Consider the following 72,089-nt stretch of genomic DNA (forward strand, 5'->3'; position numbering starts at 1 on the left):
GTATGTGTCTGAGGCAGGACAAGAACCCAGGCCCATGGCCTGGATCCAAGGCTCTTTGCATTGGGTAACAATGCCTGTTTCTACAGTGCTCTGGTTGCTGAACCCTTTTCCCCTCATCATCATGTTCAGTGCCCTGTGCTAACAAAGAACCCTTCTCTCATCTCCTGTTTCTACATAAAAGCCTGACAGATTCCGGAGAGAACTTAAAGAATGGGGTTCATTGGGCCAGTGTCTAAAATCCCTTTAACTTCCTCTCTACTCTGAAGAGCCTCTCTGGAAGATGCCAAGACCCCAAACAAGAGCAGCATATATGGGAAGCTGAATGAAGCCAGTCCCCAAGGACCAGTAGGCAGGACTGAAAAGCAGAACAGAAAAAATGCCTGCTCGTTTCCAAGAAGTATTTCTGAGATGGATAGTAGGAGTATTTATGCCTCTGGCCCTGGGGTGGATAGGACTCAGGGAACAGGGTGATATTGGACTCACCAGGAGACCAGCAGAGATGGAGGAAAGCTTGTGGGAGCAGCCTGCAAACTGAGAGGCTTTCTTGAGCTCAGCCATGTGAGGGCAAGGGCTGCTGCTTCAATAGCTCAGCCTCCATATATTTACCTTCTTATCTGCCATATTAGCTATAAGCCCCCAGAAGAACAACTCAGATAAGGGAAGGAAAGAGAGAAAAGTACATTTAAAAACAATAGTGATTTTTGTTCCTACCAATGAAAAAGGGCTTGGGAAGCTCCAGGTCCTTTGATCAGTTCATTTCAGTCCCCATCAGTTAAGTTGACTGGGCTTATTGCTCTATTGTCAGAATAATGAGCTATATTGAAATCTGTCCTCAAGTCACCCATCCTCTTATGAGCTCCAGACTGGTTTTTTATCATTTTAGTGTTACATCACCAGTGTGTTTATGTGAAACTGGCATTCCATGTTTTGTGGATATTTTAATGTTAGCAATATTTCTTCATGATTTAATTAATGCAAGGATGATTAATGTAGATCTATAGCCCTCCACATCTTAGTAGATTGTCTTCTTCATGAATTGTTTGGAGAAATATTGGGTGCTCAAATTTATGATACCGAGAAGCCTCTCTGTACTTAGCAAGTTTGGTCCTTAGATTATAAATTAAGTTTAACCCTGGGGTCTATACTTGAAATCTTTCTTGAAAGACCAATCCAGTAGTGTTCTAGAGCCAGGTCCTACTGACCGGAGAAAGCCATGGCTTAAATTTTCAGTGTGAGCACTTATATGTTGGAATCACTGCAGATCAAGGCTTGATTTAATGCTCTGTTGATTGTACAGACCTAAAAATAATGTAGAAAATACCAATAATGTAGATTAAATTTAAAAGTATATAGTCAGGACATTTTTTCCTCAGAGAAAAAATGTGATACAGCTGTTATACATTTACCAGTCTACCACTGGATCTATCAAATCTTAGGCTCTGCTTGTTATAGTCCTTGATTATCCCTAGTTACTTCCACACCTTGAAGCCAGAACAGAAGAGGTCTCTGTTGGAGAAATAAAATAGTCATATATATATATGTATATATCAATGTGTATATATTTTGTGTGTGAATATATGCACATATGTACATATATACCACATATAATATGTAACAATATTACATGTGATATAGATTATATATAATTATTATGTAGGGCAATATTTTGGTATGAAAATTACTTTAATTTTCTCTATTTTGCTCCAAAATTTACCTGACTGACTCCTCTCTTTGTCCTAGTATTAGATATGCCAAGAACTTCCTGACCAGAATTTGTGGGGTTCATTGATGGACTTTAAGGCTAAAAGTTTCCTATTTGGTGGGCAGCCCATGTTCTAGCTAAATCCATTTTATGAAAATTAGCCTAGATCCTCATTTTAAAAAAATCTCTAAGATAATATATATATGCAACTACCAGAAATATATAAATAACAAAAGCTGTTTTCCAAGAGATTATTGGTCAATGGACATGGAAAAAAGCAAATAATTCTTAAAAGAAAAATTTCAAACTATTCATAACCATATGAAAAAAATGTTCCATATCACTAATAATACAAGAAATGCCCATTAAAAAAAAAACCTTAAAATTCAATTCACACCCTGCAAATTGGCAAAGCTGACCAAAAATGGGAATAATAAATGTTCAAATGATTATGGAAAGAGGGTCATACCAATGCACTGTTGGTAGAGATATGAATTAGTCAAGGCAATCTGGAAAGCAATTGGGAATTATTCAGAGAAAGGGATTAGATTGTCTATACCTTTTGACTCAGATTCCACTGCCAGGTATTTGCCCCATGGCAATCAATGATAAAAAGAAAAGTGCAATATACATAAAACATTTGCAGCAGCAATTTTTGTCATAGCAAAGAATTAGAAACAAAGTAGATATCCATCAACTGGATAATGATTAAATAAATTGTGATATAGGAATATAATAGGATATCACTGTGCTCTAGGAAATGGAGGATATAGACAACTATAAGAAAACATATGAAATAAGACAAAATTAAATAAGTAAAAAATGAGTAAAATAGAAATGGAAATAATAACACAAAAATCTCAATTCAAATAGAATGTGTAAAATTAATAGTTCCCAAGCCCAGGAAAAGAAATATTAGAAGATACTCCTCTCTCTCTCTCTCTCTCTCTCTCTCTCTCTCTCTCTCTCTCTCTCTCTCTCTCTCTCTCTCTCTCTCTTTTTGCTAAGGTAAGAGGATTATGGTTGTGGAATACCATAGATATCAGATTTTCTTAAGGATTAGTTAGTTTTGCCAGACTATTTTTCCTCCTTTTTTTATTCTTTGTTAAAGACATTATTTTCTCAGAGAGGAGGAATAAAATCTGGGAAAGATGCACCAAAAAAAAATGGGTGATATTAAAATAAAAGTTATCTATTTTAAAAATATATTTTTTAAACAACCAAAAAACAATTCTCTGTATTCTCCATGAGAAAGGACAAGAGTTTGGGAGTGGGGACATAGTAGGGTTAAAATATAATAGGGCAGCTAGGTGGCTCAGTGGATTAAGAGTCAGGCCTACACATGGGAGTTCCTGGGTTCAAATCTGTCCTCAGACATGTGACCCCTGGGAAAATCACTGAACCACAATTGCCTCGCCCTTACCACTTTTCTGAATCGGAACTTATACTTAGTATCAATTTCAAGATGGAAGATAAGAATTTCAATAATATATAAATTACTGAAACCATTTTAAATTCTCATAACAAACCAACGAAGTAGGCCAGTTGGCCTCAGTTTTCTCATCTATAGAATGAGCTGGAAAAGGACATGGGAAAGCATTTTAGTATCTCCTGAGAAAACCCAATATGGGGTCATGAAGAGTCAGATGCTACTGAAAAACAACCGAACAGCAATGACAAGCAATGGAACTAGGATTTAAATTGACATGTTCTAGTTCTCCATTTTTTTTTCAAAAAAATTTCTCCAACATTAACAAAATGTAAACAGACCCTGGTAGGCCTTCATCATTTCCCATAGAACTCTCTTGAATTGTGCCTAGAGGTAAGAACCTAAATAGGTTCTTTTTTTAACCCTTACCTTATATCTTAGAATCAATACTGTGTATTGGTTCTAAGGCAGAAGAATGGTAAGGACTAGGCAATGGAGGTTAAGTGACTTGCCCAGGGTCACACATCTAAGAAGTATCTGAGGCTAAATTTGAACCCAGCCTCCCCATTCATCTCAAGGCCACTAGGCTACCACTGTGAGTACATTCTTGATAGGAAATTGTCGCCATATTTCAGACTTATTCCATTGCCCAAATGTACGCTCCAAACATCTAAATATTGAAAGAGAAATCCAGGTTAGCCAGAAGAATGGAGTGTTTGTGTTTTGTTTTGTTTTGTTTTACCACTTCACTCCCATCCTTAACCTCTGGCTGTGAGCCCATAAAAATAGAATCCAAGGAACTAGGCACCCAGGGCATCTGAAGCCATAGAAAGGGCGCTGACACAACTTCATAGCCACAAGTCAAGGACAGGTCTTTCTTGGTACTGTAGAGCAAAGGTGAAGAGAAAAGCATATACCACAAGGCATGGAATTAGGAGAGTGGATAGAGGTCAGATTTGAACGTTCTTTTTAAATGAAAATATTCAACAATTTCCCCCTATTTCCATGTAAAAACAATATCTAACATTTGTTTTCTTAAAGATTTTGAAGTTCTAGCAGATTTATGGAGATGCAGAGGGAAACCCTTTCTCTAGCAGCAGGAAAAACATACATTCTTTCCATTCAGAGAAGAATTTGTGCCACGTATGAGTAAACCATTTGGCTTCCAATCACATCCCAGTCCTCCAGAATGCTATGCAGGAAATTAGCCAGTGTTCCTGGTATTGAAAACAGAGGCCCAGATGTAAAATATATTTCTGAGACAATAGTGTCGAAGATGGGGTTTGGGTGGGGAAGGGGATGAAGGGTGGGGGGGAAATGGATCATTATATGATGGATCAAATTATACTTCCCTATTATGTAAAAGTTAGAAAATGTTAAGAGTGGGAGGAGAGGAGGGAAGAGAAAAGAAGAATTTCAGACCCTTTTCCTCTAGATATGGATATTTTTCTCCATTCAAGAACATTTTACCAGGTGATTTCCCAGAAAGAACATTATGGCAGGAAATATAATGGGATTCTGGCTCCTTCTGTCATCAGCTATGACTAACTGATTGTAGCCAGGTTTCAAAGTCTTTAATCCTTGAGTGTTAATTTAGTGCTTCTTTTGGACTAAGTCTGAAACATGGCACCAATTTCCTATCAAGAGTGTATTCATGGGGGCAGCTGGGTAGCTCAGTGGATAGAGAGCCAGGCCTAGAGACGGGAGGTCCTAGGTTCAAATCTGGCTTCAGACACTTTCCAGCTGTGTGACCCTGGGCAAGTCACTTGGCCCATATTGCCCAGCCTTTACCACTCTTCTGCCTTGGAACCAATACACAGTATTGATTCCAAGATGAAAGGAAAGGGTTAAAAAAAAAAGTGTATTCACAGGGGCAGCTCAGTGGATAGAGAGCCAGGTGGAGAGATGGAAGGTATCAACCCTTTTATTTCTTCTGCCCAGCATGTGACCCAGGAAGGGGGCACAATATTGTAGAAGTATGCCAACTTGGAGACAGCCCCAGCTCTGACATACTACCTGGATAACCAATCTGGGTCTCAGTTTCCTCATCTGTATGTAGCATAGGTTCAGTCGCCATATGCAAAGGCAGCTTAGCAGATGCTGCCAAATACAGAAAGTTTATCCCTGGAATTTCTGTAAACTCTGCTGTGGCCAAAATTCCTCTCAGCTCGGTCTAGGGTTTAAGAGTCAAAATGTTGCCCAATTCTATCACAGATTCAGCTTGTTATTACCCACCTACCCCCCCCCACACACACACACACTTGAAAATATATTCAAGGAAAGTTTCCAAAGAAAAGTCATTTCTCATTAGGATTCTTATCTCTATCCCAGCATGGCACGGTCCAAAAAGAAAATACTTTCATAGTTTAGCTGCATTCATTGTAAGAAATAGAAAGATGCTAAAACATGGCATAGATTCCCCAAATGGCTGCTCAGTAATTGGGTAAATATTGGCCACGTCCTCTACAGTTCTTATAGTGCTGGCCCTGTAAATGGCTGGACTTCACATTTATTCTTCCCAAGGAAACCATTGTTTGGGCTCCTCTAATCCCTGCTCCCAAGAAATCAGGTGAGCCCCCACACTCTCTGTGCCAACTTCAAAATCACAGGAAGAGGAGGAAAAATTGTCCCATTCACATCTGTCTCATTCCCATACCCAACATCCCTTACACACTCCATATTCCCACGCCAGCATCCTCTCTTTCTCCTGTGGCTGTTCTCAAGCAGATCTCTCTCCTCTACCCAGAGCAGCAAGGACCATTTCTTTGCCTGAAGGATGGATAGTGAATCCACCACTATTCAAAATAACTCTTTCTCCCATGAAGCAATCAACTCTAGAAGTCTTAGCTGTCTTTCAGTGTTCCCTCTTGACTCTTAGTGGCCCCTAGAAAGCAAATTAGTCTGATTTTTTTTAAAGCATTGCACTCAACACACACTTTATGTGTAATGCCTCATCAGTTCTGAGTTCCAGGTACCTATCAACTCTCTGATTCTACTCTCAGAATCCACAATTCTGGGTGGAGACCAGAAAAATGTGGAAGAAGGGTCTATTTGAGGGGCAGCTAGGTAGCTCAGTAGAAAGAGAGCCAGGCCCAGAGGCAGGAGGTCTTAGGTTCAGATTTGACCCCAGATACTTACTAGCTCTGTGACCTTGGGCAAGTCACTTAACTCCAAGAGCCTTAGTGTTGATTCTAAGATAGAAAGTAAGAGTTTTAATATTTTTTAATTAAAAAATAGTTCTATTTAAATGAAGTGAAAAATGAAATTGAATGAAAGCATTGATTTTGTGTTTATGTGACAAACTGGGCTAAGGACTGGAGATACAAATAGAAAAAGGAAGGTGGTTCCTGCCTTCAATGAGCTTCCTCTCTAATAGAGGAAATGATTGATACAGGAGGGGTCTAGCTGCAGGCCAGATAGCAATTCCCAGAGGTCCAGTTGAAGCAGAGGCATATCCTAAGACTTAAAACTGTTTCCAGAGTAAATTCTAGTGTCAAGAAACACTCCTCTGGGACTACTGAAGAGATGACAGCTAATACTAACTCATGAGACCCAGGAACGAGGAGAAACTTTCTTCTTACCAGTTCCTCTCAATCAGCTCCTAGTGCTTACCTAGAAGGATGTTCATATAAAAAAGAAGCTTGAACTAAATGGTCTATAAATTCTCTCCCAGCTCAAAGTCTATGATCCTGTGATCTTCTAATTCAATTTTTAAAACATGCATTAAATGCCTACAGTCCACAAAACACTGTTCTAGGTGGGATACAAAGCCTAATACCTATTGCCATTTGTTATTTAGAAGAAATAAAGTATATGGTATATTTCATTTTGCATTTGGACTCCATTTGTTCCCATTTGTTATTGAGTCATTTCCATTGTGTTCAGTTCTTTGTGACTCCATTTGTGTTTTCTTGGAAAAAAGATTGAACTGGTTGCTATTTCCTTTTTATTTTACAAATGAGGAATTGAGGGAAACATGGTTAAGTCACTTGCCCAGGATCACATAGCTAATATGTGCCTGAGGCTGGATTTGAACTCATGAAGATGAGTCTTCCCGATTCTAAGCCCAGTGCTCTATCCACTGGGCCACCTTTACTGCCCTCTCTATTCCCATAGACCTTGCTAATTACCACAAAATAAATATAGCACTCACTTCACACATGTGTATATGTGCTCACACACACACATACTGAACACAACCAAACAAGAAAAACAACCTTTTACTCAATATTAACTGGCAGAGGTAGCCTTCTGTTGGGGTACACTACAGTGAAGAAGGTGATCCTAGCTTTGGAGTATCCTGGGTGAGTTATGAAGAATCTTCAGACTTTGGGGATGGGGGACAACGGTGTGTTCAGAAGGGCAGAGGAAACTTTCCTGGGAAAGAGTGAAGAATTTTTGGAGCTAGAGGAAAGATTTTAGAAGGAAAGGACTGAGAAAGGCTGAAAATTAGGGGATTTTGTTTGTTCTTTGTTTTTCAGCAGGTGACAGCTCAGGGGGACTGACCAGAGCATTCTGTGCTAGGAAGGAGATCCTAAATTCAGGAAAATTTGGAGAACAAAATCCAAAGAGGATAGTTCAAGTGGCTTCAAGAAGAGCAAATTTGCCTAGCATGGGACAGTTGACTGGAAGCCCAGAATATGAGTTTGTTCAAGTATCATCATAGGATCATAGCTCAAAAGTTGGAAAAGGTCTTTGAGGTCATCTAGTTCTATTCCTCCATTTTATAAATGAGGAATCTGAGACCAACACAGATGAACTGTCCAAACACACAGTTAGAAAGTGACAGCTGGGATAGGAATCCAGTTCTTTTAAACTCCAAATTCAGGCTTCAGCCCTCTGCACCATGTTTGAGGCAAGAAGGTAGGAAAGGGAAGTGTGACCATCCAAGGTCAGACAATGAATCCAGTGTGGGGGTGAGAACAGAATGCCAGCTGTCTTCCTCTTGGAGGCACCGATGCTTTAAAGCCCCTGAGCTGACTCCCAGAGCAAGGGTTCACTTCTTCCCCTCCACAGGCCCCTTGGCTCCAGAAGCTCCCAGCTCTTGGGCAGCAGGACCTAGGAGCTCTGATTGGAGAGCCCGCCTGTGGCTTTTCAATCCCTTGGCTTCGTTGGCTCTTGACAGGCTGACTGCTGGGAAGGTGGGTCTGTCAGCAAACAGGCCTGAGTCAGAGTTTATTCAGGTACTTTCAGGACCACAGGGCCATTTTTAGAACCCCTTCTTTGACCATACTCTCCAGTAACCTTTAAAACCTTACAGGTCCTTCTTTGTGCAGCAGGGCTTTTTATCTCCCCCTTCTCCTCATCCCATTTTAAGTGACAGTAGATGATTGTCCCTAACTGACACCAGTCACACGTTCATTTGTGTGTTCTTTTCTGTTCTCTCAAATTAGCTTTTCTGGAAAGGGGGCTCCTCTCTTCCTTTCCAATCTAATGGAGTAGCTTCTACTAGTCTAGAAAGATCATATCAAAGTTCTAAGCAGTTGTTTAAAACTCTTTTAGGGCAGGACCTGGCAATTAATAGGTGGCTAACAAATGCTCCTTGATTTGAATTGAATAAGATCAATAAATGCCAAAAATGATTTCAAGCAGTGTTGGGGCACAACTGGACCAGGGACATATATAGCAAGTTCGTTTTAATATCTGAACCAGTAGAAGCAGCTGATTGTTTATCGTGTTACCTAAGACGTTGATAAGGGGAAGAGCAATGTGATACGGTGGAAAGGCACTAGCGTGGAATCAGAGGACCAGGACTTTCTTCTCAGCTCTACGTATCTTGGGACAATCACTTAACCACTCTGGGCCAAAGTTTCTTTACCTGTATAAGGTTGGACTAAGTGATCCTTAAGCTCCCTTCTAGTCAGAAATCTAGGATCTTGTAAACTTCACTGAGAAACCTAACTATGCTGGTGACCTGCTGCAAAAGCAGACTGATGAGCTGACTGTTATGGGAAGGCTGAAGACCCAGATTAGAAATGTTCCTCCTAAATCCCAAGGAAAATTAGAACTCAGTGGTATTGGGGGCTGCTGGGTGGCTCGGTGCATTGAGAGATGGGAGGCTCAAATCTGACTTCAGACACTTCCTAGCTGTGTGACCCTGGTTAAGTCACTTAAACTCCATTGTCCAGCCCTTCCCACTCTTCTGCCTTGGAACCAATATATAGTATTGATTCTAAGATGGAAGGTAAGGGTTTTTTTTTTTAAACAAACAAAGCAACTCAGTGGAACTGAGAACAAAGAGATGTTTGCAGAGCTTTGAGCACCCTTGATAGGTAGCACCATGCATCCCAGTACTTAGACCCAAGCTCATCCTTCTCAACTTCCTTTCATTCCTCTCCTAGTTGGCCAAGTCTATTAGCTGGTACCCAATACAAGACCACTAACCCTAAGATGAACTTTTCCATTTTCCAACCTGGGCAGTGATATTTACATAGAGTGAAGTCATGATGAAAAATTCCTTTTTAGAACTTTTTAGATAGCCCGATCCATGGCTATCTGTCTTTTCCAGGAAGTGTGGTTGGGTTGGTTATAAAAGATTGGTTCTAAAGAGTCCTGGGTCCTAAAGTAATAAAAGTCATAGAACTCAAGCTGGAAGGGACCGAAGGAGTCATCTAGTCAAATTCCCTCATTTTATACACAAGGAAACTAGAGTCTAGAGATGTTAAGTGACTTGTCTTACCCAGGTCACACAGGTTTTAAGAAGCAGGGCTGAAATTTGAATTCAAAGAACTTGAGATTGTGCAGGTGGAAAATTTGCCACACCTGAGCTACATCCCAGCATCCTTTTAAGTTACATCCTCATTTTATGTACGGAGACTTTGGAGATCAATTTGGCTGAGACTCACGCTGTGGTTCTTTTGGAGCTTGAGTTTTTTTGGTAAAGTGTGGCAGGTGTGGGTCTCTCTGACTCTGTGCTCTGCTCACTTGGCTGAATTAACCCCTTTCTTACTTGCTTTATTATTATTATTAAATTCTATATAATAAATACTTTGAGTATTTATTCATTTTTAATCTCACAGAGAGTTTAATGTTCTTCCTACAAACCACAGTGCCTCCCTATTCCAGGATATGGCACTAACCTTGAGGTTACTAGGTGGCACAGCTGATAGAACCCTGGACCTACACTCAAGAAAACTTGAATGCAAATCATACCTCAGAAACTCATTAGCTGTTTGACCTTAGGAAAGTCATATGATCTCTTTCTCAGTTTCTTCATCTGTAAAATAGGGATAATGATAGGAAATCTACCTCACAGAGTTATTGGTAGAATAAAATGAGATAATACCTGTAAAGTGCTTTGCCAATCTTAAAGTGCTATGTAAATGTTAATTAGTATTATTATTATTATGCAAGTCACTCACCTCTCTAGGTCTTACCTCTAAAATAGACTATGTGAAATAAATAAATAAATAAACCAATTAATTAAAATAAAATGGACTATGCGATCTCCAAGTCTCCTTTCAGCTCTAACATTTTAAGTATCCTAGGGTGAAGCCAGTTTCTACTCCATCTCAATCGATTCTCTCGTAGATGACCAGGTCCTACCTATGCCTAATAATCTTGTTATGTGAACAGACAGCCCAAGAGCACCACCTAATGTTCAGCCAAAAAAGACATACACACACACACACACACACACACACACACACATCCACATCCAAGACACACTTAAAAGCTTTCAATAGACACAGAACAGGAAGAGATGGCCATTGGTCACAGTCCAAAGGTTCTCTCGTCCCTAGCTGCACTGGAGATGGCAGGAAGCAATTAAGAAATCTCTCTTGACTCCTTCCTGTTCCTCTCCTCTCCTCTCCTTGCCCTGCCTCTACAACAAGTCCAAGGAAGGTTTCTAGCCAAGGTCCTGGCAAGATAGAGGTCTAATAAAGTCAGAGAAATAGGGCTTCTTAATGAACCCTCCCTCTTATGGACAGCTTGTTGACTTTTTGACTTTCTGTAATTTTAGATTAGCAATAAAAAATATTAACTTTAAGGTTTATGAGGGTGCCATTCCCCCCTGCTAAGTAATATATTTTATAATCTCATTTTATAGACTAGGTAATAGGCAAGTAGGGTAGCTGGGTGGCTCAGTGGATAGTGTTGGGCTAGAGTCAAGAAGACCTGAGTTCAGATCGGACCTCAGACACTTAATAGCTGTATGAACCTAATTTTGTATCCCAATTGTATTTCTTCCTATTTGGTTGTTTATGCATAAAAATCTGTTTCACTCTGTATTCAAAGTCTTTGGATGCACTGGGGAGTCCACTCACCCATCTATTATGACCACCTAGCTAATAAGTTACTTTTGCTTGGATTCTTTCCTCAATTATTATTAATGAACCACCACAGTTTTTGGCAAAATCAATTAAATGGGGACTGGACTTTGCTCTCTGGGATGGCTTTTCATGGGAGATGCCCAGGAGGGCTCCATTGATTTTACCATGGGACTTCTTCATGGTAGATTGATAGATTTGGAACCTAAAGGCTTCCACTCTCCAATCAGAGCAAGTCCTGACTTCATTATACGTGGGTCATAAGGCTGAGTTTAAATGGATCTTAAAGATCACCTAGTTCAATCTCTTCATTTTACAAATAAAGAAACTGAGGTCCTAAGAAATTATCTACCAAAAATGAGAAAGGTAGTAAGATCCTAGGATTTTAATTTAGGTCTTCAGATTAAGATAAGGTGAAGATTTAGTCAACACCAGCTAGGGGGGACCAGTTGACTTAATGATTGAAGTACTGGCTGGTATTGGTTTCATGCTTGCATCTGGTGCCAAATTCCTTCACCTGAATTCTCATCATTTGTTAATTACTAAATCAGAAAAAAACCCCACCACATATTTATAAATATTTCCTTAGTGCCCACCTTCCCAAAAAGAACATAAAAATAACTTTAGTGGGCTGGGCCCATGGACTACTTGAAATATATCTATCATATATACAGGAAGCCTGGATCAGAATTAATAACTTTCCAAAGGGACTAAAAGGAGGGAAAATCAAAATTAGCAAAAAGTAACATAAAATTATAGGGGGCAGCTGGGTGGCTCAGTGGATTGAGAGCCATGCCTAGAGATGGGAGGTCCTAGGTTCAAATCTGGCCTCAGACACTTCCCAGCTGTGTGACCCTGGGCAAGTCACTTAACCCCCATTGCCTAGCCCTTACCACTCTTCTGCCTTGGAGCCAATACACAGTATTGATTCCAAGATGGAAGATAAGGGTAATATAAATTTATAAAAAAGTAATATAGAATTATAATAAACAAAGCTAAAAGAAGAAGTCCTCAGAACTCCATTTCCCTTCATTCTCATTCATTGGGGGGATTCTTAATATTCTGCATCATATCTCTTGAGACTGTGACTGGGCACAAGGTAATTATGTCACAATGAGAGAACTCTAAAAAGTACAAGTCTTCGTAGATTCTAACATTTACAAAGCAACAGAGCAGTGTGTGGAGATTCGGCATGATAAAGGGGGTGAGCTGAGGCTCTAATGTTAATCCCCAAAGCAGGAGTCTTGGTGGAATACTGATGACCCATGGAGCATGTCAAGACAAAAATTTACAAAGTACATGCATAGAAGACCTCGTGTCATCTGCCAAGAAAGAGAAGGAAGGAATCATAGGGAGGAATTAAAGTGGATAAGGGAGGAAGATGGAAAGAAAAGACCATGGAGAATAGAAGGGAGAGATATTGAGAGAGGTGTACAAGGGGAGGGAGGAAAGAGTTGAGTGTGAGACAGACAGACAGACAGGCAGAGAGACAGAGACAGAGAGGGACAGATAGAGACAGAGAGAAGACAAAGACAGACGAGAGAGAGAGAGAGAGAGAGAGAGAGAGAGAGAGAGAGAGAGAGAGAGAGAGAGAGAGAGAGAGAGAGACAGAGAGAGAGACAGAGAGAGAGAGATGGAGGTAAGGGGTAAGGAAGGAGGGAGACAGAGACAGAGACAGAGACAAGAGACCCAGAGAAAGAGGTAGACACAGAGACAGAGAGGGAGAGAGAGAGACAGAGAGGTTTTCAAATTGTGAAACAAGGTGTTCATTAAAGTGTAAAACCTCATCCACCAATATGTGAGACTGTAGTACAATAATATCATTTGGGGAATGGGTGCTGAAAATGTTTCTAACATCTTATGCTTGCCTTTCTATTCCAATTAAATGTCTTTTATTGATTCAGCACTATTGAATCCTTGGGTTTCTGTTAGCACAGCATTAACTGATTATCTTGATTTCCCGTTGACTTGTGAGCTCAGCACATTGTGCTGGGGATGAGGACTTGGTCACTGAGGTGCACTTTCCAGAAGAGAGCCCTTATAAATGTGAACCCAAGTTCAGGAGAGGCTAGTATTGGCTTGCACAGGCAAGAGAACCCAAACTTTTTTCTTTGCATTGTTTATAGATACATATCACACCCTTCTCTGGAAGGCAGGAAGCAGAAATGATGGTCAGGAAGTAAGCAAGTTGTCAACTTCCTTCATTGGTATTTTTACACAAGACAAATTCAATGTGAAAAAAAGATAAAGAAAGAAGAAATAAGTAATTAGGGCCTATGCCGTAGCTCCCAAGATATTGGGAAAACCTCTTCCTACTGTCACACCAGCACACTGTCCCCAACATAACCTGGGTTCTTTGTTACTGTAATAACAAATACTTTGCACAATTAAATGTCCTCTGTCCTGGGGCTCATAAAAATATGATGATGATGATGATGATGACAGCAGCTAACATTTAAAAAGTGTTTTGGGATTTGCAAAGCATTTTATAAATATTCTCACAATCACCCCCAAACTGCTCAGGGTTCAAATGTGTAGCTTTACAATTGACATGACACTAATAGAATGCTTCATCATCAATGGGGCAAGGCAGGGGGATTTCTAAAATAAAGGTATTTTCTAAGTTGCATAAGAAGTAGGAATGATGGGCAGGGACAGAGGGGACTTTAACTCCAATTATGTCACAACCAGCAAGAGGCTGGGGATGGGGAGTCAAGGGTGTGGGGGAGAATACCTGGTTTCTATGGTCAAGCCTTACTCTATATGCATTTTGTGGGTTGGGGGTCATGGTAGGCACCATGATTATCCCAGTTTTACAAATGAGAAAACCAAAGCAGGCAGAATTTGAGACTTGCTCAAGGTCACACAGCTAGTATCTGAGGATGGATTCAAACCCGTCTTCCTGTCTGCAGGACCAGCGCTCTATCCACTGTACCACATAATTATTGAAAATTCATATTTTTGCCAAATGTAATATGCTAGATCTAATATTTAGAAATTGGTTTGGAAATGTTAGTTTAAAAAAGTTTGTTGTGGTTGCCGTTTATAAAATAATTAACCCTTAAAGTCAAGCTTTTAACAATTTAATTTTAATATAAATAGTCTAAGAAATAAGGAGGAAAGGAAATAATTTTTTTTCCTAGCCTACCACCCTAATCTTACCAGCCCACAATGTCTTCCACCTGAGCCACCAATGCCTAATCACAGAAAGACCCCCAGCCAAAGACCTCCAGAGAAGAACCCCATCTCCTCATTTTTTTAATTTTTATTTTATAAGTCCTCTTTCTTCATGTCACTTCCTTTCCCTGTGCGCTGGTCTATCACATCTCAGGAACCAATCAAAGTCTCTCTGACTCAGACCCATAACCCTTAGTTCTGGGTCATGTTCAATGGGCTCTTAACCTGCGATCTCTGGAGCGTTCCAGCCACGCTTGGATGAGCAGAAAGTTCACAATCCTGGAAGGAAGGGGTTCCCTTTACACATAATAAACATATGTTTTTCAAACATCCTCTACCCCAGCTCATAGGAATTAGAAAAATGAAACCTGAATACAGAAAATAGATTCATTTTATTATCATAAAAGCAAGAAAGTGGACATTTGGGGGAAATTCTTCTGAAGGGGGAAAAATATATTCCTGGAGGCTTGTGGCTTTCATTCCTCCTAGTCAAGGGCCAATCTTGCTTGCATTACCTCCTTTCATTGTCCCGTAGAAGTCTGGATCTCTTATAGAGTTCCATAGTAGCTCTGGCATCTTCCACGGAGGAGTGTCCAAATTTGCTATTCTGTAAAGACAGAGAGAAAATCCTAGAATGAAGAGGTTAAACTAAAAATATTTGGGAAAAGTCCACTACAACTGGGGTCCGAGCTCAGGCTGGTGCTGTTTTCATCCCTTTCTCCAGCACTAAAGGCTCTGCATGCTTAACCCTCATCTTTATTCTCTGGAGCCAAGACTCACGAGTTATAGAAACCACCAAGATTTGATATGCAGAATGCTATTGTGAAAAGAAACTTGGATTTGGAAACTGAATGAATTGGGATTGCAAGAAATTAAGTGACATTCAGATTGTTTACACATCTGTTTAGGTTAGCTGGTGACACTGAATAGTGTTGAGCTTGGAGTCAGGAAGACTCCAGTTCAAGTCTGACTTCAGACACTGGCTGTGTGACCTTGGGCACATCATTTAACCTGTCTGCCTCAGTTTCCTCAACTGTCAAGTGGGAATAAAAACAGCACCTGCCTCACAGGTTATTGTGAGGATCAAATGAGTGATTTGTAAAAGCAAAGAAAGAAGGAAAAAGCAGTTAGGTCACATGCCATAGCTCCCCGAGAAATTGGGGGAAAACTTCTTTCTACTAAATCACAACAACACACTGTTCACAACACAAGCTAGGCACTTTGTTACTATGGTGTCATATACTTTGTATAATTAATTGGAGACCCTAAAAATATCAATGATGGTGATTAATAGAACACAATGCTTGGTATATAATAAGTGTTCTCTACAGGCTTATTCCCTTCTAATTTGCCCATCTGAAAAATGGAACAATAATTCTTTCATTACAAATTTCATTAGACTATTAAGAGGAGAAAGATTGATAAATTGTAAAGTGACCTATAAATGTGAATTTTTACAATTAGTGCTACTTCTTAAGACTGAAACCACAGACTTACTTTATCCTGGCTCCCATTTGAGGACCAGTCTTGAAAGACCCCAGAAGAAGAGCAGGGGCTCTGCTTAAGGAAAGGTCTAGGCTGTTTGATCTAGACCTGGGAGACTTCTCCTCTGGATCAAGCAGTATTCATGTTGTTACTGTTGAGTTGTTTCAGTCATGTCTGAATCTTTGTGAACCCATTTGGCTTTTTTTTTTGGCAAGGATATTGGAGTGGTTTGCCATTTCCTTCTCTGGCTCATTTTGAAGATGAAGAAACCAAGGCAAACAGGACTAAGTGACTTGCCCAGGATCACACAGCTAGTGACTGTCTGAGTATTGCTCCCGATTATATCCTTCCTCAGTCTTTTCTTCTAGGAAGCTCCTTACGTCTGCACTGTTCTCTTATTGCTACTAAAATGCCTCTATCTGCTTTGAAATGCTAATTCTTCCAAAAATTCATTCTTGGTGAATAAAAGGAATAGGACAAGGAAAGTTGTGTTTTTACCAAACCTAGAGCACTTTGGATGCTCAACACCTTGTTGGTGGTATGATCAAATTTATATGGTGCTTTAAGGTTCGCAAAGCATTTTGCATATGTTTCTGTCATAGCAATACTTCAACATCATCCCCATATTTCATCTTTGGAAGCTGAAACTGAAAGACAGTAAGTGACTTGTCCTGTGTCACATGGCTAGTAAGTATCTAAATCAGGATTTAAATTGGTCTTCCCAATTTTAATTCCAGCACTCTATCTACTGTATCACCTACCAAGCTTCGGCTAACGTTTGCCAAACAGCTAAGGAATCCCCAAGACATTTAGATGAGACCCTTTAGCATCATGGGAGGTGGAAAACAATGAGAGAACTGAGACTGAGCTTCAGCTTCCTGTGCTGCAGCAGGTGCAGTTGATGAGCTCTACCCAGGCAAAAATGGCAACCGTATCTTAGAGGGAAAGCCAAGGACTATGGGAAATGGTGATGAACCTGAAATCCACCACTGCCATCATCGTGGCCATTGGCAGAACCCACATATCATGTCTGGGGATGTGAAATGTCCACGGTCTTCTTTGTTCATGGAAAAAAATGCTCCCATAAAACTCATCATTATAATACATTGTTACAATAATGCAGAAGTCTTTTTCCTCTCCCATAAGAAGACTCTTGGAAAGAACCCCAGTGACAATGTAGCCAGGAGTACACTTCAACACGATTGTGCTGGCTGATCAAAACTGCTTGGCAGCTCTTTTGTTAATTAAGGAGCCCCAGACTGGGAAGGAATAGTTCTGGCTGAAAAGAGCCCAATGAAATGTTTTATTGATCTGGCTTCCCTCACAGTGTGTCTGGAAAACAAAGAGCCAATAGCATCATAAGGTCTACACTGGCAAAGATGATAGGGCCAAAAAGAGATGCAAGCCAGAATGTGATTGTCTAACCACCTAATCATCACTGCACATACTACAGGGAGCTTCCAGAAAGGTTTTCAGCAAGTTTTGCTACAAGAGATGGGGACATTTCTGTTGTTTAGAATTATAGAATAATGCCAAGGCTCAGAAAGTCTTTGTTCTTACTTAATAAGTAGCTCTTGAATTGGAAATATATTCCTAAATTCATACAAAAGTAATTTAAGAGTCAAGAAATCATTCATGGCTATGAAATAACAAATAATAATAGGAATAATAATGATGATGATGATAGTGTTGATAGAGTGCCTACTATGTGCCAGGTACTGTGTTAAGCACTTTACAAATATTACTCCATTTGATCCTTACAACAAACCTGGGAGGCAGCTGATGTTATGATTGCCATTTTACTGTGGAGAAAACTGAGGCAAATGAAGGTTAAGTGACTTGCCTACAATCACATATCTAGTAAGTATCTGAGGTCAAAGTTGAACTTATGTCTTCCTGAAGGACTAGCTGGGCTTCCCCAAAGGCAGAAGTGCTATAGTAAGAAATGAAAGGAAAATTGTTCTATTGCCTTTATATTAGGAACAGTGATCACATATAATCCCTTAGATAAGTAATCGTAATTATAAATTTTAGAGTTAGATCCAATTAATAAACTGCATACAAGATATCAATTATAATAATAGAATATTAACCACAATATTAGAAAGGATATAGTTTGGTATATCCAAATATTATGGCAACAAAATATATGAAGATATATTAATGTTATGTAAATATCATATATAAGATATATTACTATATTAAGAGCTTCTGGAGGAATAAAACTTTAGGTCTATATAGTTATCTAGGAAAGCTGGAACCCATGCAGAAGGAGCTGGGTTCATTGTGAGTGGACAGTGGACAGTGGCCTGATAAAACAGTATGATAATTACCTTGTTTTCTTCAGATTTATGCCTTTAAAGATTTATGCCACAATAAGTTCCCAGAGTAAGTGTCCAAGAAAGGTTATTCTGACCTGAGTAATATGGTGGTTAACCTTGTACCAAACTTTTTGAGCAAATCAAACCCTTATCAGCACCATTGAATTTTCTTAACATCCTCCTTCTGCTGTTACTGACTTCTGCTAATTAGCTATCAAACCCCCATAAAATGTACTGTTGAATATGAGGTCTTATCATAATGGGGTATGGTAAGATGTCCAGCTTTAATTTTCCATGATTAAAGTTTAGATCTTCAGCTCAGAATTATAGCCCAGAGATTTCTCTACTTCTAACAGAAGAGCATTGAATTTGGAGTCTAAGGACCTGGATCTGAACACCAATTCTGCTTGAATAAATCACATAATCTCTCTGGATCTATGAATTGAGAGGCCTGGACTTGATGAATTAAAAGTCCCTTCTAGCCTTCAAATTCTATGATCTCAAGTTGTTTAGCAACTGGGTTTCTACGGTTACTATTTTAAAACCTTCCAAGATCAATTGTCCATCTCATTCCTAAAGGCCCTCAAAGAAGATATTCCCTTAAACTCTCTCAGGAACTCCCAGGGTTCAATAGAGCTTCAAATAATAATAATGTTTTTTTTAAATGTCTTCTTAGTTCTCATCATGATCCCTTTTCCATCAGCCCTAATCAGCTTATCTCCACCACGCCAATCTCAAATTGTGTCCTGAGATGTGCAACATGAATCAGTCCTTGGCTGGTGATTTCTTGGGCTCCTGTAACTGTTATTTTCCAAAAAAGGCATCTCATTGCCTGGGGGTCCTCATGCACTCAGCAGTCTTGGTGAAGATGGTCTGATTCACACCATCCCCAAAGACTAGATTTCTGAAGAGGAGGATCTGCAACACTATATAGAAAATGTACACTTGATAATGTGACTGCTTATAAGCAACTCTGGAAGTCAAGTTTCTTTGGGCTCCTCATGGTATAGAGCACAGTCCCATGTACTGAAGTCAGAGGACTGGGGCTCAAATCCTAGCCGCCACTTATTACTCATGTGGGCAAGTCTTGGGTAAGTCACTTCATTTCCTGGTCCTCCGTTTTCTCTTTTCTAAAATGGACCTCTACGATCCCTTCCAGTTCTAAATCTATGAGGTAAAGGGTCGATGAATTCTATGCTGATTAAAGAAATAACTTAAAACAAATAGCCACAAAAATAGCATTGGACTTCCTTTTTTTTGAGTCAGATGCACCAACACTTTTTATATCACAATACCTATGTTTATCACAGGAAACTAAAGCCATTTACTTCTTTCAGAGGCCATCTGGTGAAACAACAAGGAAGAACTTGAGAATTTCAAAGTGGGAAAGGATCTCAGTGGCCATCTGGTCCAAACCATGATCCCTAGATCCTGTGATGTTATGACTAGAATGACTCCATCTTCTAGTTCCATTTCTAGTAATCTTCTCACTTTACTGTAAGTGGGTTGATTCTTTAACATTGACGAGCAATCAACCTGTCTCTGAATAATTTGCACTTGCACCAGTAGCAGCATGGAAGCCAAGAGACTCCCCAAGGGCGCAGAGTTTGCTTGGGATGAACATCCTAATTGCCTTCTTCTAGTAATAGTTCTGGGATGAAACAGATGGAAAATGCTGTCATTCAGTGCTTGAGCATCATAATAGGGTCCTGAGTGACCTTGGCTTTCCAAAGGCGTCATTAAAAAAGAGATAACATCCCACCCGGATCCCAGCCTCACCTGAATTTTTCTCTTGAGGATCCTCTCACAGAGAACCTTGAGGGACACCCGCCGACAGCCCCCCAGGCCTCCTGACTGCCAAAGCAGTCTGTCCTTGGCGGTATCATAGAGATTGTACTTTGACATATCTTCTTTCAAGGCCTTAAAGTCAAATCGGAGGTCGTGGCCTACCACCAGCTTGTCTCGAAGGAGCTTTAAGATCTAGACCAGGAGACACAAGCCACATGTAACACCTTAGATCAGGTCCAAAGCATGAAAGACTAAAGACTCCCGTCACTATTCCTGTGGCTTGGGCAAAGGGGGAAGGAGCACATGTTCCCTGGTCATTGCAGGAGCCCCACTGGGCAGGATCTGGCTAAAGGGAAAAAAAAAAACCCACTGGTGATAGGATGTAGAAGCAGAATCAGACAGTACGTTATTTGAAAAGTTGTGGGGGTAGCTGGATGGCTTAGTGGATGGAGAGTCATACCAAGATAATGGGAGGTCCAGGTTTCAAATATGACTTCAGATACTGCTTTGCTGGGTTATCCTAGCCTTGGAACCAATATACATGATTAACTCCAAGATGGAAGGTACGGGCTTTAAAAAAAATAAGAAAGAAAAGGAAAAAATATACCACTGCCATCTCCCCCTCCATATTACTATTTACTCAAGGTCTTGGGCCATCATCATGACAACTGTGATTTGATATCACAAAACAAATATTACTGAACCAAGTAGAGATATTATTCTGATATTAAATTAAAAAAAGAAATTTTCTGATATTAAAAACTTATGTATCTGGCTTCTGACCCTGCCTAGTTGTGTGACCCTGGGCATGTCACCTAACATAAATTACCTAGGCTGTACCTTTCTTCTGCCTTGAAACAGAGATTTAGTATCAATTCTAAGATAGTAGGTAAGAGTTTAGAAGAAGAAAAAAATTTACTCATCTGTACCTCCCTCCTTGGTATTTGAAATGGGAGGCTATTCAAGGCTGCAAATACTATTTAAGACATTTTTTAAACCCAAGGCTTCTCCCAACACCTCTATGTTGCAGGTTCAAGTTTAATTGGGGCCAGGGGAGTGTGCATGAGACAGTCAGAGTGAGGCTATCACAGGAAAGGACTAAATCACCCTTTGCTTTAGGACTCTAAGTCAGGATCATGCAGAAGGTGTGGCCAACACAGACTTTGCCACTCTTAAGTGCTGAGGGCAGTCTTTTTCTATCTCTTATAAGAATCAGAGTGAAAGAACAGCAACCCTAGCAACCCTAGGCTTTTAGATCAGTTCTGGGGTTAAAGTACTGACAAAGTCTCGGGAACCCCTAGATAATTCCCACCCCTTTGTGTAAACCCAAAGCCAGTTCCCTTCACTCCTCTTGTTTTCTACTCAAAGTCCATTTCTTGCCCTTAGTTGGGAAAAAAAAAAAGCTGTTACACCAAAGGAAATTTAGTGATGAAATAACCATCACCCTGACTGATCTCGAAACAGGAATTCTAGATGCTGTGGTGTGATTGCACCATTGCTCCATTCAACCACTGTTGGGCTGATTGCCTCTAGAATCACTTCCTATTTCTTGAGTGCCCACTGCCTCAGTCTTATTCTCTGCTCCATAGCATGAGCTTGTATAATGTAATGGGAAAAACACTGGATTATTTTGAAGACTTGGGTTCTGACTCCAGCTCAATCACTTCATACTTGTGTTACCTTGGGCACTTAATCTCTCTGTATCCTAGTTTCCTAACTAATTAGTGATGATAATGATACTTGGATTTTCCATTTCACAGAGGCGATACCAGGTTAAAATGAAAGAATGGTTATGAATGCACTTTGAAAATGCAAAATCCTACAAGTGTCAATTACTGAAAGGCAGTGTGGGATAGTGGATAGAGGCTACCTCTGTAGTCAAGAAGATCTAAGTTTAAGTCCTTCCTAGCTACATGATCTTGAGAATCTCTAATAGTAAAAATTACAGATGAATTGTTGATCTTCATTGGTAGAAGGAGTTTCCATGGCAAGAGTTCCAATAAAATCATAGATTCAGGCTAGAAAGATAGATGAATAAATGAATAGGTAAGTAAATTTTAAAAGTTCTCATGGCAAGAATTCCAATAAGGCACAGGTGGTTCAGAATAAATAAATAAGATCAATAGACAAATAAATGGCCAAATGAATGGATAAATAACTAAATTGGGAAGTTTCCATGGCAGGAATTCTAATAAAATCTCAGTTTCAGAATAAAAATAGATAGAAAGGTAGGTAAATGATGAATGAATGAATGAATAGATTTTCATGGCAGAACTTCTAGTAAAATCCCAGGTTTAGGAAAAATTCAAAAAAGGAATGAGATAGATAAGTAAATAAATAAGTAACATTTCTACACAATAATTCCAATAAAATTACAACTTCCAAATATACAAATAGATTAATAGATAAATAAATGAATGAATAGATAAGGAAATAAAGTTTTCATGGCAACAGTTCCAATAAAATCACAAGTTCAGAATAAATAAATAAAAAGGGTAAATAAATGGATGGAGGGGTGGGTAGATAAGTGGATGGAAAGATAAGCAAAAAAACAAGTAAATTTTCCATGGCAGTAGTTACTAAATAAATAAAGGGATAAATAAATGAATGAATGGGTGGATAGATAAATAAATGGATGAATAAAAATAAATGAATAGAAGAATGAATAAATTGATGATCATAGGTTACTATAATTATGCTTCTTGAACATTAGTTTCTTTCTCTAAAATGGAATATGAGTAAAAGCCCTGAAATCTATAGCCAACAGAAACCATGTGGAATAGCAGAGAGTGCTGAGTTTGGATTCAGAGAACTCAGATGGGAATCCTGGCTTTACCACCTCCTACCTGTGGGGACTCAAGCAAGTCCCTTTAAACCTCAGTATTGTCATCTATAAAATGAAGATAGGGGTAGGGATTAAAATGGAGAGAATGATTATGTTTCTGGAGTCAGAAGCCCTGGGTTCACATCTCCATCTCTGATCCTAAGTACCTGTGTGGCCTTAGGTAAGTCTTTAATGTTTTCTGGGCCTCAATTTATTTATCTGGAAATTAAAGTGAGTTAGACTAGATAGCCTCTAAAGTGCCTTACACTTCTAAATCCACACTCGGATGATTAACCTCTAAGACACCTTCTGGCCCTCAACCCATGATCCTGAGCTTCTTTCTCCTACCAAGATTCATATATGTGTAAACCAAGGCAAACATGATCCTAAAGAATCCTAAGGAGGATTTTGTCCCCTTTGAAGTAAATATTAAGAGGAAGTGAAAGTGCTACTTCATCTGGGGGCTGAGGCTTAGCCAAGAAAAGGAAAACACTTTAAAAGGAGAATTTTAAAAATATATCAGTCTGATAAGCACAATTACCCCCTGAAGGGATCATCTTTCTTTCCATTTAGTGCATCACAGAGACAGCTGTTCCATTTCTAGTTATTACGGTCTTCCCCAACCAGACTCAGGATGGACATGGGGAAAGAGCACTATGCACTTGATTGAAAATTGAATTATGCCCCAACAAGCCGAGCCATGGGCTGCTGGATAATTTAGCACTTGGTTAATGTCAGCAGCCAGCAGGAACACAATCATTCCTATTAAAAAGGAATCAGCTCTTTAAAAAGACCCATCTCAGAGGTTATCAATCCGGGCAAACTTTCACCAGGATTTTCTCACTGATTAATGTGAGAGTAACAATGAGCCAGAGGGCAGAAGCTTTTGGAGCAGACCTGGAGAAAGCTGCAGGGAGGATGCAGGAGGATTTTCTTCTCTAGGCCTGTTGAGATATTCTAAGGTGTCTCTGCTAGAATAGATTTCTGGCCTTGATTGGACTGAGTGGTCTATGCTTGTTAACAATCAACAAAACAATATACTTGCTGTTTCCAGGTGAGTTTTTCTTTCAGGAGGGGGTGTATCTTCATCATTTCCAAAGGCTTCAGAATTTGTCCACTCAAGTTAGGCCTCTCAGACCCTTTCTTACTCAGAATCTTTGAATGATAGGCCTGGAAGGGGCCTAAGAGATCATATGGCTAAAACCGCTTTTTTCCTCCCTTACACGACAGCAAAAGAAACCAAGAGGTTCATTGATCTATTTATTCATTCCTTTGACAATTTATCAAGGGCCTACTCTGTGCCTGGTACAGAGGTAGACCCTAGAGATGCAAAAACCAAAGTAAAAGTTCTTGCCCAGAACATGAACTCCTTAGCTTATTTCTGGGGGAGAGGGAGAAAGAAGCATTTAGTTAGCACCTACACTCTGCTAAGCTCCTTACCATTTGATCTTCTCAACGGCCCCTAGGAGGGAGATGCTCTTATGAACCCCATTTTATAATTGAGGTCACTGAGGAAGAGAAAGGTGAGTCACTCGCCCAGTCTCACAGCTAGTAAATGTTTGAGGCTGGAATTGAACCCAAGTCTTTCTGATTTCAGGACCAGTTGTCTATTCTATTTGCCACCTAGCTAAGGATTATAGAGGGCAGAATTGGGGAAAAAAGAAGGAATTCACCAACATGCATCCAGATAAGTAACTACAAAATAAATCCCAAATCATTTCAGACTAAGGAAGAATACTAGCAAATGGGATGAAAATGACTCAATGAGGAATGGAGTCAGGACCGTCTTGAGTTCTTGACCTCTGGGAGTCTTAATGCTCTGATATATATATATAACTTCCCATCATCCCAAGGCAGACTTTCCAGAATAAAGAGCCACCCTTCCTTGCTGGGTCAACCAAATGCTTATTTGATTCCTTTGAGAGCAGGAATTGTTTCATTCTTTTATTTGTATCCCTAGCACCCAACCCAGTGCTGGCATCTGGCACTGAAGAAATACTTGTTGACTGATAGATCTCGTCCAGTGTTTCAACACAAAAGCCAAATGCTTCTTACTGCTGTTTTGCTATGGCCATTTTCTTGATTTCTTCTGCCTATTGGCTGCCCTTCCTTTTGCTTTTTTGCTGGCTAAGGATTCACTGCTTCTTAGATCCCCTATTACATGCCCTGAGAAGGAAGAAAACTAGAATCTCCCCATGTCCACCTTTGCTTTGGTTTGCTGCCAAAATGAGGTTTTGAATGACCAGATTCTAAGAATAGAAGGGACCCTCCTCAAGGCGTCATCTGGCAGGAATCCTGTCTACAGCTGGCTGGTATACTCTCATGTCTGGAATCCTCTCCCTCCCTATCTCTCTGCCTCCTGGCTTTCCCTAGCTTCCTTCAAAAGTCCCAGCTAAAATTCTACCTTCCACAGGAAGCTTTTTCTGATCCTCCTTCCTTAATTCTAAATTCTAAAAACTCTAAAACTTTTCCTCTTTTGATTAACTCCAATTTGTCTTATATTTATTATATATTTATATATTACATATATATTCATATATATAGTTATTTTACCCATTATCTCACTTATTAGACTGTGAACTCCTTGAGAGCAGGGACAGTCTTTTGCCTTTGATTTTGGTATGTCCAGTGTTTAGCACAGTGCCTGGCTTAGAGTAGGTGCCTAATAAATTGACTAACAAGTGGCCACCCAAACACCATTAGAATTCTTCCAGTGATGGGGAACCCAGTGTGATACTTTGGTTAACTATGATTCCCTCATCCTCTTCCAAACTGGATAACCATTGAAAACTGAGAGCTGAACTGCCTCGACTTTAACAGGGTCACTGATCCTGAGGGTAGTCGTGGGAAATGAGTGACTGGTCAGTACAAAACTGCCAGTTTAGAATTGGAGAACATGACCTACGGGGTTCCAGGAGTTATTAAAGATGGAATCCAAAGGAGAACTTTGGTGTCCATAGAATTGCTCTAAAACAAAGACAGGGCCTCTTGCCCTATTAAGCCTCTTTATCCTATATGGGAATATTATGGGCAAAAGCCCCTCAAACCTGCTTCAGAAATCCAGTCTTTACCTCCTGCTGTCTATAATCGGAGAGGTAAAAAGCTTGGTTAATTCCTATCTGAAGAATATGCCACCCTCTGGCCAAAAATGCTATTCTGTATTTCCTAATGGATCAGGGACCTCCTCATCAATCCCTCCTTCCAGCCATGTCCCAAAGCCATGAAGACATGCACCAGAGAGTCTTCTGAAAAGAATGCCAGAGCATCCCGATCATGGCCATCCCAGGGAGCTCGGTCATGGTGTAATGGGAAGTGCTTTTAGACCAAGAACAGGAAGATTTAGTCCTAGCTTTGGCAGCAAATGCAAACCAGTTTATTTCTCTCTTGGTGCCCCAATTTACTCATTTGCAAACTTCAAGGGTTGTGATGACTGAGGTCCCTTCCAGGTGCCTGAGATCAGAGGGACTGGCTCTAGTCCCTGGGACTTTCTCAGCTCCTGTAGGACCTCATCTACCAGCTGTGCCAACTAGCTTTCTAGGGATTCATCATTAGTTTCCAGTTACAGCATTCCTACCATAAATCCTGTTTCCCCAAACCATGGAACTAGAGACGTCCTTCACCTGCCCAGTCTCTTACCAGTCTAGTCCATCCCCTCACTTACCTCTTCCCTGGCACTCTGGAAAGGTACGGCCATCGACATGTGAAAAGGCTCTATCCCACTGACGTGGGTTCGGTAGTCTGTGATCTCCCCTTCCGGCCGGATGAATTCGTCGTACACCACAAGGCCATCATAGTCCACGATACTGCACCGGGCCAGACCGCTCTCCCGTAGAAGCCCCACTCCTACCATCTCACAGTCCATGGCGACGATCTGGTCCTCGCTGGGATGGTCTCCCATGGTGAGCAGGCACTCAGGTGCACTGGGAGGGGAGAGTAGAGAGCAGTGACTGCCCAGTCTTGGGCTGATTCAAGTATGATCAGAATTCAATGGTGCCCAGCCTAATTCAAAGGAACTGGCTCTGAACTGAGCTCTATGAAGCTTAGCAGTCAGGTTAAATAGTCTTTGCCCTTTGTTACTAATGCCACCTGGCAACAGTAGGAGCTGGCACCCTGACAAACCAACCAACCAGTTTCCTTATACTAAGCTTTGAGTGGGAGAGAGACAGAGACACAGAGACAGAGGCACAGAGAAAGAGGCAGTGATAGAGGGAGACCAACAGGAAGGGAGTGGAGAGGGGAAAGAGAAAAGAGAGACAGAGACAGATGGAGAGGAAAAAGGTCCCAGGTCCTCCCCAACCATCCAGTTAAGATCAAGATCAAGAATAGACCCTGGCTGGCCTCCAAACCAGATGCTATCAATACAAGTTAAGTTTAGCCACTAAACATTCTTCTTTGGAGAGACCCACATCAGTGTGCTCTCACCTTCTCTCTCTTCAAGCAGGACCCCACTCAGGCAGCCACCAAAAGTGCTGTCAGTCCTCAAAAATAGCTTACTACTGGCCCTCCCTCCACTTTTTAAGCTTCTGCAGCTGGTATCACAAATGACTCATCTCTCACGTAAGAACCCAGAAATCTTGGTTTCAGTTTCCTTGTAGTTATTAAATGGAGTCAGAGGCTTCTGGAGGTCATCTTTTAAGTTTCTGTATCGATTCTCTCTCCTGATGTCTGTTTCTTCACGGTGTACTAGGCTATGCTTTCCTCCAATGCCCCATTTGCCCACTTGCTCCCCCTCCACCACAACAAACAGGAAAGTCCTCAGCTCTGTCATTCTGAATGAGTCATCTGAATTGACTGATCCTATTGCAACATCTTCCTTTCTACAATCAGTCTCCTCCTCCCTACATTAGTCCTCTAGAATAAATGTAGTGAAGTTTGGAGCCTAAAGAATATCCCACAAAGTCAGACTACTCCTACCAGTCTGAAACTAGGCTTCATTTGCAGAAGAACTGGGGAAATTTATTTGGCAAAAGTAAAAGAAGTATCTAGATCATTGTTGTTATTGATTTGGGATTGTCAACATGGAATTTAGGAATCCCAAACTTGTTACCTAGTGAGATCTGATGAACCCCAATTTTCAGGGCTAGCTTGTAGATTGGAGACCCCAAAGCTTGTACTTGTTCCCTGTTCCCAGGGGAATCTACCCTGAAGGGAATTCCAGGCTAGCAATTTCAGACTGAGTGGGGGACCCTCAGGGAAATGACAATCCTTGTTGGGTGAGATAAGCATATGCTAAGGACCCTCTTTGTTTTAGGTAGTCTCCCTTATTTTTTCAGACCCTTTCCCAAGAAGACCCACACCTGGGCAGGAACCATCCTTTAGTATCCATTGTAAGCAGCCCCTTCTCTTCCACCCTGGTCTCTAACTAGGATTCTTTTCCCAAGCTGGATTGTATCCTGTCAAAGTAGTTTGAACACTCCCATTTCCTTGTAGCCATAGTGATGTCAATCATCTTTCCCTGCCCCTGGATTTCCCAAATGGTATATAGGTTCCCCAAGTTCTTTTGTTCCCTGGAGTCCATCCTGAGTCGGTGGCACTCCCAGGGGTTAGTGACCAGGGCACCCAGACTCTGCAGAAGCTCTGTTGTCGTAACCTAGTAGCGCTAACCCCTTTTCCCTTGATTAAAGAGTGATTTTGACTATTTAATAGTTCTGCGTTTTTTCTAGTTGACAGGATTAAGGCAGAGGAAAAGGGCTCAGACTGGTGTATAGTAGAACAAACAATAAGGAGTTAAGAAGATCCAGGTTCAAATGATGGGTCTGTTCCACCACTAGTGACCAAGTACAATCTCAGTTTTCTCAATCATATAATCATGGAATGGGAGTAGATTTCTAAGATCTCTTCCTGCTGTAATTCCTCTGGCTTAAAAGGAGACCCACACTGACTAGAGAAGGTGGTAGAGTGTTAAAGAGACTGAGAAGTGAGCCAATCCAATCAGTAGATTGCCAAGGAAACTTTCAAAGATCTGTGAGACAAAATAGAAACAAATTCCTACCTTCCAAGAACCACAGAAGAGTTCTTTTCTTCCCCCAAAAGCAAATGTGATCTTCTTTCTTTCGGTCCTACATTCCTCCACCATTTCTTTTTCTCAAAGATCAACCCATTTTATTTAAATGAAGCCACTTGACCTTTATACCTTTAAGCCTAAATTGCCTCGGGTTTTTATTAAATGGCGATTAAAAGCCTTGGATTTGTTGACTTGGAAAAAACAAAAAGAATTTGGGGAACCTATATAGCATTTGGGGGAAATCCTGGGGCAGGGAAAGATGATTGGCATCACTATAGCTACAAAGAAAATAAGTGTTCAAACTATAACTGACAATATACAATCAAGCCTGGGAAAACAATCATAGCTAGAGGAGAGGGTCTAAGGAAAGGGGCTGCTTACAATGGATACTAAAGGATGGTCCCTGCCCTGGAGTAGATCTTGGGGAAGGGTCTCTGATACAATAGGGGAGACTACCCAAAACAAAGAGGGTCCTTAGCATATGCTCAGTCCCCCCAAACTAGGACTGTCATTCACCTTAGGGTCCATTATTCAGTCTGAAACTGCTAACCTGAGATTCCCTTCAGGGTGGATTCTCACAGAAACTGGGAAACAAGTACAAACTTTGAGTCTTCAACTTAGAAGCTAGTCCTAAAACCTGGGGTTCATCAGATCTTACTAGGATACAAGTTTGGGATTTCTAGGTTCCATGTTGACAGATTCAAGTCTTATGAAACTCATTTTACACTCTGAAGCCTTGAAGTTGGTTATTTTCTGCCAATCTGTTTGTTTTACATTTTATATTGTAAGCTAGTAATATGTACTGAAAAACTTCAGAGGATCTTCTGTTCCTAGACTATTATTATTACTGTTATTATTATTAGTAGTAGTTGTGATTGTCAATCCTAAATTATCTCAATTTGAGCCTATCCCTTAGTGACTGGGCATTTTACTTCAGGCAAGCAAACTTTGGAGAGGGGGAGTGGAATGGTCCTTGATTTTGAAAGTTTGGGGCATTTTCCCCTAGCCAGTTTTCTCTCAAAAACAAGTAGAAATGTTTTTCTCCCTGTCCTGTTTATATCCTGGATTTTTTCAATGTAATCTTTATTTTGTTTTATTGGGTTTTTTTGGAGGTGTAGCAAGCTTATTATGGCTTGACTTCATCCTACTGTTACTCAATTGCTGCATTTATTGATATACTCTTTTTTATCTTTTTTTTAAACCCTTCCCTTCAGTCTTATCAAGTATCAGTTCCAAGGGAGAAGACTGGTAAGTGCTAGGCAATTGGGGATAAGGGACTTGCCCAGTCACACAGATAGGAAGTGTGTGAGGCCACATTTGAACCCAGCTCTCTATCCACTGAACCCCCTAGGTGCCCCAATTCACTTTTATTTCTTAAAGTCTAAATGCTACTGCATGTGTATTTCCTTAAATGAAAAAGTCATTGGTATCATTTTCATAATACAAATTCAAGTTTTTTGCATTGCTGTATTATTACATCGTTAAGCCCAATATCTGCAATACTCCATATCTGTCAATTGCATTAATATTTGTCTTTTAATGTGGGTACCCACGGTTTATGGGCAGTGTAGGTATAGCTCCTCCAGTGTGAAGGCTTTGGGAGGGAGTAGGGGAGAGCTTTTTTAAAAATCAAAGTTATTTTATTTCCTTGTCAACTGTATTTCTGGAAACCCCAAGTTTGCCCCGTCCCTTGGCAACTTACCTTAAGGGAAGTCTCAAACTGACCTCCTCTCAGACTGAAGGAAAAACCTTAAAGTACCTCAGGATCTCAGTTTAGGTAGAATTAGGAGACATAATCAAGAATTAAGTACCTTTTTGTCTTAGAAGCCCCCCCCCCCCCATCAGAGATCCATTCCCAGGAAGACCAGCACCTGGCTGGAACCATTCTTTTCTATCCTTTTTAGTTAGGCCACTCCTTGATACCCTAGCCTCTTTCCCTAGCCTGTAGTGGCCAGTCAGTGTATGTTTGCTGTGCTTAATTCCCCCAAATGTATTTGACCCTCTTCTATTATTGTTCCTTGGAAAATCATCTTTGGAGGTGTGTTTTCCCAGAGACACTGTGTCCAGAGTACCAGAATTTTGGCTCAATGGAGTATTAAGCGCTGACTGTGTGGCTGCCACTGAGCACTGTCTCTAGATCTGATTAAAGACTTGGTCTTTCTGACTACTTTAGTGGTTCTGTTTTTCCAGGTTGACATCCTCAGTGACATGTAATAACAAATTTCAACATGTTTTCCCATATTATAAGATCCAAACTGTCTTTCTCCTTCCCTTTTCTCTCCCTCCCAGAAAATAAGCAATTTGATCTGGGTTATTACTTCCCTGTTGGTCATTCTTGCAAGAGAATACTCATATAAACCCCAAATCCCCAAATAGTAGTCATAAATGGAACTGTTAAAAGCCATATGTTTTGATCTGCATGGATTTTTTTCAACAGTTCTTTCTCTGGAAGTGGACAGATAGCATTCTTTGTCACAGGTCCCTCAGAATTGTCCTGGGTCATTGCCTTGCTGAGAGTAGCTAAGGCTTTCGCCCTTGATCATCATGCAATGTTGCCATTATTGTGTACAATGTTCTCCCAGTTCTGCTTCTTTCACTTTGCTGAGCCCTTTTCAGGGCTGCTCATCATCCATCTTTGGTGTCTACCTGTCGCCCAATTCTCCCTGGGGATGTCCTTAAGTGCCTGTTGGTTGACTGAAGCTTACATTATACTGGGAATTTAGTCTCTAAGTGAGGGATAAACTTTGTCCATCCAGCACAGATGAGGAAGGATCAATAACTGACTAAGGATCATAATAATTGAAAGGCTCAAGTATCATAAAATCGCAGCCATAAGGCAGGGAAGCAAGTAGCTAGGTGAGGCCTGTCCTTGAGTCTTCACTGATCCAAAGCCTATTAAATCTAAAGACCAGCAGGCTGAAGGCTGACCCTGACATGCAGGAATTATGTCAGGTGAGGCCTGTGAAGCATAAAAACATCAGCACAGGAACAAAAGCTCAGGCCCTACAAAGTTGCATGAGAAGTGAGAAACTGAAAAGAATCCTGAGCATAATAACTGGTTGGATTTGCTCAAGCCTCCATTTTTCCAGGGGTTTCAGATATGTAACAACAATCTTTGGCAACTACAAACTAAGCTTTGTAGAAAGGGGAGAGAAAGGGGAACCTATCAACTGAACCTTGGCCTAAATGCACCAACTGGGCCAGGACTGAGAACAATCCTAGTGTCAAACTGGAAAACCAGTCACTGAAACAGTTATAAAGAGCAAGTCTTTAATCAGGATAAGGGAGACAATAGGGCCACCCCAGTCATAAACATGCACCACACAAAGCCAAGCTCTGGGACTCCTGAAACAAAGCCTCTAGGAAAAATGACCTCTAATGGGAACTTCCAAGGAACTGAAGAACACTTTGGGGGATAAAGGAAGGACAACTCATTAGCTAAAAGGGAGGCTAAGGAAGGAGTCCAGCCCACAGGGGAGGCCTAGATACAATGAGAGAAACCTCTAAGACAAAATTGGTACTTAAGATTTAATTATTTCTAACACTCCTTTTCAGGGTGCTTAATGGGTGCTTGATGACATATTGTCTGAGATAAGGATTAGTCAGTGAATTCCTAGAAAGCAAGTTCCCCAGAGACCAAGGTAAACCTTGGGGGTTTCATAAAATAAGGTTGTCACTAGGAACCTTACCTGATAAGATCTCAAGAGAAGGGGCTCCAGAGACTTCCAGGTAACTATCAGCTTATCTCCTTGAGACCCCAAGTCACTCCAAGGAACTACAGTCAAGAATTAGCTGATATACTCTGTCCCTCAAACCATAAGCTATTTTTTTCTCTTCCTCTTCTCTCCCCACCAAAAGAAAGCTGGCTAACTTCTGTATCTAACAGGCTCCTCAATTTAGGTGAGGGGTTCCCCATCCATGCTCCTTCTGCTGATAATACATTCAAATACTTTTTGCGTCTTCCTCAGTTTCCAATATCTTTCATATAGTTCAACTCCAGTTCAGTGGAGTTGGACATTCTGGAAGCTAGTGGGTTGATAGTATCTTTTCAAAGCCAGAGTATATACCCTTGTTTCCTGGTAGTAGCCCATCTTTAGAGGAACCATAGCTATCCAACAGATAAATGAATGCTGGAGATCTTGCTCCACTTGGGAGTTAGGAGGGCCTGGGTTTAAATGCCATCTCTTGAGGGGAAGCTAAGCAGAGTGGATAAAAGCTGGAAGATATTTGACAACCTGAAAAAAACGTAGAACCACAAAGCAGGTACAAAAGAACACGTCTTTAATCAGGACAAGGGAGACAATGCTCTTATGGCCAGCCAACACTTACATCACATAGAATGTAAGGGGGAAATAAGGGGTTTTTATAAAAGGTTGGACTGGATTATTTATGAATAGGGTCACCAGGAATTTAATTAATTCCAAAGAGATTTTATTTACACTTTATTTATGAAGCATAAAAAGAGTGAAGTAGGAAATCAGAGAGGATAGGTTAAGATATCTAGACTACCCACTAAGTATTTTGCCCCCGTCCCTGGCTCAACCCAGGCCAGGGAGTTTTAGTTCTTAGCTGGAGAGACCTCAGCCTTGAGCTGATGACCTGGGGATGCAGGGAGCCTCTCTCACCAGGATAGGTCTCTCCTGAGGATGGTCTCTTCAGAAAAATCCAGGAAAGGAGTCATTTCTTTTCACTCACCATGTGTCAGTCTAAAGGGAGAGATTCAAGGAGTCTCACCAAGAAAGGTCTCAGGTCCAGTCAGCAGATTCTTCACCAGCCTCCAACTCAAACTCAGAACTCCAGAAGTCCTAGTTTTTCTGAAGATCTCCCTCAAGTTCTCCACAGTAAGTTGTAACTCCCTTTTAAAGACACTTTCTTTTGCACACTTCCTGTGCCTCCCTCTTTTCCATCTACCAATTATAGTCGAAGCTTTGCTTAGGACTGCCCAGAGGACAGTTTGATTCTGACCCACTACATGTGGGTTACAGACCTCTCCCACTCAATGACTAAGTGAGATGTTTACACTTTTGGTGATTAAATCTAAAACATGGGCAGGGGAGTTAATTAATTTCATTTATACAATCAGGGGAGAGTTAATTTAATCTTTACAAGAGCCATCCAGCTCTGAGACTCTGGGAATGGACAACCTAGTTTTATGAAATGCCAAATTTACTGTGGTCTTATGGAAACTTGCCTTGGAGAAATTCCCTGACTAAACCTAGTCCCGGACAATAGACCATCAAGCATCTATAGAGCAACTTGAATTGGAGATGTAATTGTCCTAGTTTCTCTTTTCTTTCCAAGGTACCCTAGAGCTTTGGGCTACAACCTCTTTCCTGAGTCCCAATTTCCCAATACCCCTATGTAACCTATCAGGTATGTTTCTCTTTGGTTATACTTCATAAGGTACAAATAGAACCCCAAATTCTACAGTTTAATGGAAATTCCCATTCTTGGTGTTTTTTCCAGAGCTGGGTGGCTCTGTGTAATGGCCATTTGAGCACTGTATCCCTTGTTCAGATTAAAGACGTGTTCTTTTGTAACTGCTTTGGTGGGTCTGTGATTTTTCAAGTTGACAGAACAGTTTACAGGAAAAATACCAAGAAAGGCAATTTCTGTCAAACTAAAGAACTTGGGGTTATATTTATACCTTAGGGAATATATGAAAGGAAGGACAACTGACAGGTTGCATACTGGCCTCGGTAGCTGGGAAAGGCCTAAATACAATAAAATAAACTAAGAAGGAAAAAAAGAGTACTTGAGATTTGAATACATCCACTGCTCTTAATCCAGGGTGCTCAATGGGTGCCTGGTGGCTTATTTGTTCAGTTTGGGACAAGTGTCAGTTTGGGGGTTTTTTCTTGAAGGCAAATTCCCATAACAAAAGGGTCAATTTCGGGTTTCATAAAACAAGGCTGTCATGTTAAATAAAGTATACACAGACACAGGTATTTTTAAATGAGCTTTATTCAGTCCAGGGAACTACTTCCTATAAATGGTTTCAAATATAGCCTAAATCTCTCCCAGTCCCACCCCTTTCCCACCAACCACAGTAATGGTGGACAATAAGTAAACACCCTGTTTTGTGCAGACAGAAATCCAAGGCTTTTCAACCTGCTTTCTGCCTCCCCGCAGGTCAGACCTGGAATCAGTGACTCTACTACCATAATTCCTAGCCAATCTAGAAGGGTCCAAGAGGAAACCAGCCCCAGAAAGCTGCAAGATTCTGCTGTTCCAGTATTAAATGCTAGAAAGTTGGTCTTTGCGGGCCAGAGCCGGCCTGCTACAAACTCATAGAAGATCAGCTTTCTGTATTCTAGAACCTCCTCTGGAAAAGGAAATAATTATGATGTTGTCTAAAAGTTATAGGCAACCCTAGATCATCCACAATAATGTAAATGGTAAAAATAAGAAGATAACCCCCAAAACAATTGATTGACCTTGGATTGCATGATGTGATTTTGTCCTAAGCTACATCTGTATCCAAAGTTACCCTTCGATGCTCATATATATGAATATCTATTTTCAACCCCTGGACACATCAGGAGGGTACTAAGGAGAAGAAAACCTCAGAGTAAGGTCCCTAGAGATGCAGGACAAAGCAGATAATTAAAGAGTTGACTATAGAACCTCTCACTAGTCAATCAATAAACAAGCATTTATTAAGTGCCTACTATGTATCAGGTACTGTGGAATGTGGGGATACAAAACAAAGAATGTCCCCTATTGTCCCTCCCTACAGCTAAGAAATCTTTTATGCACTCTCCTATACCAGCTGAATAAAGCAGACTTGCTGGCTGGGGGCAGGGGATGATAAGGAGAGGAGGGGGTCTCAGATAACTAAAGAGAGCCAGGACCGGATACCAAGTCTCCCAACCGCCAACAATCTAGGCTAATGTTCTACTAATTAATTATGAGACAAGTGCTTAGTGCCTGAATTGAGAATAAATAAGCCCACCAGGTAGTGCCCACATCTAAGTATGGGTCATGAATGGCACCTGCTAGAACATTCAAGTCTAAACAATATATAGCTCTGCCTAAGCCAAGGACTCTCAACCCATTTCTTGGGAACCCTATTGCGCTTAGACACATCTAAAAAGTGCTCTTCTGAAGAAGGGTATAATGGCACTTGAGAAAGCTAAATACCACACAGGGAAGGAGTTAGAAGAATTTCAGGGAAGGATGTGAAAGGAGGGAAAGGCAAGAAGAAATAAGGGAAAAAATGCAGGGAAAGGAGACATTCTTAAAAATGAAGTAAATTAGTGTCAAATCAATGTAAACCAATACTAACAATAAATGTAAATCAAAGGGGAAGATCTTTGCCTAGGATTAAATACTGTTCAAACAACTCTAAGCAGAGAGTAAATCCATATTCTCCAATCAATGTTTTGCTAGGGAACCCTGAATGTGGAAATGGGCCACCTCTTATAAGAATTCAGCACTGGTGGTTAGGGAAGAATTCCTGATCCAATATGTGTCAATTAGGAATACTGAAAGATAAGCGACTTTCTCCTCTTCCTTCTTCAGTCAATTCACCACAAAAGAGAGTGTTCTGAGGAACCAAGTCAGGAACCATGATAGGATAACAGGAGGCTTCAGAGCTGGAATAGTCCTTAAGGCATCTGTCCAACTCTCTCACAGAGAGGGAAACCAAGGCAAAGAGAGGTCAAAGACTTAAACAAGGTCACAGAAAAAAAGCAGCAGAAACCCTGCAGGATCCAAACTGGGCCTGCAGAGAAGACTGTAGGACTATAGAAAGATTGGAGTTCAAACTCCTGTTCTTTGCTCTATTTATTGTAAGCTTGGTTAGAGTGGAGAATTTCAGACTTTTGGCCTATTATAGCACCTTTAACCTAAGCTCAAAAACCAATTATAATTCCTTTATACTCCCTGAGATCACAGATTGGAGCTGGAAGGGTCTTTCAGAGGCCATCTAGTCTAAGTCCCTCATTTTACAGATGAGGAAACTGAGGCTCATATTAATTAAATGACTTGCCCAAGGTCATAGAGGTAGATGACAAGAGGATGTAAACTTAGGTCCACTGACTAAATCCAGTGTTCATTCCCTCTATCCATAGCCTACCCCTAGGTGGTAATGACACAAGTACCCCCCTAAAATGGAGTACTTGTACCTCCATTTTAGAGATCAGGGTGAAAACTCACCTGGTGCAGTGTGTATTTTTAAAATCCAGAGTAAGTTAGGGGCAGGGAGGTGGCACAGAAGCACTGTACCACTGGCCTAAAGAACACACAAACTCTTGGAATGTCTTGTGAAAGCCACAAAACACTGTTCACTACAATACATCAAAAGATGTGACCTCCTCACCAGCTTTCCTCCTCAGCAGGATGGCATGACAGTTTATTACTAGTGTCTTCAAAGTAATGTGGCTGAAATTAGAGGACACTGGCACCCTTAATGCCCAGAGGGTGGGAGAAAGAGGGGAAGCCACCCAATCCCCATCACCCTAGAAGCCTGGAAGCCAAAGTACTGTCATGCTACCAACCTGACAAAGGATGCTAAATGGGGGCTCTCTTCCATCAACCCGTTGCCTTATTGGCATGAAAAGGCCTGAGGACGGGGGTATGAGATCCACTCTTTCCACACGCATCACAAGGCCGATTTTTACTGGGTTACCCACAGAAGCTCATGCTCTTCCCACCCTTGGAGATCATTTACAGCCTTCAGTCTGATCTTCTAGCCAGTACTGGTCTTCCATGTAGTGCTCAGTGTCTGTGCCGCTGTCCTGAAGGTTGTCCTCAAGGCTGGAGGGGTGGCTGCTGGCCTCCTTTTGTTCCCACTGTGCCTCGACCAGTCGGTAGAGCTCCATAGCAGTGGTGGCATCTTCCACAGATGAATGCCCATGCTGGCCAACCTGGAAAGGAAAAAGGAATCAATGTCCTTGAGGCCTGGGGAAGGTTGTGAGATCCCAGAAAACACATACAGGCTGCCCTGGTAGCTTCTGTCCAGCACCACCAAGGGGCAGACACTTTATCTCTCAAGGCATAAATAAGGAGAGAGGCAGGGAGGGAAGAGAGTCACAGAATATGGCGGTAGTCAGATCTGTGAAAAGAAGAAATCTTTACCTAAAGTATCCAGGTCTTGAGTTGGGATAAGATTAAACCCACAAAAGTTAGGGAACTGAATGATGACCTGAAGTTAGAAGGCTGGGGTTCAAATCCCAAATATGCCATCTACTGCTTACTTAGGACTTATCATTTCCCATCTCAAAGTTTCTTTATCTATAAAATGGTTTCTTTATCTATAAGATTTGGTAGGAAAGGCACTATTGCTTTCATAGGCCTTGCCTGCATTGAGGATGGGTAAGCAGCCAAGGATGAGCACACATACACTATATACTATACACATATACTAGACTAGATAGAGGTTCTGGCTCCCTCTCTAGGGTGAACTCCCTCTTCATCACTTTATGTCTACTCCTTCCCCTCCCAATCCACATACCTGGATTCTTTTGTTCAGAAGCTGGAGGGCCAAGTTCTTGAGAGAAGAGGACTGAGCTCGGACAGGGAAACCTGTCTGGTTGATCAGGCTCGGGACAGAAAGAGTGTCCCGAGTTTGTCTCCGGGGATGGAAGTACTTGAGGGCCCGGAAGTCGTTATGGAGCGCGTGGCCCACCACCAACTTGCCCTTCAGCAGCTTAAGGATCTAAGAAACATGAGAGACATCAGTGAAATTCTTCCTACTGTACCTGCGAACAACTGTAGCATGTGGACAAAGTCTTTCAAGGGTTCAAAGTGGGTCCCTTAGAGAAAATGGACTTGGAACACAATCCAGAATCACCGCCATTCCTGGATTCCAACTCTAGGACTTGACCCCACACCTACTCCAACCACCCTAGTCCACTGTCTGGCACTATTTTTTTTTGAGAGCTTAAATATTTATTGGTAATTTTGAATTAAAGATTCTTTTAATTTCAAATAAAAATGACAATTTTAGTAGCAACGCTTTAAAACTAATGTTACTCCTCCCCTGGTCCTAATTTTTTAGCTTTTGAGATTTTTTTTAAACCTCTTACCTTCCATCTTAGAATTGATAGTAAGTATTGGTTCCAAATCAGAAGAGCAGTTAAGGGTTAGGAAATGGAGGTTGAGTGACTTGCCTAGTGTCATGCAACTAAGATGGGTCTGGGGCTAGATTTGAACCCAGAACACACATACCCAGCTCCAGGCCTGGCTGGCTGTCCACTGAGTCACTTAGCTGCTCTAAGAACAGATTTGGATTCCTTCCCTCCCTCCTGATCTAATCTACCTTTTCCCAAAGTATCTCCTTCTAGAACAACTTCCTCAAGTGGAAGGTTTCTCCTCATCCTGAATTCATTAATTTTCAAAAGTGAGTGACTGAGCCCCCTGTACCCAAGAGGGTGGTAAAAGGAATTCTCCTAACCCTGTCCTGTCACTGGTTATCTCCCCCTCCCCATGCAATCCGGCCCTGCTCTACAGTCTCTATTCTGGGAAGGCTACCTAGAGAACCAGGTCGGCCTGAACTGAAAGCCAGTGTGTTCCTATTAGACAGTCCAGGTTTTCCTGACTTTGAGGTTAGCTCACTCTGTGCCATAGGACATTATGTGGCCTCTACTGCTGGGTGTATAAATAACACAAGAGTCTCAGGCCATTTCTTGCCCTAAAGGAACTTAAAGTCTAGGTGAGGAAACAAGATAATTATCAGGTATCTGTACTACTCTTTGCCCTAGGCTTAGGTCACCTGGAGCAGGGGGATCAGGCTTTGCTGTTATTAAAAGTTGTACAGAGTGGATGAAGAGCCAGGTCTAGATAGGAAGTCTTGGGTTCAAATCTAGGCCGACAAGTCCTAGCTGTGTGACCCTGGGGCAAGTCACTTAACTGCCATTGCCTAGCCCTTAAGGCTCTTCTGCCTTGGAACTGATACTTATTATCAATCAAAGACAAGAAGGTAAGGGTTTTGTACTTATTTTAAAGCAAAGACCAGGTCTATGAAGAAGATGGAAGCAGGGCCAGATAAAGTGACTTGAGTGCCTGCTTCCCTGTTCCATCTTTGTCTGTAAATTGCCCCCAATCCTTAGGAGAAAGGTAGGAATCCTGACACTTAGCACAACATCAGCATAGCTTTCCCTAGCCATGCCCGTACCTCTTTCTGGGCCACCCTGAAGGGGATGGCATTCTGCATATGCTGTCGGGTGATGCCGCTCCAACGGGTGCGGTAATCCACAATGGGAGTCTCGGGGCGGATGTATTTGTCATACAGAACGTCCCCGTGGTAACTCACTACAGAGCAGCGGGCCAGCTCGCTCACCCGCCCCCCAGGGCCGGTGCCCACCATCTCACAGTCAATAGCCACACACTTGTTGGGCATAGCATGGCCAGAGGCAGTCCCCTTGTTGGGCTCCATCTTCTGAAGCTGCTTTCTTCTGGGCTGGGGGCCAGGTGAGCCAAGGGCATCCTGCTGCACACCATACTTGCTGGCCTCTGTGTCCTCCAGGCCCTCAGGTCTGGTCACCTGGAGGGGATTCTCGGACTCCGGGGGTACACTTAGCACCCCTCGCTTCTCTAGAAGGGCTTTGTGGACCATGAACCTTTGGTGCCGCCGGCTCCTCCTCTTGTACCACCACCGAGGGGTATCCTTGCCTGTGGAGTTAGTTAAAGGTGCGCTTGAGCCCTGGAAGGACTTGGAGCTCTCTTTTGATGTCATTCCTGCCAGCTCAGCAAGGGGACCGTGCGTGGCCATCTCTCTACCTGGCTGTGATCCACTCCTGCTCGGCACCTGAGAAAAGGTCAACGTACAAGGAAGTCACATCAGAGTAGATCATAATAGTGGGAAAGGATTCCATCTACCCTTCCCCACCCATTTCACAGATGCATCAGCTGAAACACAGAACTGCCTGGTAGTAAGAGAAATGTACACAAACAGGGTTGCACAAATAGGAAATGTCAGAACCAAGACTCCAGTCTTAGATGCCAGGTTTTCCCAGATACAAGGGGAATGCTGTATGGCTGATTCTTTAAACACATACCTTCTTACTTTTTTACTTGCTTGCCAACTCCTCCCCTTCACTGTTACTGAACAACCCCCCCCCCCCCACTTGTTAGTGGCTGCAGGTGGATTAGATCAGCCCCTTCCTACAGAGAGACGAGCAGGGAATAGGCAGAAATAGCTAGGAAGACTGAAGAGCCAACTAGTAAAGATCTGGGACAGCAAAGGAATTCTATGAATCTCCAAGTGAATGAAAAAGCATTCCAGTGCCAGTGCTAAGCTCTGGGTCTAAGAATAAAATAGTCTCTACCATCAAGGAGTTTCGATTCTAATAGGAGGGAATGGTAAGGGAGTGGTGGTTAGGGGAGGGTTTGAAAAAGGACAGATAGTGAACAGAGCAAGATAAACACATGCCCTCTTTCCAGAAACAAGGACACAGTGCATTTGATTATGGATTTGGAAATGGAGGAGAGGTCAAGAGAAGAAAAGACAAGACAGCAAGAGGAAAGCCAGTAAGAGGAAACATGGTCTGAAGCCTACTTGAAATAGTGAGCCAGGTAGGGCAAGTGAGTGCCACACAATGAGAGGAAGCAGCTAGGTAGGCTCAGTGGAGAGAACCAGGCCTGGAAGGGCCTAGGTTGAAATTTTACCTTAGATACTACCTAGCTGTGTAAGCCTGGTCAAGTCACTTAACACCAATTGCCTACCTCTTATCATTCTTCTATTGATATTTAGCATCTAGATTAAAAAACAGAAGGCTAAAAAAAAAGACAGTGGGAGTCACAGGCCAAGATTTTTCACGCATGATTATGTTCAAAAGTATCTGGATCTTCCTTACCCAAAATGATTCACTTACAAAAGGTTCCAACAAGAGTACCAGATTGTCTGGATTACAGTTATTTATACCATTTTGCTTCCCCAAAGCTATGACTGAGATTCAAAGCTGTCAGTGAGGCAAGAGCATGTGAACCTTTGAATTATTTGGTGGAATTTCTCCCAGTGGTTTGAATGTTTTGAATAAACCCTAAGATCAAAGGTGAATCAGTAGTATTGTCATCTAGAATCAGGCCAACATAATCTTTTTTTTTTTAAACAACATTTTAATTCTCATTGGCTTACACTTCCTCTCTATCATCTCTAGATTTTAAGGATCCCTCGTTTATAAACTAAAGACAAAATGCACTTCTTATGGTGTCTTCCTTAATTAACTCAATCTATATCACATCCTTGTGATATATATTCCAATCCATATTTTTGCCTTTTTGATAGTTTATATGTTTTCACATGTACAGAAGGTCAAAAGACCTGATTTTGAGTCCCACTTCCTGTCCTTAGTACATGTATCATCAATCTCTTTGGGACAGTTTTCTCATCTTACAGTTGAGAAAAATGAAGCTCTAAAAATGATTTGCCCCAAAGCAGAGAATAGAATTGGAGCTGAGATTTGTTACTTTCCCTGACTCAAACCAAATCTCTAACATTTCTCTTAAAAGACCATTACCTGACAGAATTAGGGGTCCTTACTCCATCTTTTATAGAAAAAGCTGAAACACTAATTAGAAACTTCTTATCATCTCTACTCAGATCCTCTCTGTCCTACCTGGTGCTTGCAAGTAACTGATGATACTAAGCCTGAGCTGGACCAAGTTTTTCTTCTAGAACAGGGATGAGGAACAATAAGGTAGGATAAGGCCGGCCCCTGGAACACTTGAGTTACTTTAATTTGTGGGTAGTTAGTTTTACACATTCCCACCTTGAAGCAGTCAGACTTGATTCACAATTTCACCAGGAGTCATTTTTCCTGTGGATAGGCTGACCTTATTTGAATGTTATTTACAGAGCAGATAAGATATAAAAACCCTAGTACAGGAGTCAGGCACTTGGGTTTTATTTCTGGCTTTGCCATTCTAGTTTTGTCATTCTGGTCAAGTCATTTAGCATTTGTAGGCCTTGGTTTCTTCATCACAAAACAGCAAAGATACTAATTTAGAGTTTGATAACAATACTTGTTCTTCCTTTTTATTACGTAAATGGAGAAAGGGCACTGAGAAATAAAATGACTGAAGGCCCCCTCGTCCCCACTAGAATGACAGTTGGTCATCACAACTGGCCTCCTGGAAAACACTACCTGAAGGCCACAAGAGAATCAATGCCCTCTTAACAGGTTCTCTTTCTCTTTACTTTTAGACACAAAACACTAATTTCCTTATGTATTCCTCACCCAGAAAAAACATGATTATTATCTGGTCACCTAGAAAATAAACATGAGCCACTTGACCCTCTTTAAGGCCTTTGGGAGTTGGGAGGTCTGTAAGTAGGGAAGTGAATGAGTTCTACCTAAAACTGTTTCAGTAGGATCACTTCCACAAGCCCAGGGAGCCACAAAGACACAGACAAAAATAAGGTAAATGTGGTGGGTAGGTTCCAGAGCTTTGGGAATCCAAGTTTAGTCAAAGCTCCAGAAAACAAATCATTAACACTGTATAAGAGAATTTCATTTCTGGGGATCAAGTTTGCAAGGAGCCAGGAAATCAAGATGCTAGGTTTTCTGCTACTTATTTGCTAAATAACATGAAAAAGACTAGGTTGGGGGAGAAAGTCAGAAGACTACCAGCCTTGGCCACCAACCATTCTGAACATGTTCTTTACCTGCTAAATGAGGAGGCTGGTAATATACATAGGCATATACATAGATTTGTAACTGGAAGACACCTTGGAGAGGTTAGCTATTTCAGTCCCTTTGTTTAACAGAGGAGGAAACTGAGGCTCAGAGTCACTGATTTGCCCAGGACTACATAGGTAGCAGTGGCAGAAGCAGCCACACAACCCATATTCTTTAATTCCCACTGTCAAGATCTTTCTCTTTCCCCTACAGGACCTCTAAGGTCCTAAAGCCTAATGTCTAAAATTTCATTTTCTATTAAAATACTTAAGCTCTCTAGACTTCAGGTTTCTATGTGATAAATGAGAAGTCTCCAGGAACTCTTTTCACCCCACGGGGAAGGGGTGAGGCTGAATAGTAAGAACATAATAAGAATGACCTCATCAAAGGATAGGCTCTCAAGATTCAGAGTAAGTTATGATTAGTGCTGACAAAGCTTTTGAGTGACTAAAGCTCTGACACATAGCCTAGACTCGGAACACTCCAGTCAGGAACACTGAGGGACCTCATTAGAGAAGAGTCCTGGAGCCAGCCTCTTTCCTCTTCCAAAGCACCAACACTTCTGGACTCACTTCACAGCTACCACTCCTCCACAATTCCAGAGCATCTGCAGATTCTTGAATGAGAAGCATTATCATGGTAAAATAGGTAAAATGACAGGAGTCACTATTCTTTGTAGTAAGGTTTTGTAATGCTGAGGCTTAAATCTTGATTCTGTTAGTAACAGCTACATGATCTTGGTCAAGTCACTCTGCCCTTCTTGGCCTCAGTTTCCTCCTCTGTGAAATTAGGAGGTTGGTTAAATGGTATCTAAGGTCTCTTTCAATTTTTAACATTTATATTTATTTTAAAAACCCATTCCTTCTGTCTTCTAAGGCAGAAGAACTGTAAGGGCCACGGCCCTGGAGTTAAGTGACTTGCCCAGGTGCTATATTGGAACCCAGAACTTCCCATCTCCAAACCTGGCTCTCTATTCACTGAGCCACCTACTGCTCTGAATGCTTAACATTTTCTTCAACTTATATAACCTACCAAAAAATATGAAGGAAAATGAAGTCTGAGTCTCCAAGAGCTAGGCTTTCAGGGAAAGTAAATAGCAATCAGTGAGTGGGATGGGCTCCAAGTGCTGCCCTCAAGAGAAACCAAATTTCAAAGAGCCACACACTACAGGGTGGGTCTGAATAATTCACTTAAAGATATCCAAGAGGGAAAAAAAAATTTTAAGCTCCAAAAGACTAGTAAAGTACATCTAGTCTCACTCCCTACTTTAGAGAAAGGAGCATGGTGGTCCAGAGACAGTGTGGTTCTATGGAAAGAACACTGAACTTGGGAGTCAAAAGGTCAGGCTGGAGGGATTTAGGGGACCAGCCCCTTATTTTAGAGAGGAAGAAACCAAAAGACCCAAAGGGGTTACCTGACTTGACTAAGGTCACACAAGTAGCAAGCAGCAGGGGTGACATTTGAAAACCTGATCCTCTGATTCCATGAGCCCATGTTTTTCCGTTATATCACGAGTCAGGGGGCTTGAGTTCAAAACCTGACTCCAGCCCTGACCTTGGGCAAGTCAGCTAAGATGGGGAGTGGGGTGAGGGGAGCCTCCACTTTCTCATCTGTAATATTAAGGGACAGGCCGAGATGCCCCAAATACCCCTTTTTCAACCTTACCCCCAAACCCTACGGTCCCGCCCCTGGGAGGGGGGTTGGGGGGTGGCTGGAACCTCTCCCGGACGGGGGTCTCTCTGCCAGCCCAGCTACGCATGGCGAGGTCATAAAGGGGGCAAAGCCGGGGCCCTGAGTCGAGGGAGCCTGCCCTGCCCCGGGCGCTACCTTAGCTCTCTCCGCCCCCCACGCCAGCCCAACCCCGCATCCCCAGTCCGGCTTCATCTCCCAGCCCCCCTCCAAAAGCCAGCGACTTCTCGGGGTCTCTCTCCTCGCTGGGAGTTCCGAGTCCCCTCTCTGGCGGCCCAGCATTACGGCCCCGAGCCCCACGCGGCACAACTTACCGGACGCCCGCAAGTCACTCTTCCGGCCTCCACATGGTCGCACGGAAGGCTGCGGCTCCCACATGCCCGGGCAAGCCCGGCTTCTGCTCTCAGGCTATTGGCTCCTGCAACTGTACTACCCTCCCCCAGGCTCCTCTGATTGGTTACGGGATTGACATTCGCGAACCGGCCGAAGCCCCGGGAGGCGTGGCTTAGAGGAAGGGGCGGGGTTTTCCAGGATCCTCAGGCTTACCTGTGGAGTGTATTTAAAGGTAAAGACTACGGGGACGGAACAAAGTAAACTGAACCAAGATAAGGATGGACACCCTTAGCACATTAATAAAGGAAAACAGGGAAAAAACTTCAAAATTCTGATCTTGACTTAACGGTACTGACAGTGAAGTATGTCTTTCGCCTCTCCTGGAGAAAGGTCCTGGATAGGTACCGAAAGGGGTGACTCACCTGAAGAAAGGTGGCGGATCATAAGTACAGAAAGGAGTGACTCACCTGAAGAAAGATGGTGGGCTATAGGTGAGGAAAGAGACTCCTCTCCTGAAGAAAGGTGGTCGACCATAGATACAGAAAGGATTGACTCGCTGGAAGAAAGGTGGTGGACCATAGGTACAGAAAGGAGTGACTCACCTGAAGAAAGATGGTGGATTCTAAATGCAGAAAGGGGTGACTCACCTGAAGAAAGGTGGTGGATTCTAAGTGCAGAAAGGGGTGACTCACCTGAAGAAAGGTGTTGGAGCATAAGGGCAGAAAGGGGCTCCTCTCCTGGAGAAAGGTGGTGGACTTTAGGTAATGAAAGGGATAATTCTCCGGGAGAAAGGTATTGTACTCTATGTACAGAAAGGGGTACTTCTCCTGAAGAAAGGTGGCAGACCATAGGTACAGAGAGGGTCTCTTCTCCTGAAGAAAGGTGTTGGACTCTAGGTACAGAAAGGGATGACTCTCCTGGAGAAAGGTATTGTACTCTATGTACAGAAAGGGGTGTTTCTCCTGAAGAAAGGTGGTGGAACATAGATACAGAAAGGGACTCTTCTCCTGAAGAAAGGTGTTGGACTCTATCAACAAAAGGGAGCATCTCTCCTGAAGAAAGATGGTGGATTGTGGGTACAGAAAGGGGCTCCTCCCCTGAAGAGAGATGGTGGGTTGTGGGTACCGAAAGGGACTCCTCTCCTGAAGAAAGACAGTGGACTGCAGGTGCAGAAAGGGACATATATTTTTAGTCTGGGCCAGCATATTAATTTTTTGGCTTGACTATGTCAAGAAAAGAATTATTTGTGGGGTAGGGAGATAATCTGGGAAATATAAGGAATAAAAAAATAAAATGTTTTGAAATATGAAAATTTCAGAATACATCTCAGTTTCCTCTTTCTGATCCAACCTATCATATGTTTCTGTGCAATTACCTTTGCTTTAACCTAGCAGTTCTCAAACTTTTTGATCTCAAGATCCCTTTACACTCTTAACAATTATTGAAGACTCCCAAAGTTTTTTATTGTATCTCTTTATATTTACAATATTAAAAATTTTAATTGGTAACCTTAAAAAATATTAATTCATTTAAAATTGATTACTTGTTGACATGTATTTATGAAAAACATTTCCTAAAAAAAAATTAGTGAGAAGAGTAGCATTGTTTTATGTATTTTTGCTTTCATGTCTGGCTTGATAGATTGGATGGATTTTCTTATCTGCTTCTGCATTCAATCTGCTGTGATATGCCATTGTGGTTAAAGAAAATAAAGATGATCTGTCCTTTACAGACATGTAGTTAGAAAAGAAAAAGGTATTTTAATAGAGAAATGGCATCTTAGTATTATTATAAAAATCATTTTGGGGGGCAGCTGGTTGGCTTAGTGGATTGAGAGCCAGGCCCAGAAATGGGAGGTCCTAGATTAAAATATGGCCTCAGAAACTTCCCAGCTGTGTGACCCTGGGCAAGTCACTTGACCCCCATTGCCTAGCTCTTACTTACCACACCCTTCTGCCTTGGAGCCAGTACACAGTATTGACTCCAAGAAGAAGGTAAGAATTTTTATTTAAAAAAAAAATAGTTTTGACCTCATCAACATCAACCCTTTTAAAGTTTCAGGGGATAAAAAGGGCCTAAGAGATATGGAGAGTTCATAGAGATCATACCTTGAGAACCTATACTCTAATCTAACACCTTCCTTTTTTTTCCGGAGTATAAACTAGAGTAGTGTAGAGAATGTTAAGAATGGGTTAGTAAAATGATGAAAGGGATGGTTTCAAAAATCTGGGGAGACTTGTACTCTACTGTAGAATTATATGAGCAGAACCAAGAGAACAAATTATACAGTAACCACAACACTGTAAAACCAGAGGGAGGGGGGGCAGTACACAATATTGATTCTAAAATGGAAGGTAAGGGTTATTCAAAAACAAAAGCAAAACTGCAGTACTATTTCATCTGCTCAAGTCTCCTAGAGATTCTTCCTACCTTCAGGGAACAGACAGATGCCATTCCTTTTTTCTTTTGTTTATCGCCTGACCTGCCACAAGAGTTAATATTCCATCAGGTCCCTAAACTAGTTCCTTGCCTGAGTGGCCTAACAACAATCTGAGGACATCACTGAGGCTGAACATAATATGTTAATAACCCTCCAGAACTCATTTGACAATGATTTTTAAACACTCACCCCCCTGGACTCTGCCTGTCCAAATAATTCTGAACTGCCTCTCCTTCATTATACAAAATCTATTTACTATCCTGCTATTAACCATTCCCTTACCCCTCAACCCAGACTCTCAAGTCCCACTCTAAAGCTATTCTCCTCTTCCATTGTGCTATCTGGAATAGACACTAGGCAACAAACACTTTCATCTTAAAGCTTTTCCTTTCCCATTTTTTTTTCATCTTCTGGCTCGTACTTACTAGTCCCTGGATCCTTTACCCAACCTCCTCAGAATTCCTTTTCAATGCTGGTTGGACATTTCACTCAAAACCCTGATTCTGATCCAGGTGGAAGAGGTAGAATACTCTTACTCAGTAACCTCCTTCACTGGGTAACTTCTTTGCATTTCACCCAATTCTTAACTACCATTTAATCAAAATTCTGATGGCTTATTGTCTACTCTCCCCCAGGACGTGGTCCTTCTCTCCTCAATGAGTTCAGTTCCTAGCTTAGTCTTTTCTCCTCATCAACTTCTGCCCTTATACTTGAATACACATATCTATTTTTTCCTTCAAATACCCTAACCTCCCAGTCCTCCTAGTTCCTCAATTTATTAATTTTCCATTACTTCCTCCTATACCCCATCACAACTACACTGAGATACTAATACTCTTGATCTTGCCATCAAATACAAATGGTCCACTTCCAAGTTTATGAACTCTGAAATACCCTTATCCAGTCACAATCTGTTGTCATTTCACCTCTCACCCTTTCTTGTAAATCCAAACCCTGTTCTTTGTCCTCCCCGACCTCTAATTCCTTTCCCCACAGTTCTTTCCCAGGCCATCACTCCTGCAATGGCAACATTTCTCTCCTTTCCTGTCTTGATCTCTTGGTGAATCAGTCTTTTCACACTATTTTCTTTTGAATCCCTTGTCCCCTTGTCCTGTCACAGATTTTACCCTGCCAAATCTCAGTCCTGGATTACTCCTACCATCCAGTGTCTTCACTCAGGTACTACTATATGAAGTGGGAGAAATTCATTAAGCCACACTGATTGGACCCACTAGAAATCATATTCTGTTATTGGCATGAGCATTGTACCCCCCCCAAAAAAAACCATAGAAGTGTTTCAGGTAAACTATAAGCAGGGAAACTCCTTTGCTCCCTTCTATCCTTGTGATTCCTGTTGACTTGGAAAAAAAAAACACAGAAGTAATAGTCAGAAAAACCACTCTTCAATCAAGGAAAAGGAGTTCAGTTTGATAGTAGGCTTCCACTGTTATAAAGAGTATAAAGACCCCAGAAATCATGTCTGGGAGAACAGCTTTTCTACCCATGCTGTTCCCCTAGGAGGCAGTCTTCCTAGCCAGATTCAACATTACCTTCTAAATAAATTTATCTTTTCATTTTTAAGCTAAGTTCCAGTTTTACATTCTTCCAAAAAGTACCCTTCTTGAGCCCTGGGGGTTCACCTCAAGCCCCCCCCCCAACATTCTGTAATCTCCATTGGACTCTCAATGCAGCAACAAGCCTTTTGCACCTCTCTGACAAATTCACTTTCCCACTCAACACAGCAACCTTTCCATCTCTCCTCAAACCTACCATGGTTCCCTTTGCCCTGCACTTAACTAAGAACTTGGCATCATCATTCATTGAGAGCTGCTTCTCTCCTACTAAACTCACATCACCCAGATGTTTTCTACCGACAGTCTTCCCCCATCACCTGTCTCTCACATAATGACTTGGCTTTTCTGCTTTCCAAGACAAACTCTTCTACCTGAATACATGATGCTGTTTCTTCCTAGCTCTTCAAGCAGATGGCCTCCTCTATCAATGATCTGAAATCTCTCCTTATCTATCTGCTGCTTTCCTATAGCCTACAAACACATTCATGTCTCCTCTAGCCTCAAAACCCCCTCACTTGGTCCATCTATATGACTATGTGATGATTCTCAAATGTATTTATCTAGCCCTAACCTCCACCTGTTTATTGGACATATCAAACCAGATGTCCAATATAGATTTTCTCTCTTAACTTCCCTGTTACTGCTGAGGATACCACCTCTAGTTACTGAGACTCAAACTTTAGGTGTCTCCCCCCCCCTCCATCTCTCCCCCTCTTTTCCCCTCCCTCTCTCCTCTCCTCCCCCTTCTCTCCCTCTCCCTCTCCCCTGTTCTCTCTCCTCTCTTTCACCCCCCTCTGTCTTTCTGTCTCCCCCACACACATCCCCATAGCCAATCAGTTGCCAAGGCTTGTTAATTTCTCCTTTGTAACATCTCTCCTGAGATCTCATGGGCTAAATGAGATATTTTTGTGTTCGATATTCTGTCCTTCTTGCCCCTCCTCAATTCAATTATGGAACTTTTATCCCTAACTAATGTTATCTAAGGAGGGAGCAAGTACAGTAGAAAACATGGGGTTGTGCCCAAGTTGCTTTTCTTGCTGTTGCCTCCATTTCCTCAGAAAAAGAGACTGGATTAGATGACCTCCAAGATCCCTTGCAGCTCTAAATGTATAGTTCGAACTAGGTAATCTCTAAATTCTCTTTAATCTTTAAAGGCTTATGTGGTCCCAAGTACAGGCATACCTTGTTTTATTGCACTTTTCTTTATAAAGCTTTGTAGGTACGGTGTGAGTGGGTGGGTTTTTAACAAATTAAAGGTTTGTGACCATTTTATATCAATTAAGTCTACTGATGCCCTTTTCCCAATAGCAGGTGCTCACATCGTGTCTTTGGGTCACATTTTGGCAATTTTCACAATATTTCAAACTTTCATTGTTCTGTCGTGGTGGTCTGTGATCGGTGAATGATCTTTGATGTTACTGTTGTAATTGTTTGGGGAACCAGGAATCTTGGCCCATTTAAGAGAGGGAACTTAAATCATAAATAATGTGTGTTTTGTCTGATTGCTACCCCAACCAGCCTCTCTGGGTTCCCTATCCCCTGGGACATAACAATATTGAAAACGGGCCAAATAACCTGACAATAGCCTCTAACTGTTCAAGTGAAAGAGTTGGTGATGCAGCAAATTTCATTGTCTTGTTTTAAGAACTTGGGCAACCAGAGTACCAGGCCTGCAATGGAGAGGACCCAGTTCAAATGTGACCTCAAACATTTCCTACCAGTGTTAACCATTGTCTAATCCCTTAAGCCCTTCTGTCCTAAAGTTGTTACTAAGACAGAAAGTAAGGACTTAAAAAAAATTTACCACAGCCACTACCCCTATCGGTCAGCAGCCATCAACATAAAATCAAGACCCTCTACCAGCAAAAAGATTATGACTCTGAAGGCTCAGATGAAGGTTAGCCTTTTTTTTTTTAGCAATAAAGTATTTGTTAATGAAGGTAGGTACTCTTTTTAGACATGATACTATTACACATTTAATAGACTATAGCATAGTATAAACTTAATAGTCGCAAGCTGAAGGTCCCAATTTCCATCCTCCAAAGGAGGATGTGATATACTGGGAAAGGCTTCTGGAGATGATTTGGGCTTAGCTCCCACCTGAAGTGGATTGTCATTCCCTGAGGACCCCCCACTCAGTCTGAAATGGCTAGCCTGGAATTCCCCTCAGGGTAGATTCCCATGGGAACAGGGAACAAGTACAAATGTTGGGGTCTCCAACCTATAAACTAATCGTGAAACTTGGGGTTCATCAGATCCCACTAGGCCACAAGTTTGGGATTTCTAGATTCCATGTTGATACAACTTAGAATCTTAATTAAGTGTTTTAAAATTTTTTCATTATTGACTTTTCTTCTCCAATTAGCTTCCTAAAGGTCAGAGACTGTATAATACAAGCCCTCTGTTTTCTCTTGCCCCTTGTTAGCTCCCCTTGGTATATTCCAGGGATAACCATCTGTGTTAATCAACTGTTAAGGAGAACCCATTTTGATTGAATCTCCCCAGCAGAAGCCAGAATAATTTTGATAAAGTATAATAATGCAAATGACATTTTCTTAAAATAGAAAGCAAGGTTAACAACAGCAAGCAATGTCACCCCCATTTCCCAAGGCTACTACCTCCCACAGTTCTAGGAACTGGAAGCTATGAGTCCACTTGTTACAGCTTCCAGAGTGGATAATCATACAGTACAAGGGAAAATGGGTGTCAGAGGTTCCCCCATCAAAGCAACAATGAAACCTTGATGAATGGACACACCAGAAACATTCCAGAGACCTTGATGTTTACTCTTTTAGGAGCCAGAACTGGAGAAACACCTTTCTACTAGGAGCATTAGCACTAGCATGGTGTAGATTTTTAAAAATGGATCCAATCTGAATCAATCAATTAATCAAGAGGTATTTAGTACTCTTCACTTGCCAGGAACAGAACAAAGTTCAGGGAATATAAACAGGATGTGGAGCCAGCTATTAAGGAAAAGAGAACTGATCATTAAAATTTCAGTGTGAACATTTTCACCTTGAAAATCCAAAATAAATCAAGAATTCATTCCTTTGTTTCCAAATGAGAGACCACAAACTATTGATTGATAGTTAAATTAAAATTCTCTACCTTTCCTGTACTAGAGAAGGTATCATTTGACCCAAAAAAGCCTACTTAAACTATATTTTCTATATATTTATACTATATATTAAGCTAAAGTTTTGATAAACTATATTCCTGTTTCTATTTATCAGTTTTTTCTCAAACATTAATTCTGTGTCTGTTTATAATGTTTCTGTGGCTCTATTCATTTGACTTTTCATAATTTCATGAAGGTCTTTCCATGTTTTTGGTTTTTTTTTTTAAACCCTTAGCTTCCCTCTTAGAATCAATATGTATTGGTTCCAAGGCCAAAGAATGGTAAGGGCTAGGAAATGGGGGTTAAGTGACTTGCCCAAAGTCACATGGCTAGGAAGTAATTGAGGCCAAATTTGAATCTAGGACCTCCTGTCTCTAGACCTGACTCTCAGTTCACTGCCCTCCTTTCCATGTTTTTTTTTTTTTAAATGAACTTGCTCATCATGTCTTACAGCACAGTAATATTCCTTCACTATGATATGCCACAACTTGTTCAGTCATTCCTCAGTGGATGGGCATCCCATCACATTTTTTAAATGTAAAAATAATTTTTAAATGTAAAAATAATTCTTAGCTTGCAGATCCTACAATAACAAGAGGTTGGATCGATTTGGCCATAGTTTCCTGACCTCTAGCCTAGTCTTAAAAAAGGTGTTGGAGAAAATGTTAATAATTAAACTTAACAGTTTCCCCAGCTGGTTGTTAAACATTTACCAGTACATCACTGTATTCAAAGACAACAGAATGAAATAGTTCTTGCTGTCAAAGAGTTTACATTCTATCAGATTCATATCCTCATGAGATTTCTATCCCACCTTCAAACTGAACACACAGGCTTCTGGGATGTGTGGTTCATAGATTCCTAGACCCCTTCACATTTATTTGTATTTCTAGCATCAGACAAAGCCCAGCAGTGCACCCACTATCTATACTCATTAAATATTTGTTGAAAGAAGGAATGAATCACAGATGCTCTTCTCCAAATCCTCCTATTTCTCACTTCGGGCTCCATGATGGCAACCCCCAGGCAGAACCTTTTTGAATGCTAGGCAGGATTTTTAAATCTGTCCCCTTTTTACCTGATGCTTTGAGTCTTCATTGTGACTTATGGGACCTGGATTCATACTATGTACTATATAGAGAGTTAAATTTTATGACATATAAAAATATGAGCCTTTATTATTAAATTTAAATATTAAAAATCCAATCCTTTCAGAAGTATTAAGAGCATTTAAAAATACTTTAACTGATTGTGCACAGTAACAGCAATACTACTATTATATGATGAACAACTGTGATTGATCTTGCTCTTCCCAGCAATATAATAATCCAAGGCAATCTTTGTTAGAATGTTCTTTCTTATATTGAAGTGAAATCCATTTCTAACATTTCCATCCATTGGAGACTTACTGAATATCTTAAGTCCTTCATTCTGCTACTTATTCTCTTTGTGACTTTGGACAAGTCACTTCACTAAGCTTCTTTCTTCATCCTTGTGTAGCATCTATGCTTTGGATCCCTCTCCCAGAGCCTTTCTGGTTATATCATCCCATTGGAAAGCTAGGTAACCGGGTGGTGAAAGGGTGTTCTTTCTAAAGCCATTGGCTTGAGCCCCTACTTACCTTGTTCTCATTACTATTCCCCCAACACAGTTAGGTGTCAGTTACTAGCATTCTCAAATTCCATTTAACCACTTAACATCAATTAGCTTTTGCAGAGGATATTTTCTTCAGAGGCAGAAATAACTATAATTATTCAGAATGGTAGCACAGCGGATAAAGCACTGGACTTGGAGTCAGGAAGACTTGAGTCCAAATCTTACCTTAGACAATTAAGAGCAGTGTCACTGCAAGCAAGTCACTTAACCTCCAATTGCCTCAAATCTATCTTGTAGAGTTGTCGTAAGAATCAAATGAGATAATATTTTTGAAAAGTGCTTAGCACATAATAGGTAATAGAAAAATGTGTATTCTCTTCAGAGAGAGAAATTTAGAACAAACTTACAAATATTTCCTTCAGTACCTCAGGAGCATACATTTTTCCTGTACTGCTTCAGTCTCTGGGGAGAGCAGGTTCAACTTAGCTCAGTTCCTACATCCCATTAGTCTCATCAAATCCATGTCCATATATAGCATGACTGATAGATAAGACCCAGGAAACAACACCACTATAAACTTGAGCCCTGAAAGCCTCCAGACCTTTTAAATTTACAAGAGAAGCTCTGATCTCTTTCACCTAAAAGGGAGAACAAATGCAGAGGACAGGAACAGAGATCCGATTCTTGGGGAAGGAACATGATTTCAGAGAGAAGAAGGCTCCATGACCTCTCTCCTTCTCATGTTGTGAGCAAGGTAGTCACAAATGGAATGCCAAGTAGTTGGCCCAAAATTGGTTCAAGCAGGCTTCCCATCTTGTAGAAAAGTTCCACCATCTGAGCAAGTCTATGGAGGTCTGTGTATATGCCAGACCTGGTTGCCTGTGAAATAAGCAGATTGTACAAGATGACATTTAAGTTTCATTCTAGTTCTAAATGTGTAATTCTGTGAAGGTGTTTCCCATTTAACAACTTTGTACTTATTTGAAAACATCTGTAAGCAGTCCATCTTCTCATCTTCAGACCAAATACCTGACTATTTCTTCAATTATCATACAGCCAATAAACATTTATTAAGCACCTACTATGTGCCAGGCATTATGCTATATAATGGGGTTTTAAAAAAGGCAAAAGATAGCCCCTGCCCTCAAGGAGCTCACAGTCTGATGGGGGAGACAGTATACCAACAATTATATATAGTCAATTATGCTATTTCCCAGGAGTTAGATAGTATAAGTGGATAGGATTTTGCACCTGGAGTCTAGCGGTCCTGGGTACAAATTCTGTTTCAGACACTTACTAGCTGAGTAATCCTGGACAAGTGACTTCACCTTTGTTTGCCTCAGTTACTCCATTAGTAAAATGGGTATAATAATAGCACCTACTTCCCAGGGTGTGGTAAGGATCAAATAAGATCCTTTCTGCTGGCATATAGTAAGTGCTATATAAATGTTAACTATTATTTTTGACACCATATATATGTTCCTAAAATTCACTGTTATGAAAAATCACATGGTGAAAACCACAGGGTTTGTGGGGGGGAAAAAGGGTTAAGGGTACTATATTCAAAAACTTTGTAAGGGACACACACAAAAAGGTAGAAACTTACTTAAAATAGTAGCACAGTTATATATATATATATGTTATATGATTATATATGTTTATATATATATTGTTATATATGTTAAATGGTTAAGAAATCCATAAATGCTCTAATAAATAATGGCAGTTGCTGTCTCACTGCCCACAGCTCCTGCTGCACCAAAAATGTATGATAAATATGGCAGTTTACCTTGAGTATGCCTATGGAAGTGGATGGGAAAAAGCCACAGCTTGTGAATTATTAGCCTCACAAAGTAACACACATGGTAAACAGAGAGCTGTAGATGTTTTGTAGATGTTTCAGTTGTGTACCTTTTATGCTCAGTTCAGCAGGATTGTGAAATTTGAGTTATACCCAAATTGTTTCCTAACATATCAAATGCATTGGGACAAATTTGCATTTTCAAAACAAGCAGAAAAGCAGATTTTACTGTAATGCAAATAAGATATATACAAAATACCTTAGAAATGATCAACAAGGAGAAAGCATCCCCCCTCCCCAATGTGGTACTCAGCAATGAACACAATGAACTACAGATGTGATCTGATCCTTGAAGCAAACAGCAGAGCATCTGGGAAAAGGATGCTTTGTTTCTGTTATTAACAGGTTAAATTACCTTTACTAAATTATAATTAAAGCTCACAATTGGTTATCTCATCAGATAGTATCAACATTAACTCAAATACTGTAAGGAAGTGCCTCAGACTTGTTAAATTCATAAAATATAAGGGACAGATAACCAAGACAATAAGGTATAAGGATGTATCCCATTTGGACAGCGTTTATACCTTTAAGAGGGAGGACCCTTTACAGATCAGTGAAGATGATTCTGTATCCCATGAAGGCAGTAAAACTGAGTAAACTAGTATACCTTAGAAGAGAGACTTTAAGACAGCTTGTTTGCATTTTAAAAGGCAAGGAAAGGGGGCAGCTGAGTGGCTCAATGGATTGAGATCCAGGCCCAGAGATAGAAGGTCCTGGGTTCAAATATAGCCTCAGATACTTTCCAGCTGTGTGATCCTGGGGAAGTCACTTAACCCCCATTGCCTAGCCCTTACCACTCTTCTGCCTTGGAACCAATACACAGTATTGATTCTAAGATGGAAAGTAAAGGTTTATTTAAAAAAAAAAAGGCAAGGAAAGCCCAGTATGCCTATCAGAGCTAAGGAGCTTTCCCCTAGGGCAGTGATGGAAAACCTATGGCATGGGTGCCAAAGATGGCACAGAGAGCTCTCTGTGGGCTAGTGGCCGCCCTCCCCATCCCCTAAAGTTTGTTACTAGAAAGGCAGAGGGACTCAGATGGAGCTGCTCCCCTCCCCCCTCTCCACTGCACCTGACAACATTTCTTCACATCACCCACCCCTATGCCTAACAGCCCAATGGGAGCACATGGGGCTAAGGTGGGTGGCTCACATACAGGAGCTCTTGGATCACTCCCTTCTCCCTCTCTACACTCACTGAGAACATTCCTCATTTCACCTACCCCTCCACTTAGCACCCCAATGGGAGCTCTTTCTGCCTCCCCTGTATGGAGTCATGGGGGGTGGGGGATGGAGCTTGGAATATAGTCTCAGGGGTGGAGCAGCACTCTGTCTCTAAAAGGTTTTCCATCATTGATTTAGGGTTTGAGGGTCTCTAAGATTTCTCAGGAGTCCCACATCCTTCCACAAGAAGAAAGAGTGAGGCTGATGATTCTGTGCAGCTCTGGCTCACTAAAAATCTAATTCACTCAAAAATCAAGACATCACATGAGTAATGTCATTTATCTTCTTCAAAAAATGAAGTAGGATCCTAACCATGTGGCCCTGGACAAGTCACTTACCTATAATTGTCTAGTTCTGGCCACTCTTCTGCCTTGGAACCAATACTTCGTATTAATTCTAAAATGGAGAGTAAGGGTTTAAAAAAATGGAGGAACAATGGTTTACCTTCTACCTCTTACCTTAGAAAGAAACTATGATCAAACCATGAGATTTGTTCCTAGAAAAGTGGGTCAGTCTACTCCCCTCTGGCTCTATTCACCATCCATGTAACTTTCCAAACCAGAACACTTCTCTTTGATATGTTGTCTGTCACTATCAGAAAGCAAACTATGTCATGGAAGGGACTGATTTGATTCTATATTTCATTCCCATCACTTAGTACTTGACACATACTTAATGCTTGGCACATAGCACATTAATGCTTTTTTCATTTATTCATGAACTAACGTGGGGAGACATAAGAACTTTTAAAAATGATAAAATTCCGAACTCCAAAGTTGTGTGCTGATTATTGGGTAAGAAGCCATTGCTTGGTTATAGCCTAGCCTTCAGATACAAAGATTTGAGAAGTGTACTGGGTACTCAGCCTAAGTTATGGTAATGTATCTCAGTGCACTGACCCAATCCAGTTCTGGAAAGTGTTGCTAAGAGTAAAGTTCAGTCTAAAGGTTATTTAGCTTGCCAGGAAAACCAAACTTTCTGACCTCTTGCCTGGACGGTGGAAGTTCAGAGAGCTGGACACCTAAGCCAGCACATTGGGGAGGCCCCTGGCATCTCTAGGATAAGGGGTTCTCCTCTTTCTGAAAGTGCCCGGAATACAAAGGAAGATATAAAAAACAGTCTGCTCCCCAGGAATTCACAATCTAAAGGGAAAGACAACATGCAAACAATTGTATGTAAACAAGATAAATGCAAGGAAAAATGAGGTTAGTCTCAGAGGGAAGGCACTAACATGGAACATTGGAAAAGGTTTCTGTGCAGAAGGTGGACATTTAGCTAAGATTTGAAGGAAGCCAGGAGGGGGAGATGAGAAAGAAAAGTTTCCAGGCATGGGGGAACAGTCAGTGAAAATGATCAGAGCTTGAAGATGGAGGGTCACATGTGAGAAAAGCAAAGAAGTCAGTGTCAATGGACTGAAGAGTACTGTAAGAAGACTAGGAAAATTTGGAAAGGAACAGGTTATGAAGGGCTTGAAAAGCAAAATAGAGGATTTATTTGATCCTGGAGGTAAGAGGGATCCACTGTATATTAGTGGAAGGAATTGGTAGTGACATGATCAAACCCATGCTTAAGAAAGATCAGTTTGACAGCTTAGTGAAGGATGGACTGAAGTAGAGTCAGGGAGAGTGGGAATGGGGGGGGGGGGGTGAGTATCACAAAAGAAAGGTGATGCGGTACTGAAATGGGATAGGTAAAAGACCCATCAACCTTGGATATGTAGCTCACAACTCTGAGCCTCAGTTTGTTCATCTGTAAAATGAGACAAACGAGATAGTCTCTAAGATCTGTCATCCTGTGAATCCAAACCCAGTCCCAAACCAAAATCCAGTGTAACATGATCTGCAGTACACATAGGGATGCTATTTAGGGAATATTATTTCTGTCAAAATTAACTTCATTGTAGCTTCTACCTGAATGTGTAGACCTTATACAATTGTTTATCTTATATATAGTTTGTCTATAAGTAGTTGTTTTCATGTGGTCTCCCACATTAGACTGTAAACTCCTTGTGAGCAGGGACTGCTTTATATCCTTTCTGTACACCCTACTCAGAACAGTGTAGGTACTTAATAAATGCTTGTAAATTAAATGACTTACTGGTCTGTGTTTATGTGATATCTCCCTCATTTTATTACAAGGCTTTCTAACCCATCAATTGAGATTTGTTTGTAAATCTTATATGGGAAACTAACTGGTAGTCAGAGCCATTCATTCCTTTCTGGAGGTGTGTCAGGATTTTCACTAAGGAAGAAAACACAATATACAGGAGTAGCCTTTTCCTGGATTTGGTCAAGTCAAGAAGCATTCCATCCCAGTGATGTCAAGGTACTGATGAAATGAAAAATAATCTCTCATTATCAAGAGCAAGGAATTTCTGCTATTCCAATTCAGTCTCAGATATTATCTAGCTCTTGATCTTGGGCAAATTACATATCCTCTCTGAGTACTGGTTTTTTCATCTGTAAAATGGGATAGGAATGTGAGCAGTCCTTAGGACTGAGATTTATTGATAATGCTGTATTATTATTAATTTCTAAGTAATACTCTCTATTATAATTATTTTTAATAGGGCTCAGTATTTTTTAAGCCTTTTCCCTCATTCCTTTGTCCTCATATTCTTTTACATTTCAGTTCAGAGCAGCTTCTAAAATTGGGCTGATTGAGATTGAGAATGCGAATCCCATCTTGTCCAGTAAATAAAAATTAGTTTAAGCCAAGTATGTGGGGGAAAAGGGTTCAGTATCGCAGAATCCTTAGATGGGCATTGGGATAAATGGAGAAGGTCACTCTTAACCAAGTATAACCTGATTTCTTCATCTAAACATAGGAATCCTTGGATCAGGCATGTGATTTTCAATCATGGTGAAGGAAGTAGGGAAAGGGCTAGAACTTATTAAGCCCACTTGCTTACTAGGTATTCACCAGTTAGAGATGTCTGGAGCTCTCTAGGGGAGGGCTGAATAATAAGTTTCCAAAATAACATTTAATGACACAAAATACTGAATGTCTTCATCTGTGATCACTGAGAGAGATCCAATACCAACTAATTTATTGGTTATTGCTAGCTTGATCAATAATGTCTTACCTAGAACCCAGGCTTTCATTATTTTTAATCACAGAAGTTTTGGCACTTCATTTTTGGTATTATATATAAAGTCCTTTGCAGACTATGAAATAAATGTCAGTTATTTTTTATCACATTATTTGTATCTGCCCTTGCCAGAGACAAGGAAGGAAAACCATTTTCAGCCAAATCTTATACCTGTCCTGTGGCACTCATTTTTTGAAATACCAACAACAGATTCTGCTTCCAAGTGTAACCCTAATCTTGTCCACTGTTGTGTCAAAATGGTAAATTTTCCTTCATCATGATCTTTTGGTCAGAAAGTGTTGTCAAGATATAGATATGGGAAAAAAGACAGGGATCTCCACAGGTCCTGTCTCAGTGAGTTTCCTTAGGTTTGTTCCATCTGAACTCATAGGATTCCATGCAGTATTGACAATGAGTATCAAAGATAAAGTGAGCAATGATTGGGTTAGATAGTGGCTCAGATGTAATTACTATATTTAAATCATTTATAAAGACAATCTGAGATTCATTCTTTTATATCCCCTTAGAAGACCAAACCTCTGTTGGTTTAGTCAAAAGGACAAACAGTATCACAATTATTTTGTAGCCACCCCCCCCCAAAGTTAGCATATGGCATGGGGTGCTAGAAAAGGAGCTAGATTTGGAGACAATGAAACTGAATTCAAAACTTCACTTTGCTATTGACAAGTCAAATGACGTAGATCAAATAATTTTCCCTCTCTGTATATCAGTTTCCTTAATAAATTAGTAGTAAAAAGAATTTGTAAAAAGACTGAGTTGGACCAAATGACTTCTAAATTCTCTTTTAGCTTGAATCAGTTTCCCAGGAAGGTCCTGGACATCAGCAAAAGGTAGGATCCTCTGATGGGTTCAGTCATAAGCCAGGATTTCCAGAATTTCTTCACTGAGGGAAGATCAAAAAGATATCAATGACTAACAACTCATATGCTTACTTTCTTGGCCTTACCAAATCTAAATGGACATGGTCCACACAAGTATTGAAGTCATCCTTAGTGAAAATAAGAGATTGTTGGTATCTTTAGAAAGGATAGTTTCAATTAAATGATGAGGTTAGGAGCCTGCTTGCAGAGCTTAGGAGAGAGAATGGAAAAGAAGTGGGTGCACTGACTATTTTCTCAAGATTAGCCATAAAGGGGAAAAAAGGTATAATAACTAGTAGGTATCTTCAGATCAAGTGAGAGTTTCTTAAAGACAGTGCTTGTAGGCAGCAGGAAAAGTCTGTAGATAGGAAGAGACTGAAAATGGAAGAGATTAAGAATGATGGTGGAAGGAAATTATTGACCAACTCAGGAGAAGATAGAATCAAGGATGTAGGTTAAGGAGTTTGCCTTGGCAAGGAGAAAAGCTACCTCTTCATCTGGGACCAAAGCGAAGAATGGTAGTGGAGGAAAATGTCTGACTAAGGTGAGTTGAAAAAGAGGTACTTGTAAATGATCTCAGTTTTTTCACTGAGGCATATGCTACTAGTAGATGGGGAAGGGAGGGATGGATACTGGGAGAGAATTGAGGAGACAAGAAGATTTAGAACAGCCATTGTGGAGAGTGGGATTGTGAATCAATTGGGAGGAATAGAATGCTAACCTTCTTGCAGTGAGGGCCCAGTTGAGATTAGATAACCAAATTTATAGTGGACCTAGTCAGCATGGTTTCATGATTTCCTTCAGTTCCATTCAATGGCATGGAAAGAACAAAGAGGGAAAATGCTGTTGGGGCATGGCAAGACCTGATGAGGATAGTGTAGAGTTGAATTGGTTCAGGAAGGAATGGAGATAAAGGAAAGGAAGAGAAGACAACCAATGCAGGGTTGATGGTCTGGAAAGAAATTAAGGGGTTCAGGGAATTTAGTGTACATTGAGGGTGAAAACCAGGGTTCAGAATCATAAATAATAGGAGAAAACAGAATGCTAAAAGGTTGTGATTGGTTAAAAGAATTGAGGAGTTATTGGACATGGAAATGGGAATGCTTATAGGTAATGGGTGGAAGTTGTGATTGTTGAATGTAGCTCATGTAGAGTGGAGGACTAAACCATAGGAAATGTGCAGATTGAAGAGCTGGGATGTGAGTTTTTGAGAAGGTATGAATAAGTATGTAGAAGTCCCCTCGGATGAGGTCAGGAGATGGCAAAAAGAGAAAGACTTGTGAGCCACGCTGAACTCATCATGGAAGGAAGAAGAATATCTACAATAGACTATTAACATCCTCAATACAGCTGGGACCATAATATTTTAATTGCATTCTGCTCCACATGCTGGAAACACTAGAGCCCAAACAGAAGCCACAGTGGAGGTAGGATGTGGTATTTTCGGACCTCCCAACATATTACCAGACATGATGCCATAGGCTTTATTCAATACATGTTGATATTTAAATGAGTTATGACTGCCCATTGACTGACCCTTTGGAATTTCAGAGGATGGAGGAGATCTATATATTGATGAGCATCAAGGTCCTAATTAAGAAGGTGAATCACTGAACTGTAGTTACAACCCAGTAGAGTACAAAAGAAAAAAGCAGCAATATAATAATTGAGTTGCTTTCAGAAACTCTAGCCAGGGAATATAGTCCTGTCCTGTCCCTCAAATCTTATTATGTCTGAAAAAAAAAACCCACAAGGAAGCAGTTTGATACTATATTCTTGAGAGACTATGCAGTTCCCAAGTATATAAAAAGTCATTCCAGAAGATGGTGGGAACCCTACAAGGAAGATGTTATCTATACCACTTGTTTGTCATAGGGAACTTGGACTTCATAAATAACAACAAGGCAGGAATATGACAGAAACAAAGAGCCAGGACACATTGACTAGTTGCATCTTGAAAGATGAGTCCATATTTCTTTTTTTAAATAGTTTGGTGGAGGGGGGTAGCTCAGTGGATTGAGAGCCAGGCCTAGAGATAAGAGGTCTTAGGTTCAAATCTGACCTCAGATACTTCCTAGCTGTGTGACCCTGGGCAAGTCACTTCACCCCCATTGCCTTGCCCTTATTGTTCTTCTGCCTTAGAACCAAAACACAGTATTGATTCTAGGGTGGAAGGTAAGGTTTGTTTTTTTTAAACACATTGGTGGGGAAGCTAGATGCCTCAGTGGCCTGGATGGTGGATCCTGAGTTCAAATTTGACCACAGACATTTTCTAGCTGTGTGACCCTGGGCAAGTCACTTAACCCCAATTGCTTAGCCCTTAGACCTCCTTCTGCCTTGGAATGGATAATTGTTATATATTCTAAGACAGAAGGTAAGAGTTTTTAAAAGCTATTATTATTTGCTTTTACATCACTTCCATTTACCAACATATCTCTATCTCTAAGATAAAAAAAATATTTCAAAAGGAATTTTAAAACAGTTTAGTAAAAAACTAACAGACATTAAAAACAAACAAAACCACATGACATTTCATGAAGTTTTCCATAACCACATTCCCCACCTTTGCAAAGTAGGGGAAAATAACTTTTCATAACTCTTGTAGGGCTCAAGCTTGAGCATTGTAATTTCACAACATTCAGTTTTATTTGCTGTTTTTTCCATTTTCAATATAGTCTTTGTGTAGTCTTATTTTCCTCATTCTACTTCACTTTGTATCATTTTATCTAAGCCTTCTCATGCTTCTTTGTATTCACCATTTCTTTTTTTTTTTAACCCTTATCCAATGTCTTAGAATTGATATTTCTAGGCTAGAAGCATGGTAAGGGCTAGGCAATTGGAGATATGTGACTTGTCCAGGGTCACACAACTAGGAAGTGTCTGAAGCCAGAATTGAACTCAGGGCCTCCCATCTCCAGACCTGAATTTCTCTCTACTGAGCCACCTAGCTGTTCCTTTCTTATTTATAATTATTTATAAACTTATTTATAATAATTTATTATTTACATTCCTATAGCACAATTTACTTAGCTATTTCCCAGTCAGTGGGGAATCTACTTTAAAATACTTAAAAAAAAGTTTTTAAAAAGCAATTTTATATCTCACAGAATGTTTATATAACAAGGATCTCTACATTTTGCTACCTGTACTGTCATACCTACTAAATAAGATGCCATCATTTTTCTAATTAAACAAATGACTATGCAATTATAAATATTTATTGAGCATTTTAAAAAATTTGTGTGTACGTGTGTGATTTTTTTTGTATTGGTTATTGACCTCTTTGGAGTATATACTTAGTATTGAGATCTAAGGATAAAAGGGTATGGATTTTTTTTTGAGGGCTAATTTCTATTTATTTCTCAATAACTGTAATCAGTCAGGAGATAACTAGTATGCTTCACTTAGTCATTTAGGCTTCTTCTTAAAAATTTTATTTAATTAATTAGAATCTTTTTCCATGGTTACATGATTCATGTTCTTTCCCTCCACTCCTCCCAGCCTCCTCTTATAGCCAATGAGCAATTCCCCTGGGTTTTATGTGTATCATCTATAGAGACCTATTTCTATATTATTAATGTCTGCAATACAGTGATTGTTTAGAGTCTACATGGCATGGATATTTTAAAATAACTTCCTTCTCATAATTCCAAGTTGCTTTCCAGAATGATTTGCCTAGTATATAGATCAATAAATAGTTTATCAATGTGCCCATCTTTCCATAATCCTTCCAGCATTGACTTTTCCCATCTTTTGTAATTTGATGGATATGAAGTGAAATCTAAAATCTATTTTGATGTACATTTCTCTTATTAGTGATTTGGAATATTCTTTCTTGTAGTTCTTAAAAGTTAGCAGACCTTCAATTCTAGATTTCTAATAGAAAGTGTCCCATTTTCTCAGAATAGGAAATTCAGAGACAGAAGATATAAGTACTCCTGCTGTGATCCTTTGTGCTCCTAAAGGTGGGAACAAAAAAAGAATTACCAAAAGCTATGGATGAATCTCAATACTTATACTTTTTGACAACAGTCTACAAGTGGCTTTCTGTTTTAATTGCTTGTACTCATTATAACTGGGAAAGGAAATAAGCTAGTCTTGCTGTGACAGTGAGGGATGATAAGAGAAAGACAGTCATGTAAAGTCATTGTATCTTTTTTCCCTCTAAACTCTTGCCTACTGTCTTAGAATCGAAACTGAGTATCAGTTCCAGGGCAGAAGAGGGCTAAGGCTAGGAAACTGGGATTAAGTGACTTTCCCAGGGTCACATAGCTAAGAAGCATCTGAGGCTAGGTTTGAATCTAGGAACTCCTGTCTCAAAACCTGACTCTCTATCCACTGAACCCATCAACTGCTCTCCTGTATCCTTGAAACATACAAGGAATTCAAGGAAGGCTTCTAGCACATTGCCTGTATCCTCCATGGATGAGATAGAAAGTCATAGACAAGAATGACCCAAGATGAGAGTGCAGAGAAAGTTTATAATCTGCACCACTGGAAGGAGTGGTCATGATGATCACATCACAAAGCCACTGACCTACTGATGAGTATCCAGAGCCGCCAAAGTATAACTGCACAGACCAAATGGACAAAGTACAATGGCACATTGTTTCATGCTAATGATGTTTAACAAATAACTTTTGATTTGATTTTTATACAAGGATAGCCACAGTCTTTATTATATGGAAGATTTACTTGGTGGATTATTTATGGCGACTTGGATTTCCACTTGCCTACCACTTGGTGAGCACCTAGAGTTCTAATAGTAAAAGACCTGTTACCAGACGGGCAATGTCCTGAATGTGTGTATTTTTTTTTAAGTTGAGGTGGTGGTGATGATAGTTATCCCAAGCCAATTGCCTTGACTTACCCAACTCCACAAAAATCCTGTGAATTTATCTTTGGATTAATCTGCCCCCGTTAACCCATAGATCTTGGGGTCAGGAATACTTGGCGTGGATATTTGCCAATGATATTCCAGATGACTTTAGGCCAGATAAATTCTAATCATTCTGGCCAGTGGTTTTTCTCCATCTCTCTTCCCTTTGGTATAGCTATCTTATTTCATCCAGTAGAGGGCATTGCCCTACCACTCTGTCAAATATTTTTTTCCCATGTTTTCTGAAGACCTTTAGGGTTTTAGAATTTGTCATCATTCCTCTCCCCCACCCTGGGGAGGTGGGGGGGGGGGGTCTACAATTGCAATCCCACCTATCCCCATATTGTTCTCATAATGAGTGACCATAATTTCTGCTAATCTGAGCAACATAAACTAGAGGAAAATCCCATGATGTCAGTCATAGGATCTAGGGCTAGAAGGAGCTCCAGACATCATCTAGTCTATGCAATTCCTTAATTTACAGATAAGGGAACTGAAAAGAACAATAAGTAAGCAACAAAGTTAGGATTTTAACACAGGTAATTTGACTCCAAATCCAGTGTTCTATCTACTTTACCCTGCTGCCTCCTCTATGAAGTAGAATTTATAATGATAATTCACATTTGCAGAATGATTTTATGTTTAAAAACTAACAACTCTAAGAGGTAAATAATATGGTTATTATTATGGTCATTTTGAAGAAACTGAGGTTTCAAGAGGTTAAATGACCCAGAGTCACATAACTATTTAGTTACCTATCAAGAGATTTGAAATCAGGCTTTCTATTCCTAAGTCTCTTGCTCTTTTAAGTCCACAATCATTGAATTACATCATATTGTTTCTGGTTTAAATTTCCATGAGTGGCAAGATTATGGTTTTTTTTTCTGCCCATCTCAGAAAATTACAAATAACCAGATGGCCAAAAAAAAAAAAAAGCCAGCTATCCATTGGGCTGGTCAGTTTCACTTTATAACTCAAGCCTGGCAGAGTACACAGAAAGAAGCTGGTGGAAGTAAAGACGATAGGAGGCATCATAACACATACCTGAGATCAAAGAACTCCCCTGCTAGTATGCTAGTAGAACCTCAAAGTCTTTCTGTGCATTGAGATTCTTACTTATTTCAATCATTTAAAAGATCTGTGATTTTGGGACTCCTCCCACTAAGGCTGATTATAATCACTTAGTTCATTGTTAGTAGTGATTTGCTATTAAAAACCATTATTATTCTCCCCCCCTTTTTTTCTGGTGCTAGATTGGGCTTTGAATGGCATGTATACAGCCTATTTCTAGGTCTGTAATTGAGTGGTTGACTGCCAAAGCTATTGAAACAGTCCTTAGGAATGCCGAGTCACCACTATTTTTTGATGTGACAACAAAGGAGGATTTTAGTAAAGATCTGAAGTTCATAATCAGTTCAGATCAATTATGAATTAAGCCCATATCAGATTCTGTTTGCTTTCAGAATGCTAATCCACTTCTCTAAACCTCAGTTTTCTTACCTATAAAATGAAGAGGTTAGACTACAGGATCTCTGAGATCTCTTACACTTCTGAAAATTCATGATTCTAGTAGATCCCATTGAGATACTCCTACTGTTAATCATCTAACAAGCTGGAAATTATTCTCAAAAAACTAAATATAGGCCAATATCTAACACCATTTACCAAGATAAGATCAAAATGGATATATGCCATAGGTACAAAGGGGAGATATTATAAGCGTATTAGAACAGGGAACATATCACCTATCAGATTTATGGATAGAAGAAGAATTTACAAATAAATAAGAGATAGAAAGTATTGTGAGATGTAAAATGGATGATTTTGAATACATTAAACTGAAAAGGTTTTGTACAAATAAATTCAACATAGCCAAGATTAGAAGGAATGCAGTAAGTTGGGAAATTTTTATAGTCAGCTTCTTGGAAAGAGGTCTCATATCTAAATTATATAGAGAACTTTGTCAAATATGAGAATATAAGTTATTCCCCCAAAAATAAATGGTCAAAAGATATGGACAGGCAGTTTTTAGATAAAGAAATCAAGATATAGATATATGTGTGTGTGTGTGTGTTTGTGTGTATATACATATACACATATATATAACTATATGAAAAATGCTCTAAATCATTATTGAGAAATGTACATCAAAACTCTAAGATATCATCCCACACTTATCAGAGTGGCTAAAAGAATAAAAGGGCAAAATCGCAAATGTTGGAAGGGGTGTGGAAAAATGGGGACACAAATACACTGTTGATAACACTATGAAATGATCCAACCATTTTGTAGAACAATCTGGGATTATGCTTAGATAGTTATAAAATGGTGTATACCTTTTTATTATCATTATTAAATTTATTTCCTAAAGTGATCAGGAGAATAGGAAAAGAACATATATGTTCTAAAATACTTATAGTAGCTCTTTTTGTGGTGGTAAAGGACTGGAAATTGAAGGGACACTTATCAAATGGGAAACAACTAAACAAGTTGTGGTATATGATTGTGATGGAATAGAAATGAAGAATAGATTAATTTTGGGAAATCATGGTAAGAACTACATGAAATTATGAAGTGATATGAGAAAAACGAAGAGAACATTATATATAGCAACAAAAATATTGTTTGAAGAATGATGTGTTATTTCCATCTCCATAGAAAGAACTGATAGAAATAAGTGACATAGTTTTGCATATATACATATATATATATATATATATATTTTTTTTTTGTCAAATGATGTCTCCTGAGAGGAGGGAATTTACTGTATATTTTGATGTAACAAATACTTCCAGATTGATCCTTGTCCCAGATTGAACAAAAGGCTATCAACCACCCTGGAGAGGAGTGGGAAAAAGGTAGTCAAGTCCTAAGTTCTCTTATTTTCTTCTAAATTTCTCTTATTGTATTTAGATCTCTCTTTGGTACCCTAGGTTTGGGCTACAATTTCTTTCCCAAGCTCCTATGTAACCGGCAGTTGTTTCTCTTTGGTTATATTTCCCAAGATATACATAGAACCACAAATTCTTTAGATAAATGGAAATTCTCTTGTGTTTTTTTTTTTCCAAAAGAGGTTGTTCCCAGAGCCTCAGAGCTTGGCTCTGTGTGGTGTTATGTGTTGCATGACTCTGTTTAATGGCTATACAAGCACTGTCTCCCTTGTTCAGATTAAAGACATATTCTTTTGTAACTGCTTTGGTGGTTCTGTGTTTTTCCAGATTGACATCCCTTGTCAAGCCTTCTCATTGCCTGGCCTTTTCAGGTTTTCCAATCTTGGTAGCCAGTTGATTATAGATTTCATTATTCTTTTAAAGATTTTTTGTATGCCCTGACTACTATTGCTTAGTAAAGTGAAAGCCCAGTCGAATTAATTCAATTCAGCAGATAGAAGCATACTATTTTTTTACTTTATTTACTTTGTGTTTTTATTCTTTAAAGATATAGCTTCTTCCACAACATGATAGATATGACATGATCACATATGTATAACCTATATCAAACTGCTTACTGTCTCAGTGAAGGGGTGAGGAGGGAATGAAAGAGAGAATTTAGAACTCAAAATTTCAGAAAACAAATGTTAAAAATTGTTTTTACATGTAATTTGGGAAAAATAAAATATATTAAAATCAATTCAACATACATTTAGTTATTGTCTTTGTCATGCTTTGCATTGTACTAGACACTAGAGATGTAAACATGTAAAAAGATACATTCCTTGCCTTCAGAAGGAGGGATGTGACATGTACACAAATAATTGTAATATAAGATAGAATGTGATAGAGGCAAAGAAGAAATCTAGAAAAAAGTGCTACAGGAAAACTGTAGGAGGAAAGGTTATATTCAGTTTGGAAGGACAAGGGAACACTTTGCAGATGGAGAAACTGATTGGGACCTTGAAAGAGATTTTAAGAGGTAGAGATAAGGAGTCAGTAATTTCAGACATGTGTGAATGTACATAGAGACAGGAAAGTGCCAGGGAACAATGAGGCTTTCAATCTGGCTGGAAGACAGTGTGTGAAATAATGATGAAAAGGTAGGGTGAAGAGAGATTATGGAGCTCCTTAAATGCTAGAATAAGGAATTTTAGTTTATCCTATAGGCAAGACTTGTCAACTTGTTCCGATGGGGCCCATGACAGTCTCAAATGCAGGCCAAACTACATTAAAATGTAATTGGGAAGGGGCAGCCAGATAGCACAATGGATAAATCCCCAGTTCTGGTGTCAGAAGGACCTGGATTCAAATTTAGCCCCAGACACTTAGCTGTGTGACCCTGGGCAAGCCAAGACCCTAGGTGCCTGGCCCTTACTTTTCTTTTTCTTAGAATTGACACTAAGACTGAAAGTAAGTTTTTAAAAAATGTAAATGGGAAATATTTAGCAGGATAAATATACAATAAAATGTAATTAATCTGTGGTTTTCTAAGTCAATAAGCAGCCCTATATATATATCCTCATGGGCTTATTGGTAGCTCCATTTCTATTTGAGTTTGACATTAAACTGCTACAAAAAAAAAAAAAAGAGAAACTCACCATTTAGTGGGGATAACATGATTAACCCTGGGGCCACCCATCAGGATGCTGAACATTCAGGGCTCATTCCCAGAGACCTATACATGTGCTTCCCCCAGGATCTACATTTCTAAGTGAGAACCCTGTATCGCCTCTGACTCCCATGAATGAGGGTCATTTGTCCTCAATTTCCCAAGCCCTCTACTAATTCTCTTTCCCCCTAGAAACATCTCTGTCCTGATGTTTACCACAGCCCTCAGCTCACATTTATTTCTATCTCCTGGGTCAGAAGGCTAGCCAGTAAATCTGGGTCCTGCTTCAGTAGGAAGATGCTCAAACTTGAGGGTGACCACTGCAGAGTTAACAATGGCCACCATCCATTCTGCTACGGCCCAGGGTTCTTCCTTTCAGTTCAGAGTGGTGGGAGGGAGAGAGGGAAGATGCTGTCCTGGCAGCTTAGTTCTGAATGAATCTGTAGTTCCTGGCCCTTCCATCTTGACCAGCACGCTCTCACTGGAGAGAGGACACCCACAGAGTGACACCAATTTGCAGCCCTCGCCAGTGTGAATAAGATTTCTAATAAGACTGACTGCCTGCTGATTGCATGAAAAGTTGGGATGGAATAAGCTGAGCAAGTCAGGGTTGAAAGGAGGTCTGGGTGCTGTCTCAGGGCTGAACAGAAACTAAAAAGGGATTTGAGCCCATACTAAAACTAGGGGACTGGGAGTATTTTAGAAACAGACATTTCCTGGATGGGAATGATGGGATATCATGTCTTCTTCTGTTCCTTGACAGAGATATAGCCTCCTTTGGTTAAGTAGCTAGCTCTTTCTTCTCAAAAGTGTATGAGAAATTGAAGGGATTAGGACAGCAAGTGGTTAATTTTGGGAAGTGAGTGAATCACATTGACTCCATCTTGTGTTTCTGGTGCTAGCTCAGTTTCCTTTCTATTCATTATGGGCTTCATCCAAATTCTATCTTGTGAGAAAAGTTTATTCAGTTCTGGGAACTGAGAAAAAATTAATCTGTTTGAACCCAGCCCTGCTAGACAGGAAAACTGAACCACTTATATCTGTCGTTTCAAAGACCCTTAATCAAGGACCTAGGTTATGTTGACCAGAAATGCAATCAGATCTTGAGATGATGTGTTTTCTCATAATTGTATGTCTCAAGCAACCCCCATCTCCTATCTGAAAACTGACCTCATACTCAAATAGTTGTTATCATGTTCCTTTGTTTATAAAGAGATTTGGGAGAAGTAGGATGC

General features: G+C 40.5%; 2 protein-coding genes across 8 annotated transcripts; both read right to left on the reverse strand.

Moving 5' to 3' along the window:
• Window positions 1–14,951: 14,951 nt before the first annotated feature.
• On the reverse strand, window positions 14,952–27,734 carry ISG20 (interferon stimulated exonuclease gene 20). 2 transcript variants are annotated; one of them, XM_007479371.3, is made up of 4 exons: window positions 27,419–27,734; window positions 26,658–26,916; window positions 20,164–20,364; window positions 14,952–15,185 (listed from the first exon to the last, which is right to left on the reverse strand). In XM_007479371.3, exons 2-4 carry the CDS (start codon window positions 26,892–26,894, stop codon window positions 15,090–15,092), a joined length of 534 nt encoding a protein of 177 aa, XP_007479433.1. In that variant the 5' UTR covers window positions 26,895–26,916; window positions 27,419–27,734; the 3' UTR covers window positions 14,952–15,089. The 2 variants fall into 2 exon arrangements, with proteins under 2 accessions (XP_007479433.1, XP_007479434.1); XM_007479372.3 differs by lacking the exon at window positions 27,419–27,734 and having other exon boundaries at window positions 26,658–27,299.
• Window positions 27,735–37,605: 9,871 nt separating this feature from the next.
• Window positions 37,606–45,838, reverse strand: AEN (apoptosis enhancing nuclease). Of its 6 annotated transcripts, none has more exons than XM_007479373.2 (5): window positions 45,039–45,283; window positions 44,657–44,696; window positions 40,120–40,752; window positions 38,458–38,661; window positions 37,606–37,870 (listed from the first exon to the last, which is right to left on the reverse strand). In XM_007479373.2, the coding sequence occupies exons 1-5, from the start codon at window positions 45,116–45,118 to the stop codon at window positions 37,667–37,669; spliced, it is 1,161 nt and encodes a 386-aa protein (XP_007479435.1). In that variant the 5' UTR covers window positions 45,119–45,283; the 3' UTR covers window positions 37,606–37,666. The 6 variants fall into 6 exon arrangements, with proteins under 6 accessions (XP_007479435.1, XP_016283876.1, XP_007479436.1 ...); XM_016428390.2 differs by having other exon boundaries at window positions 44,657–44,701; XM_007479374.3 differs by lacking the exons at window positions 44,657–44,696; window positions 45,039–45,283 and adding an exon at window positions 45,628–45,838.
• Between the last annotated feature and the right edge of the window lie 26,251 nt (window positions 45,839–72,089).

The sequence above is a fragment of the Monodelphis domestica genome, chromosome 1, assembly GCF_027887165.1.
Source record: "Monodelphis domestica isolate mMonDom1 chromosome 1, mMonDom1.pri, whole genome shotgun sequence".
NCBI classification, from domain to species: domain Eukaryota; kingdom Metazoa; phylum Chordata; class Mammalia; order Didelphimorphia; family Didelphidae; genus Monodelphis; species Monodelphis domestica.

Bases quoted from the DNA above. Each gene is read 5' to 3' on its own strand.
- ISG20 (XM_007479371.3), bottom strand. From the start codon at position 26,894: ATGGGAGACCATCCCAGCGAGGACCAGATCGTCGCCATGGACTGTGAG. The intron at 20,365-26,657 runs GTAAGTGAGGGG...CTCCTGGTCTAG, and splicing joins TCCAGAGTGCCAGGGAAGAG to ATCTTAAAGCTCCTTCGAGA. The intron at 15,186-20,163 runs GTGAGGCTGGGA...CTGTCTTTACAG, and splicing joins TCCTCAAGAGAAAAATTCAG to AATAGCAAATTTGGACACTC.
- AEN (XM_007479373.2), bottom strand. From the start codon at position 45,118: ATGGGCTCATGGAATCAGAGGATCAGGTTTTCAAATGTCACCCCTGCT. The intron at 40,753-44,656 runs GTAGGTTATATA...ACCTTTTCTCAG, and splicing joins ATTTTCCTTCATATTTTTTG to GTGCCGAGCAGGAGTGGATC. The intron at 37,871-38,457 runs GTATGTGGATTG...TTTCCTTTCCAG, and splicing joins TTCTGAACAAAAGAATCCAG to GTTGGCCAGCATGGGCATTC.